Here is a 65,143-nt window from a genome sequence, read left to right as displayed (position 1 = left end):
GCTCCACCGTCTACTTTCTGTCTCTAAATCTGTCTGCCCTAGGGACCTCATCGAAGTGACTCATCAGTATTTGTCCTTCTGTGACTGGCTTATCTCACTCAGCATAACGTTCTCCAGGTTCATCCATGCTGTAGTCTGGGAAGGAATATTCTTCCTTTTTTTTTTTTAAAGATTTTTTTTTTTTTAATTTGAGAGAGAGTGCAAGAGCACAAGCAGGGGGAGCTGCAGAGGGAGAGGGAGAAGCCGACTCCCTGTTGAGCAGGAAGCCCGACGTGGGGCTCGATCCCAGCACTCCGGGATCATGACCTGAGCTGAAGGCAGATGTTAACCGACTGAGCCACCCAGGCGTCCCCAGAATGTCCTTCCTTTTTAAGTCAGGATAATATTCCATTGCACAGACCACCTTTTGTTCATCCGTGTTCCACCGATGAATGCAGTGACAAGTGAGTGAGCGGTGGATGAAGGGTAGTGGACTCTGGGCTGTTTCCACCTTTGCTCTTTGAATAATGCTGTTACGAACATGGGTGCACACTTGTCTCTTCGAGACCCGGCTTTCAGCTCAGGAGTGGAACGGGTAAATCAGCAATGCCGTTTTGATCCAGCACATTCATTTCTGAGTATTTATGTGCAGGAAATGAGATCGCTATCTTGGCGAGGCATGTGCGCCCCACGTCCACTGCCGTGTTATGGATGGTGGCCAAGATTCGGAGACACCGAAGTGGCCACGGATGGTGAATGCATAAGGAGAATGTGGTGTATCTGTGATGGAGTATTATGCAGCCTTAAAAAAGAAGGAAATCCTGACATTGGTGACATGGTGTGCAGATCCTGAGGACGTGATACGGGGTGAGATAAGTCAGAGAAAGAGAAATACTGCATGACATCACTTGTATTTGAAGTTTAAAAAAACCAGCTGAGTTCATAGAAACTGAGACCAGATGGTGGCTGCCAGAGGCAGAGGGAGGAGGGCTGATGAATTGGGTGAAGGGGGTCAGAAGGTGCAAACTTCCAGTTACAAGATGAATAGGTCCTGGGGACGCTAAGAAACACATAACAACAACCAGGGGAGGACAGGCTTTTCTCTCATCCCAAGAGCACAGGACCGGAGGAAGTTAAATTCTGCCCCTTTCCCACAGCTTCATGGAGGACATCCGGGCAGAAGACTTTGCTGACCATGTCATGAAAAAGGAGAAGGATGGCAACCGTGGCTTCGAGGAGGAGTACGAGGTGGGTGGGAAGCGAGGGGGTGGAGCTGCGCGGCACATGCCCCGGGACCTCGCCCACCTTTTGGAATTAAAGGAGAGCAGGGCCACCTGTTTTGTTTGCTTATGCAAACAAGAGTCTTTTTTTGGCTCCTTGAAATCTTATGGGCCAGTGCTGAAGAAACACCTTGGTTTTCCCCTGGCGCCTCTTCTCTTTCCGACCTCTCTAGCCCGCACTGTCCCGCAAATCCTCCCAAGTGACCTGTGGGGATGGTGGTACACCGGCTTTATTTTTGTGGGGGCCACAGAATTCCAGGGCGTGGGGGTGAGTGGAGTGGTGCTGAACGGGGTACCCCTGGGGGAAGGTGGAGAAATTCCAATGCCTGTGCCTCTCCCCTCTGCCTGTGCCCCCAGCAACTGGCTCTGGAGAGCCACAGCCAGTCTCAAACGGTGGCCTCGGCTCCTGAAAACAGCGCCAAGAACCGTTACAGTAACGTGCTGCCCTGTGAGTCTTAGGCCCCTGTTGACTTCCTCCCCAGCCGTGACTTTGTCAACACCCCATCCCCCGTCCCCATCCCGTAAGAGACACAAAGCCCTTGCCCCCCAGAGGTGGGCACCCCGGCCCCTCTTGGAGCTCCCAGGCCTTCCACGTGACTTCTGTCCCTGGGTCTCACACCCCCGGCCCCCGCTCTGCTTCACTGATGCTGGCCTCTTCCCCCAGATGACTGGTCCCGTGTGGCCCTGAAGCCCCCCCAGGAGGAGCCAGGCTCTGACTACATCAACGCCAGTTTCATGCCTGTAAGGTTGCGGTTGGGAGCCAGGAGGGTGCTGAGTGATGCTGAGAAGGGAAGGACTGGAGCCTGTTTCCCTCCACCAGGGCCTCGAGAACCCCCAGGAGTTCATTGCAGCCCAGGGCCCCCTGCCCCAGACGGTGGGTGACTTCTGGCGCTTGGTGTGGGAGCAGCAGAGCCGCACCCTGGTCATGCTGACCAACTGTGTGGAATCCGGCCTGGTGAGAGCCCTGCAGGGTCTCGGCATTGACCCCTGAGTTCCAACCCACGACCCTGCCCTGGACCCGGATCCCACTGTCGCCCTGACTCAGACCTTGCTGATTCCCTCCCACAGGACCACAGCCTCCTCCAGTCGCCCCAGCATATCCATTGGTCCATATAACCCAGTGACCTGGGGAAGGAGGGGTCCTCCTGGCTGGGATGAATGTAACCTGGCTGGCCTGGGGTCTTGCCTCCTCAGCAGGCACTGAATGCAAGCCCCACAGCGTAGAAGGGCACCGGGAGGGGTTGTGTGGGGCCTCCTGTTCTCTGACCTCCCGGTTTGCCCCCAGGTAAAGTGTGAGCATTACTGGCCTCTCGACGCCAAGACCTGCACACATGGGCACCTACAAGTGACGCTGAAGGGTGAGGAGGTGCTGGAGAACTGGACAGTCCGAGACCTGATGCTCCAGCACGTGAGTCCGTGGTACTCGGCCAGCCCCATCCTGACCATCATCTCCTCCCCTGGATTCTGTGCCTCAGAACCCCTCCCGAATCCGAGCCCTCTGTCACTCTCCCAGGGGACCACAGTGTGCCCAGGGATGCCCTCCACCAGTCAGATACCAGCCCCCCCCCACCAACCCAGGCACCCTGAGCTCTCCCTCCCCAACCCACCCCCCGTCTAGATGCAAGAGCAGAACACACTATCCGTGCGTCAGTTCCATTATGTGACCTGGCCAGACCATGGCGTCCCCCGCTCCCCAGACCCCATGCTGGCCTTCCAGAAGATGCTGCGGCAGTGGCTGGACGAGAACGTGGAGGGAGGCCCCCCCATTGTGCACTGCAGGTGAGGGCACTGCCCCTGAGGGACTCAGGAACCTGGGTTAGTGGGTCCTTGGGCATCTCTAGAGGAGATGGAAGAAAGGAGGAGGGGGTAGAGGATGTGGAGGCAGAAGGCAAAGGGGCAGCGAGGCTGAGGGCCATGAGGATGGGGTGACAAGATGGGAAAGCCTGTTCGAAAGGTCAAGGAGGGGAATGCGGAGGTGGGGAGAAGGGAGGGAGGGGTGAAGGGCAGGAGGGCCAAGCAGCATTTGAAACACCTCCAGCGTGCCAGGGACCTCACCCTGTCCACCCTGTCCACCATTCCCCTGATATTGATCCTGACGCCTCTGGAGATGAGGTTCCCGGGGGAATCAAGGGGCCTGCTCCAGAGGGGCGGACAGCCTCTGAAATGGGGCTCTGGCTGCAGGGACAGCCTCGCAACCTCATGACCAAAAGGGTTTCCTCCCCGCTGCAGAGCTGGGGAAACCCAGTCAGAAAGCTGAAGTCTTGGGTTCAAGGCTGCTAGGAAGTGGCCATACTGATGCCCATGGTGGCACTCTTTTTTTTTTTTTTTTAAAGATTTTATTTATTTATTCAACAGAGATAGAGACAGCCAGAGAGAGAGAGGGAACACAGTCAGGGGGAGTGGGAGAGGAAGAAGCAGGCTCATAGCAGAGGAGCCTGATGTGGGGCTCGATTCCAGAACGCCGGGATCACGCCCTGAGCCGAAGGCAGACGCTTAACCGCTGTGCCACCCAGGCGCCCCCCATGGTGGCACTCTTAAGCTCTGTGCTGAAGTGTGTCCGAACACCTGCCCTGTCCCCAGATAGCGCCCCCTGGAGGTGTCCCCAGCAGGGGGTCATCCCTCCCGCCCAAGCACAGAAGGGACTTGTGCAGAGTGGTTAAGATGGTTAACTTGAACCTTAAGAAGGAATGAAATACTGATTCATTCGACGATGTGGAGGAACTTTGAAAGCATGATGCTGAGTGAAAGAAGCTAGACGCAAAAGGTCCCACATAGTATGATCCCATTTGCAGGAGATGTCCAGGATAGGAAAATCCACAGAGCCAGAAAACAGCTCGATGGTCACCAGGGGCTGGGGACAGGGGAGCAGGGGGAGCAACTGCTTAATGGGTACAAGGTCTCCTGGGAAGTTAGAAGTGTCTGGGAACTAATTAGACCAGCTGTCACACAACATTGTGAATGTCCTAAAGGCCACTGAATTGTTTTCTTTAAAATGGTTAGCTTGATGTTTAAACTTTTTTTTTTTTTTTTGGAAAGATGACCTTAGGAGTTCCTTTTCTCGAGTGTGAACTCCAGCTCTGTGGTTTATTGTCCTAGTGACCCAGGACAGACAAGTGACCTCATGTCACTCAGCCTCCATTTCCCTGTCTGTAAAGTGGGTGTGCTGGCAGCTCCAACTTCTCAAGGCTGGGGCAAGTGAAAAGGGCATGTCAGGCACTTGAGGCAGAGCCTAGCAGACAGAAGGAACTCCATGCATAGTCACACGCAGTGGCTTTTTACTCCATTAAATAGCCCCCACTTATGCTGTATCCCCCAGAATGCTATCTTGCCGAACAATGTCCGCATCCTGGGTGCTCCAAACACAGATCCCTCCAATCAGGCAAGACTCCCCCTTCCTGTAGCCCAACCCCTTCTTGTTCCTGTCTAGTGCTGGCGTGGGCCGCACGGGCACCCTCATTGCCTTGGACGTCCTGCTGAGGCAGCTGGAACGGGATCGATGTGTGGGGCCCTTCAGCTATGTGCGGAAGATGAGGGAAAGCCGGCCTCTGATGGTGCAGACTGAGGTGATGGGGCTCCTGAGGGCACAGGGCGGGGGGCTCTGGGAGGGGGAAGAGGCCAGGGCTCACCCCCTACCCTGTACCCCCCCCCCAGGCCCAGTATGTGTTCCTGCACCAGTGCATTCTGCAATTTCTCCAGCAGTCAGGCCAAGCCCCCACAGACAATGGGGCTGCATTTGAGAACCCGCTGTATGAGAATGTCTGAGCCTCGGGAGGGCTGAGACCCCAGCCCAGCTAGACTTGAACTCTGGATCCCCACTTCAGCCCAGATTCCTGGAGCCCTGGGACAGCAGAGGGCTAGGGTCCCAGACTCCAGGGTCTTGCAGGGGTAGAAGAGGCCTGGCAGCCTAAACCGTTTCCCTGGAGCAGAGGGCAGGTGGGTTCAGGTATCCTAGACTCCTGGTTCTTCTGAGGAGGGAGGGATGGGAGCTAGGATTTCCTCGCTCTTTGAGGGAGGAGGTGGCTGGGGACCCAGGCTGCAGGATTTTAGAGAAAGAAGCTGGATCCTGAGGAAGGAAGAAATTAGAGTCTGGAATTCTAGCTACCCCAGGAACAAGGGCAGGGAGGATCTATGCCATGTTTTACTCTAGAAACCAAATCAGTCTCCTAGGATCTGAGATTTCCCTGCACCCCACTGCTTGTACATATCTTTTTCTTCTATCCCATAATTTATTAAATCACTATTCTCCCCAGAGACTCTTGGTATAGTGGATTTCTGGGTCTGGAAATAATACTGGGGTGAGAGTGGGGCTAGATTCCTGATGTTCAGGCACTGAGGTAAATGTCCTGGGAGCGAAGATAGAGGGACCCACAATTTTGCACCCGAAAAAAATGTGTTTGGATAGTTGAGTCTCTCAGAGAGGGTTGGAAGTCCACACTTATGTCCAGGGTCTGGGCAGTGTGGACACTGTTTGCTGAAGCTAGGAGCATAGGGGCTTGCTTCCTGAGCCTGCTGTTGGGGGAACTTAGAGGGTGGGGTGATGTCTGGGGCGGATTCACTGGAGACTTTCAGGCTGAGTCTTGTGTCTGGATATCTGACTACTTGGGTCTCCAGAGAGAGGCTCCGGGGTCCTCGGATCAGGTATCCTGGCGGCGGTGGGGGTGGGGAGAGGGGGCCTGGATGCCAGACAGCGGGACCAGAAAGCAAAAAATCCTCGGGGACCAGGATAAATATCCGTGGGCACCCTAGTGGTTCCTGGTTGGGGGCGGGACGAGGGGCGGGACGGGGCTCTCCCTGTACCCGGGACCTAACACGCACGCGCACTCACACACACACACACACACACACACACACACACACACACACACACTCCCCGGCCGGCTCCGCTCAGCCGCGCCCCCGCCCCAGCGATCTCGGCAATCAGCACCCAGGACAGCGCCACCCGCCAGGGTGCGGGGGCGGGGTCCGGGCGGGGCCGGCGCCTGGGTGTCTCCTGCGAGGGTCCTGTCCAGCCGCCCAGCAGGTAAGAACCTCTGGGACGCCCTCCCTAAACGCCCTCCTCATCTCCATCCCAAGAGAGACGGGGCGTGTGTGTGGGGGGCGGGGGGTACTAGGGAGGGACCGACATAGGGAGTGGGACGACTGGAGCCTGAAATGGGGAGATTGGGATTTAGAGACAGGTGTGGAGACAAAGAGCAGAGGGGCGGGAGGAGCAGGCAGGGGGCAAGACTGGGAGACCCTTGAGTCACAGACCAGACCACAAGCCGAGAGCCAGGAAGACAGAGACAGGGGCGCGGCGAGAGGCCGGGCGGGGGTGGGGGGAATGGACAGAAATCGCGAGTGGAGAGAGAGGTGTGGAGGCCGAGGCGGTCACGAGGACAGGTGTGAAGACAGAGCTCGGGATGCGCGGGAGAGACAGCAGGCCGGGAAGGATGTGCGCCACCCCCATACTCCCCCCCCCATCCCCACCCCGGGCAGTGGCAGCAGGGAGACCTCGGCGAGAGCGGGGAGGGCGGGGAGCCCGAGTCTCTGCCCGCAGGGCCAGATGTGCAGGGAGTAGCCAGCCGAGGGCGCGTGGACCGACGGGCGAGGCTGCCCTCTCCCCACGCTCGCTCTGCGTGGGGCCGGGGCTGGGGTCCTGACCCCGCGAGGAGCGAGCCCGCCACGCCTGGACTCTGCATCTGTACGTCAGCCCCGCCCGTTGTCTTGGCAACAGCCCGTTGCCAGGGCAACCATCTTAGCTCCCGCCCCGCCCTAACCAGCCACCCGTTGCTCGGGGCAACCCAGGGCCCTGGTTCCCACGCCCGCCTTCGCCCACTTCCGGTTCACGCCCGTGGGGACGAGCACGGAAGGGGTAGAAGTCGGCGGGATTCCTGGGGGGCCTTGGAGGGCGGGGGCGTCCCTGTGGGATGGAACTAGGTCCTGGAGCCCACCCCCGGCGCCCGCCCTCCGTCGCGGGGAGGCTGACACTACAACCCCCAGTATGCCTCGCGGCTCCTGGCTGATTCTTGTGCGGCCGGTCGCCCAGGGTGCCGATGGGAATTGGAGTTCTTCGTTGTTCGGAGGCTTCAGTGAATGCACGGGGTGGGCGTGGGGGGCTAGGGCTCTTGGGTGTCTCCACAGAAAGGACCGTAAGACCCCGCCAACATGTTCTCGGAGCCCCCAACCCCAGGGACTCCAGCGCCCGACACGCCTCCTGACTCGAGTCGCATCGGCCAAGGCCCTGGTGAGCGAGCCTCGGGGCCAGAGCGGAGGGAAAGCCCGGCTGGGATTCTCAGGGGCGGGATTCGGACGGGTGTATTCGGCGGGCGGGCGGGAAAATCCGGGTGGCTTTGCAGTCGGAATCCTGGGCTTGACTCTTAAGTGAAATGGAAAAGGAACAGGTTTGCAAGAAAATCGAGAACCAGATCAAAGAGTGTGGAATGGAATGGGATCTAGGACTGTGAGTTGGAAGGGAAGTTCCACCTCTGCCTTCTTTTAAAGATAGGGAAACTGAGGCCGGGGGAGGGGCATGGCTTCCAGACGGGTCAGGGGTTGAGCAGAAGTTAGAATGGGGGTGGAAGGGGCGGTGGAATTAACAGGCAAGACAATCTGGAAGGTGTCCGGCTAGAATAGGGCATCAGATCGCTTTATAGGTGAGCGCAGTTGGAAGGAAAACACGGCAATAAAACGGAATGGAAATGGCGGGAGGGAAAACAAGGCCAGAATTCCAGCTTCCACGTGTAATTAGGACTGAATCAACCAGCTGGCTTCCTAGGGCCTCAATGAGTGTTGTCTCCATGCCCTCTGCAGTACCCCCCTGGGCCCTGGCCGCAATCGTTCTGGTCTCAGGCCTCCTTGTCTTCGGCTGCTGTTTCTGTGTCTACCGGAAGCGTTGTCGGAGGCGGTTGGGCAAGAAGAGCCAGGCCCAAGCCCAGGTCCACCTTCAGGAAGTGAAGGAGCTGGGTCGGAGTTACATTGACAAGGTGCGGCCTGGCCCAGGCCCTCAGCCCTGCCCCGACCTGCACCCTTGGCCCAGCAGCCTCAGTCCCTGTTCTCTTCCCTCCTAGCCCACCTTATTGGCTCATCTCCTACGGGTGTTTAGCCCTGACCTGGACCCTAGGGATCTGGAGATGGGCCGAATCTAGTCCCTGTTCGTGAGAACCAGTCTGGTGGGGAAGTCAGACACTCACACAGACATTCACAAGACAGGGTGGCATGTGCCACATTAGGGGCAGCACAGAGCATATGGGGGCACCATCTGATAGCCTGGACAGTCCAAGCATGCTTCCCAGTAGAGGTATCTTCTGTGCTGAGACCCAAGGAACACACAGAGTTCGCCACAACTGAGAGAAGGACATTGTAGCTCGAGGGAAGAGTGTGTGCTGGGGCCTGGAATCCAGACTCTGAGGCATTTCACAATAGCTGGAGCACAGATGACAAATATACCGCACTCTAGAGTGGGTGGCTGAAGAGCTCAGTAGTACCCACGCCACGGGAGCAATTGGGAACCACAGAAGAGTCGTGCTCAGCAGAGGAATAGGGTTGCATGGGTGTTGGAATGAATCCTCTGGAACCCATGTGGAGGACAGATTTGGGGCAAGGAGTCCAGGGAGGAGGCTGGCATAGCAGCCCCCAAGAGAATGAAAGAAACATATGTTGGAAGAGGCCACTGGAGTGGAGAATGAAAGCTTACAGGTCTGAGTGCAGAGTGGAATGGTGTTCACCTGGGAGCCAGGAAGTTCTAGGTTTCCAACCCAGAGCAACCATTCCCCAGCTCTGTGACCTGGGGGAATTCACTATCCTTCTCTGAGCCTCAAGTGTGATGCCATTGGGGAGGCCGGTATTTCCCTTCCTCCCTAGTCGACAAACAGCTGTTGTAATGATCACCTATCAGGTGGAACCTTTAGGGTCCGGGTACCCAGCCACCATCCCTATCACTCAAGCCAGTGACGTCCAAAGACCACCTGCATGAGACTCACCTCGGGTTCTTGTGGAAACACAAATTCTGAGTCTTGCACCAGACTTACCAAGTCAGACTCTCTGAAATGAAGGCATTTGACCGCGTTTCTCAGGGGAATTCTGATTCACGTTGAATTTTGGAAATTAGTGGCTTAGGTTAAGGAGAACTCTTGTTCTAGCTTAGAATGGCCAATACAGGGTAAAGATACTATTCCTCCTCCGTGTTTTTCTGTGGCAAGATCACTAATCAACATGTCAGTTTGGACAACCACCCCATACATTCATGAGCATGTGAAATAAAATCTTCTGAATCCTTCTTGTAGGCAACAAGATGCTATCAGCACCTGTTTTCCTAGTCTAGGCATGACAACACCCTGCATGTGTGTCACAGGGTCTGTTCTCCCCCATAGCAGACATCATTAGTCAAACTTAGACTAAGTATTGCATCTGTATTACTATGACTAGTCCCTGCCTGTGGCAGACAACACTAGTCAAACTCTGACTCTGCTTAGCCTGTAAGTGCTCAGAGATAGCCTGAGGGATCAGTGAGTCTCCCTTTGCTTCTGGGCCTGGAGGATACCACTAACAGGGGAAAAGTTCACCTGTCCTTGCTGCTGGCTCCCTAAGGTACAGCCAGAAGTGGAGGAGCTGGAGCCAGCACCATCTGGGCCAGGGCCGCAGGTGGCCAAGAAGCATGAGCTAGGACGACTGCAGTACTCACTCGATTATGATTTCCAGAGTGGCCAGGTAGGTGTAGAGGGGGGAGGTGCTGTGGAGGGGAGGGTCCCAGGGTTCTAGCCCCTTTCTAGAGAAGGCTCCAAAAAGGAAGCTAGGACTAGAGTCCCCTTATCACCTTTTAGCTGCTGGTGGGCATCCTGCAAGCTGAGGGATTGGCAGCCTTGGACCTGGGTGGCTCCTCCGACCCCTATGTGCGGGTCTACCTCCTGCCGGACAAGCGGAGGCGGCATGAGACCAAGGTGCATCGGCAGACGCTGAACCCACACTTTGGGGAGAACTTTGCCTTCAAGGTGAGCTCCTGGCCTCTGTGCCCCAGGCTTGGCAACCTGTCCCCAGTCCCTGGAACACTGTGGGATGACCCGTTCAGCTTTTTTCTGGAGGCAGTCACAGCTCAGGTAGCAGCTACAGCTCTGGGGACTATCACACTGGACCCAGGATTGTCCCCATGGGGCACTGCTGACCCCTGGGCTGTTGCTTTGTCCCATTTGGGTTCCAGAGACTTCCGCAGAGCTGTTCCCTTGAACCCTTGCTGCCCAACTCACCGCCTTCTACTTGGATGTGCTATGCCCCACTTCCTGTCTCTCTGACTTCCTACTCCCCACCTTGTGCTCTCTTCTCTGTGGCCCCCTCATCTAGGTCCCCTACGTGGAGCTGGGGGGCAGGGTACTGGTCATGGCAGTGTACGACTTCGATCGCTTCTCCCGTAACGATGCCATTGGGGAGGTGCGAGTCCCCATGAGCTCTGTGGACTTGGGGCGGCCAGTGCTGGCCTGGCGGGAGCTGCAGGCTGCTCCGCGGGAGGAGGTGAGCACGCGTGGCCACGCCCCCGCGGATGGGCCCGCCCACTGCGAGCCTGGGCCAATCAGATCACAGGCTTCCTGGACCCTCGGGGCTCGGGCCATTCCACCTTGCGCAGAGTGCTAGTCCCAGGGGCTCTCCTGGTAGGTCACCATCTTCAGTCCTCCTTGGATTGTACCACTGTGGTCTTCACTGGACCATTCCATTCTAAGGCGGCGGGGGGAGGAAAGAAAGGTCCGAGAGGGGATGGATGTGAAGCAGGGGCTCTGGCGAGGGGACCCTTTCTGTCTTTTAGCAGGAGAAACTTGGTGACATCTGCTTCTCCCTCCGCTATGTTCCTACGGCCGGGAAGCTCACTGTCATCGTCCTGGAGGCTAAGAACCTGAAGAAGATGGATGTAGGGGGGCTCTCAGGTGTGTGGGAAGCAAGGGAATGGTGTAGGGGCGAGGGGTAGGCTCCGTAGCAAAGGTTCTGGCAGTTTCTGGGTCCTGAGAGTCCCTGGTGGAGACGGAGGTGCAGACTGCCAGGGAGGATATAGACTTGCTTTGGACACAGAGAGACCTGAGGGGTGCACAGGGTGTCTGTGTGCTGTTCCAAGGAAGATTCTCATGCATCCTCCTCAACGTGATCCCCTGCGCTCGGCGTCAGGAGCTGTAAGACCCCTTTCTCTGCCCAGATCCATATGTCAAGGTCCACCTGCTGCAAGGGGGCAAGAAGGTGCGTAAGAAGAAAACGACCATCAAGAAGAACACTCTGAACCCCTATTACAACGAGGCCTTCAGTTTCGAGGTGCCCTGTGACCAGGTGCAGGTGAGCTCAGACCTACCCGAAGCCCCTGTCAGAGCAGCCCTTCCCCCAGAGTCCCAGGCCCTTAAAAGCCCCCGTTGCTAGGGGAAGGGAGACTCCTTAGCAACGTTTAGAAGCCAGGTCCTGGGGGCCTGAGGTTGTGATTCCAAAGTCAGTTTCCTCTTATGAGGACCAGGGCGCCCAGCCCCTAAGCGAGACCAGGATGCCCCGCCCCCAAGGGAGACCAGGCCTCACCGCTCCGGCATTATGGGTACTAAGGAAAAGATTTCCCCACAGCTCTTCAGGAACAGGGCCTAGGCAGGATCTAGGCCTGGCTCCTCCACCCATTTCAGAGTCCTGAAGGTTGGCTCTCCCTTAGGACACTGTTCCCTAAGGCGACTCCTAACAACCCCTTACCAATGGGGTCCTGAGGGTTTATCTCCTTTGAAATCTGATGCAGAGGAAGAAAGAGTCCAGAGCATCCCTCTAAGAGAGGCTCTCCCCTCTCTCACCTCCCACCCCCTGCACTGTTGGAGTCCCCTGAGAGGCCTTAGCACAGGGTGCTAACAAGTCCCCCTAGACCTCTGGTTGCTAGGGAGAGGGTCTCCTTGGCAATGATACCCAAGCCCCTCCCCGCCATGCCTCCTTCACGAACTCTCCTGTCTCTTCCCCCCTGCCCTTCTTGTCTCTAGAAGGTACAGGTGGAGCTGACCGTGCTGGACTATGACAAGCTGGGCAAGAACGAGGCCATTGGGAGGGTGGCTGTAGGGGCTGCAGCTGGGGGAGCTGGCCTGCGGCACTGGGCAGACATGCTGGCCAACCCCCGGCGGCCCATTGCCCAGTGGCACTCACTGCGGCCGCCTGACCGAGTGAGGTCGCTGCCTGCACCCTGATCCCCACCTCAAGCCCCTTGCTAAGCCTGGACTCGGCCCCTGACCTCTGACTCCTGGCCAAAGCCACACCCAGGCCCACCTTTAAGCCTTCTCAGACCACTGACCACCCCCACCCCACCCCAACCTGATCCGTTCCTGCCTTCCCTGCCTTCCCTGCATTATACCCATCATGGTGACTTGCCAACTCTCCCACCAAGCACATACTCAGAAGCCCCAGGGACCCCTGGGGGAGGGGAGCAATCTGGCCTCCCCCAACCCCAGCCTCCCACTCTCTGCTTTGACAATCAGTGAGCCAGCCTTCACCCCCCTTCGCTCCCAGTGCCCCTCTTCCTGCACAGGATCACCCACTCCTGTCCCTAGTCGGATTCCTGCACCACTCCTGGGACCAAATAAATACTCAGCAACTTTGGTGGCCTGGCCTGGTTCTTACTGGTGGGGGTGGGCAGGGCAGAGCCCGGGGGCCCAAGAGGGTGAGATCACCCAAGGGCAAGGATAGGGCTGCCCATCCTAGAAACACACTGAGGGAAACTGGCCCACCTACCCACCAGCCATGTATTCACTTATTTGTTCACACACCCCTCCAAGCCTGGATTTCTTCATCTGAAAAAATTGTGGTCATAACAATACCTCCTGTATGTTTGCTATGAAGAGTCCATGAGAATCACTTATGTGCTCACGAATTTAATCTGCTCCTGCACCCATGACTTCCATAGATTTTCATACCCATATTTTCCTCCCTTCCTTTCTTCCTTCCATCATTCATCCATTCTATTTTCCCTGAGGCCTTCAGTGTGGCAGCTTCTGTTGGATGCTGGGAACCCCAAGTTGATGCAGATCCAGACTTTGCCCCTGAGCGACTTACTCTCACCACAGAAACAAGGTAGATATGTAGAGTCTGGGAATAAGATTCCCAGAGACTGGGAGAAAGGACAGAGTTATGCTGGGAAAACCAATGGTTTCACCTCTTCCTTTAACAAATTCTGCCTTGTAGTCTGTGTCTAGTAAAGACAATTATATCATTGGCTTCTCCCTCCTCTCATCCCAGACAGGATTTCAGGTGGTAGACAAAGGACCATGAAATTTGGCAAGAGAGCTCTCTGATCGGGAGGTTAACTGGAAAATGAAGCAAAATGTTCCCCCATGTACTAAAGAAAGGGCAGAGTATTAACTTGCACTGAGCTTCCTGGTAGTCAATGGGAAAAGGGAAATCTGATCAGTTACACATGTTGTGATGTCTATGCGATTTAACAAATTTCTTCAAAGGGATGCAGTAATTTCTCATGTGTGAGTGAGTGAGGGGACGTCTTTATGAAAACAGCATGAGGTATTACTGTTATTACTATTACTGCTACTCCTGCTAACAATAATCCTCACAACCACCCCATGAAATAAACATGATTATCATTCCCAGTTGACAAATGAGGAAACTGTGCTTCAGAGAAGTAACATGACCTGCCTAGGATCATACAGCCAGGAAATCTGTCTTTTTTTTTTTAATTAATTAATTAATTTATTTGACAGAGAGACAACCAGTGAGAAAGGAAAAACAAGCAGGGGGAGTGGGAGAGGAAGAGGCAGGCTCCCAGCAGAGGAGCCCGATGCGGGGCTCGATCCCAGAATGCTGGGATCATGCCCTGAGCCGAAGGCAGACGCTTAACGACTGAGCCACCCAGGTGCCCCAGGAAATCTGTCTTTAAATCTGTTCCGAGTTAGGTGATGGTATTGGGGTCCCTGGTTCCATGTCTCAACAAGAGAACTGACAAATGAGAAGAATAAAGCCATTACAAATGGTGGTCCGTACTGGGCAGTAAGCTAATGAGAGCTGAGATCATTTAGAAAGGGCAGTCGGGGACAGCGTTCCTAAAGAGGTAATGTTTGAGCTGTGCATTGAAGGACAAGAAGGAACGAGGCTGGCAAAGATGAGGGGGAAATACACTGGAATATTATTCAGTCATAAAAAGGAATGTTTCTACTGATTCATGCTATGGCATGATGAACCTTGAAAGCAAGATTGTAAGTAAAAGAAGCCAGACACAAAAGGCCATATATTGTATGATTCCATCTGTGTGAAATATCCAGAATAGGCAAATCCATAGAGGAAAAAAAGTAGATTTGTGGTTTGCAGGACTAGGGAAAGGAGGAAATGGGGAGTGACTGATTAATGAGTACAAGACTTCCTTATGGAATGATGAGAAAGTTCTGGAACTAGATAGTGGTGATGGTTGCACAACATTGTCAATGTACTAAATGTCATTAAACTTTATGTTGTGTATTTTTTACGACAATAAAAATAAGCAAAGATGAAGGGGAAGAGAATTCCAGGCAAAAGGAACCCTAAGTTGCAAAGGTCCTGGGGCAGGAACAGGCTTGGTGTGTTCTCAAAACAGCCAAGATGCCAGTGAGTCCTGCAGGGTGTGCCGAGACCTCAGCTTCACCCCCCAGTGCCCAGAACTGTCCTCAGAAAGGGGGTGGACCCCCTTCAATCCATCACACCACTGCCAGCTGCATGTTACCGTTCCCAATTTACAGAGCAGAAAACTGAGGCACAGAAAGGGTGACTGACTTGTCTAAGGTTGCAGAGCTGGAGGAGATGAGGCAGAGAGCCAACCCTCCTGTGATGGGTGCTGGGGCTGATCTGGAGATGTGCCTCACTTGAGTCCCTGCCCTTATGGACCTCAAAGACAAGTTAAGTCACCTGGTCGAGGTCTCTCAGACAGCAGGTGAAGGCAAGACAGAAAGCCAGTCATATCTGACACCGAAAGCCACATTGTCAAGCATCCTGCCATCTGGTCTGAATATAAAGTATTGGGAGTCACAGGGTGTAGACTGTTGTGGCCATTCTGCTGGGAAGACAAGAGCAGAACTAGGAGGAAGATCCCCTGCTGGATTTGGACATTTCCAGGGGCAGTGGCAGGAGGTAGGGGGTGGGGAGGGAGTGGAAATTGGAGGAGCAGAGGGAAGAACACAAGGAATTCAGATGCAGAGGCCAGAGAGGACTTGATGTGTGCCGTCACCAACTTTTTTTTTTTAAGTTTTTTTTAAAGATTTTATTTATTTATTTGAGAGACAGCATGAGAGAGAGATCACAAGCAGGGGGGAGGAGTAGAGGGAGAAGCAGACTCTCGCTGAGTGGGGAGCCCGACGTGGGACTGGATCCCAGGACCCTGAGATTATGACCTGAGCCAAAGGCAGACGCTTAACAGACTAAGCCAGGTGTCTCTTACCAATTTTCTGAAGCTCTACTGTGGGTCTGCCTGTTTCCATGGTGTAAATAGTCCCAGTGTGGCTGATTTCAAGATGCCAAAGTGAATTCACTGAATATGGAGTCGAGAGGAAATGCCTATTAGTATACTATCATATAGTAATATAGTATTCCCCAGGGTCAGGATGAAGGCTCCAAAATTTAAGGTAAAGCCGACGACACAAAACAAAACAAAACCACCAGTCATCAAGATAAATAGTATTTTAATACAATATTCTTAAAAATTAAAATTAACGTAAAAAAAGTGATCCATGGTGGGTAAAATCTAAAAAATTTTAAGACAGGGTCTGACCCTGCCCTTGGACCACTCTGCTTCATCCTAATCCTGGCCCTGTTTCTCATAAAATTTTACTTAGAAAAATAGAACAGCCAGTGGTCGTAGTTTGCCAATTTGAGTTTTTAAACTATTGCGTTCAAATATTATTCCCTTCATTTGGGTACAACTGATGTAAAAAACCTTAAGACCATCAACAACAGGAAAGTATAGTAAAGTAAGAAGTGATGAGTTTTGAGTATATATTACCTTTATTTTAATGTAATGCATTTAATTTCAATTCAATTTTAGTAATTAATACAACAATTTAATTTTTAGTAATGACTGTGCCTAACAGCCAGGTTGCGAAATTACTGGCACTTGACCAACCAGGGGCCAGTGCTAGCTAGCCCCAGCCCTTCGCCGCATTTCCGCCTGGGTGTTAGAACCACGGTGTGAGGGGGAAATGCTACCCAGAGGTCTAGGCCGCGTCACTTTAACGTGAATTAATCAAGATTCTGTTCCGTTCTAGGTCAATTTGAGTCTGCCCAGAGCTCCCTCATCCCAGAAATGTGGATCGCCCCAGGCTCCTCCCCAGACTCCCCTGGCTCCGCCCCTTCTCCGCCTGCGCCGTCGTCATGACAACCGCGTCCACGCACCCTTCCCTCCCGCGAGCGCGCCCATTGGCCAAAAGTTCGTAGCAGGCCCGTCTCGCTCGCTTCCATTGGTCAGTTGATCGTGCCGGAGCGAACCTGCGTACTCCCATTGGCTGACTGGTTGAAAAGGAAGGGGGCTACGGGTAGTTGTGTGTAGGGGGTGCAGAAGAGCGGCGCAGCACCGAGCAGGGAAGGAGGGGGCGTCCCGGAGTCTTTGGAAGGATAAAGGTGAGGGGGTGTCACATGGAGAGGGGCGAGAAGTGAGGGGTGGTGAGAGGGGCATGGGTAGGCGACGCAGAGACGGTGCCTGGGGATTCCCAGGATGTCTGTTCTGCAGGGCGATGACCACCCCGGCAGGTTCGGGCGCAGGCTTCGGCTCCGTGTCCTGGTGGGGCCTGTCCCCGGCGCTGGACTTGCAAGCTGAGAGTGAGTCCCCCACCCAGGACCACATCTGACAAGGCGGCTGCCTTCCCAGCCTAGCAGGCGGCGCGCTAACGTTCTCCGAGCCTCCAACGGTGGAGCCGCCTCTCACTGGGCGGCCCAAATGGCCTCTGCGGACTACGAGTCCCAGAATGCTTAGAGGCACAGCTCCCTGGGGAACCTAGGCCAGGCGTGCGGGTCCTGCTGGAAGTTGTAGTCCATCATTCTGGGGAGGCTGCAGGGGGCGCTCTTCAGGCCACTGACCCCAGCCTGCGTCATCTTGCCAGGTCCTCCTGTGGACACAGACTTGCGGGACGATACAGAGCACAAGACCCCCGAGCTAGATGTACTGCTGCTGGGCTCCGTGGATGGGCGGCACCTGCTTCGGACCCTGGCCCGGGCCGCGCTCTGGCCTCGCAGAAGGTTACATGTGAGCTGGGATTCTGGGGTCTTGCAGGGAGGAGGATGAAGATGAGAGCCCAGATTCCTGAGTCCTTGAGGGAGGAGGAGCTGGAGGCCTGGACTGCTAGGTCCGAGGGAGGTAGAAGCTGGGGACCCAAAGTCCTGGGTTGGGGACTCTTGGATTCAAGTGGGATAAAGAGCCTCAAGACTGGGTCTCCGGAGTAATGGTGGGGAGGAGGGTTCTGAGTGCCCAAACTCCTGTGTTTGAAGGAAGGAGAACAGTGTACAAGATGCCTGCGTCCTGTGGAGGGAGGAGGCTGAGGTCTTCCATTCCTGGGCCTCCTAGGGGCCAGGGACACAGATCTCAGAATCATTTTGCTCTGTCTATCCTTCCAGTTCTATGTGCTAGAGAATAATCTGGAAGCTGTGGCCCGACACATGCTGATCTTCAGTCTAGCTTTGGAGGAACCTGAGACTATGGGGTTGCAAGGTCAGTTGCAAGGACCCAGACATTCTGGCCCCCAGCCTCTTCCCCCTGCCCACAGGGATTCTGGCATTTCAATGGTACAATTAAACGTTTTGGTCATTGTTCCCACCTGTACAAAAATATACTACTTCCTAGAGCCATTGAGAGAATTCCAGGAGAAAATTCACAGAAACTCTCAGCACAGTGCATGACACAGGGTAAGCATTCAAAACCTCCCACCACAGGAGAGGGCCAAAAGGGATCAAAGGACTTCTTAAAAGGTAGTGAGTCCCCAGACGTGGGGAAGGTTTGGTGGAGCTGAGCTCAGTCCTTCGCAGAGCCTCCCTAAGGCCTGAGTGTCCTCAGTTAGAGGCATGAATCCCAGGAGTCTACTTGAGGAGGCAGCCCTGGAAGGAGGAGGAGGAGGAGGATTTGGGCGGGGAGGCAGAGATGAGTATCTCTGAGTGACAATGACTTAGGCTTAGCGCCTTGAGCAAAGTCTGGACTGAGACAGTCTGTTCAAATTCTGACTCCGCTTGCTGAGTGACCTGGGGCTACTCTCTGCCCCTTCCTGGGTCTACATTGTTTCCACATTGATAAAATGGAGTTCTTTTCCCATAGAGTTCCTATGAGGATTCAATTTAAAAAAAAATGCATAGCTCCTGGCTTATGATATAGACTCAGTACCACTTAGTGATGATAACTGTTATCACGATTACGGATGGTAGTTGTCATTAATAGCCCAGAGCATTCAGAATACATGGCACACATTTCACAGTGTGCCTTGCAAAAGGTGGAAACACCTGGATCTGTCTAACTAAAGGTATATGGATTCTATTTTAAGATTCTTAAACCACTAAACGAAACGATTTACATATTGACAGAGATACTTTGAAATAGATGTATATGTATATACAACTCAAGATATATAGTTCTCTTTTAAGATTCCTAACTAAAATGGAACAATTTAACACTACACTATTTTAACACTCATAAATCTCCACTTCCATCCCTATCTATATATAACTTTTTCTTTTTTAAGGCAAGGAAAATTTGAACATGAAATTCGGGAGTGGGCTTATCTGGAGGGTGGGGAGGACTGGGAGGAGACCTAGTTTGGGTGTAAGTTATACTTCGTGTTTGAGGGATGGATGAGGAGTTGGCCAGTGTCCCTTATGGTCACATGACTATGACATAATAAGATTACTATAAAGAGGGTATGCGTCATCCACATGGGTCTCGTCTCTGGGTTCACTCCCCTGCTCCCCCCACTAATCCTCCTCTCTTCCCCCGCCCACCCCCCCAGAGAGGAGCGAGACCTTCCTGGAGCTGTGGGGGAACGCGCTGCTGCGCCCCCAGGTGGCCGCCTTCGTGCGCGCCCAGGCCAAGCGCCTGGCGCACCTGGTCCCGGAGCCTGACCGCCTGGCGGAGCAGCTGCCCTGGCTCAGCCTGGGTGCCCTCAAGGTGCCGTCACCGCCCAGGATCCGGATGGCCACGGGAAGAATGGAAATGGGCAGCCCAAAAGGGTTTTCGTTGATGGAGTTCAAGCCCCAGCTCCCTGGCTCCCAGTGTGGGATGTGACCTAGGGGGTGGCTTCCACGCTCTGAACTTCAGTTTCTTCATCTGAGAAATGGGAGAATGGTTCCCACACCCTGGGATGGAAGGGAGGGTAAAGCGGGAGAAACGGCTGTCCCTGCAGCCGCCTCTCCTTCGCTTTCTCCCCACGTGTGCCGGCCTGCAGTTCCGCGAGCGCGACGCCCTGGAGGCTGTGTTCCGCTTCTGGGCTGGCGGGGAGAAGGGGCCCGAGGCCTTCCCCATGAGCCGCCTCTGGGACTCCAGGCTGCGTCACTACCTGGGCTCCCGTTACGACGCCCGGCGCGGTGTCAGCGACTGGGACTTGCACATGAAGCTGCACGACCGCGGGGTGAGGGGCCTGGGAGGGGGGCTGGGGGCCCCATTTCTGGATGTGCAGGAGGTGGGGCTGGAGGCTGGGGGCCGGTACTCCTGGGTCCGATGTAGGAGGGGCTGGGGCCTCATATACCAGATTTGCTTAGACCTCTGTCCATTGCTCCTCCTACCCAGGCCCGAGTCATCCACACTCGTGAGTTCCGTCGTTGGAGGGACACAGGCGTCGCCTTTGAACTCAGAGACCCCAGCGCCTACCACATGCCAAACCGGACCCTTGCGTCCGGTCGCCTCCTGAGTCATGTGCGTGTCCACTCCCTGCCCTGGCCAGTCCTCCTTTTCGGGGACACAGAAACCGGGGTCTCCAACACTGACCTCACCCGCCTCTTCTCTCCCTGCTTTCCCAGCACGGAGAGCGTGTCGCAGCGCGTGGGTACTGGGGGGACATCGCCACCGGGCCATTCGTGGCTTTTGGCATCGAAGCGGACGATGACAGCCTCCTGCGGACCAGCAACGGACAGCCAGTCAAGGTGTGTGACTGGAGGTGCTGGGGCTGGGGGAGGTCCCACCTCTCTGTGCTTTCTAAACCCAGTCTAGAAATCCATGCTAGTGCTGGGCGTTGGGGGCAGGGGTGGTGTACTCTAGGCCCTGCCTTGTCACCCTGGCTGCGACTCTTCTCTCCACAGACAGCTGGTGAGATTACTCAGCACAACGTGACGGAGCTGTTCCGAGAGGTGGCCGCCTGGGGGCGCCGGAGAAACACCCAGGGAAACCCCGAGCAGGTGCACCAAGACAAGGACGGAGGCCCCGAGCGTAAGTGTCCGCTCAGCTCAGCCCCTTGAAATGGGAGTTGGGTGGTAAAGTGGGCACATCATCCTCCGGGGAAGAGTGGGACCCAGACCCCCATCCTGGGCTTCAGGTATTTCATATCCGAGTGCTTACCAATATGGTTTCCAATGTCTGAACAAGTGATCTCCTGTGCCTGACACTTTTTCTTTCTTTGTATTTCTCTGTTTCCTAAATCCTGACACCATGTTATGATTCTGAATTCCAACAGTAGAATTCTAATCCTACCTGCAGACGTCTAAGAGACAGAACATTCTAGCAAGGTGCTGGGTCCCGGCTCACCTTTGGAGAGACGGCCCCCTCCCTGCCTGCCCCGATTCTGGTCGCGCCTCCTTGTAACCATCCCCCAACCTGGCTCTTCCTGGGTGTTTGGATGCCCTTTATGACCATGGGCCACCCACTTTTTCCCTCTCTTGAGTCTCCGTTGCCTAGTCTGTAAAATGGGTCTCTGCTTGCCAGGCTGACCGTCCCATAATTTTCCAAGAATCCATCTACGAGAAAGGATGAGAAAGGGCTTCAGGACAGGCAAGGAGTGCTCTCCAAGCTTTGTGTGTCTGCCTAACTCTGCCAGTTCTTCCCCAGCTGCCCCTGCCCCGGAATTCTTCACTGTGTACTTCCTGCCTCTCGGCTCTGCCCAGACCCTTCACCACAAGAGCTGCTACAAGGAACGGTTCCAGCTTCTCTACGTGGCCTGTGGGTAAGAGAGAGGTTCCCAGACTTCCCTCCCCCAGCTCCTCCTCCCTTACACCCAGGAATCCTGGCCCCCAGCCCCTCCTTAATCAGTGTCCGGATCCCCCAGCCCCACCCCTCCCTCAGGATCTGAAAGTCTCAGCATCAACCCTCCCTTTCGTCTGCGCAGGATGGTTCATCTTCTCAGCCCCGATCTCGGGGCCTGCGTGGCCTCCGGAGGACGCCTGGTGGTGGAATTAGCCCGGTGAGCCAGCGGAGGGCAGGGCAGGGCAGGGCAGGTCCAGGCTGAGGGCTGAAAGCCCGGACCCCTAACGGGCCCCTTCCTGGTTTCAGGTACCTGGTGGACCTGCGGCAGGAGCAGCTGCAGGGGTTTGCCACCCGGGTCGGGGAGCTAGCTCGGGCGGCTGGCTTCACTCCCCCGCCCCAGGCCCAGCCCTCCGAGACCTTCGCGCGCTTCTACAAGGCCCGGGACTCTGCTTGCCACCGCACTGACGCTGCTGTGGACTCCGTGACTCCGCCCCCTGACGTCCTGGTCCCACCCCTTGAGGACCAGAGCCAGCCTCTCGAAGGCAGGACCCCGCCCTCTGAGCCCCTCCAGCTGCCCCCAGAGTCTCCAGCTTCACGCTCAGAGGTTCCGGCTCCACCCACAGAGAATCAGACCCCAAAATCAGGGAGTCTGACCCCACTCCCGGATACCCAGTCACCCATCTCTGACTTGTAAAGTCAGGTCCTGGGATTAAGCCCGCCTCTAGAATTCTCAATTACATTCTCAACAGGCTCAGTCAACTCCAGAGGCGTTGCTAGAATTTCAGATTACCTTCCTGGGATTCTATTTTCTGTTCCTAGAATTCTAGATTGTTCTTTAAGAGTCACGTATTCCACTCCTGAGACTCTAAACACCGCCTACAGAGATCCAGCCTGAGTCTCAGGCCTTCTGTGTGGTCTCCTTGTCCCCAGACGTCCTGTGTTAGCTGGGGGTTGGGAGAATCTGCTCTCCAGGGCCGGTCAACAGCCACACTGTCCAAGTAAAGAGAGCAGGGTCCTCTTCTTCGTGTGCCCATGTGTCTTTATGGTCTTCAGTCTTGTCTCCAGGGCTGGGAGGGGGATGAGCTAGGGTGGTCACGACAGGAGAGCTAGTGAGCTAGAAGTGGATTTCTCCATGCTTTTGTTGCCTGAGAGTCTGGGCCATCCCTGGATCCTCAAGTAAATCAACAAAATTTACTGACTGGCTGAAAGGTTTGGGATACAGAAACTGACCGTAGCTCCGATGGAGATTACAGTTTAGTGTGGGGGTGAGGCCCAGACTTCTGGGTCTGAAGGAGGAGGGGCTGTGGGCCTGGACTCTTGGGCCCAAGGGAGGAGGGGCTGTGGGTCTGGACTCCTGGGTCTGAGGGAGGAGGGGCTGGGGGCCTGGACTCCTGGGTCTGAGGGAGGAGGGCTTGAGGGTCTGGACTCCTGGGTGTGAGAGAGGAGGGTGTGGGGGTCTGAAGTCCTGGGTCTGAGAGAGGAGGGAAATGGAGGTGTGGACTTCTGAGTCTGAGGGAGGTGGAGGGGCTGGGGGCCTGGACTCCTGGGTCTGAAAGAGGAGGGGGCTGGCGGCTTCCCAGGCCGCCAAGGTGGAAGGGTGATCCAGCTGGAGCATGGCCCACCCCACCCCTCACGCGCTCTGGTTATCTCGCATCCTGGGCTGGGGGAGGAGGTGACAGCAGTATATTTAGTCTCAGTCCACGCCCCTTATCTCAGTGTCCCCAGCGAAGCCTTAGCAGCCTAGACGAGACCGAAGCCCCGAGGGCCTTCAAGGTCACCCCTGACGCCCCCTCACTGACTCTCCAAGCTCCCCTTACCCCTTCTCTGCCTCCTGCAACCCCTGGCCTGCGTCTCAGCATGGCGGACGAGTGAGTACAGCTTCGTAAACTTGTAAACTTCCGACTCCAGAGGCCCGAAGCGGTGGGAGGTGGGACTGCGAAGCTGGACATGCGTGTCTGCAGGAGGGAAGAGTGGGAATCAGATCCCCTAGGCCTCGAGGGCGGGAGAGCTGGTGGGGCGGCCTCTATGGTCCCTTAGACTGGACGGGACACTGGCCCACCATTAATCCCCCCCTCCCGGTCTCTCCCTCCAGGAGCGGCGATGCGGTGAGAGCGGTCATGGGGTAGGGGCGACCGGCAGGGGAGGGCGCAGCAGGGCAGGGCCTGGTGCGGGAGGCTGCAACCCCAGCAGACGGCGTGGAGGGGGACTGGGTGGGGGGCCCGGCGGTGACGCGACTCCGTTCCCCCAACCTCAGGTGCCCACCCCCCGCTCCGGCCCCGATCCGACGCCGGTCCTCGGCCAACTACCGCGCGTATGCCACGGAGCCGCACGCCAAGGTGAGGGCGGGGCTGCACGGGTCAGGGTTCAGAGTCCGCAGAGGAGGGCGGCTCCTAGGGATGGGGGCGGGGCCAAAGCCTCCGACGGGGCGAGGCTTTGGTCGTGGGCGGAGCCGAGGAGCACGCAGCACATCAAGGGCGGGGTTTTGCAGAGGAAGGGCTCGGATTGGTGAGACCTGCCTATGGGCGGAGTTCCGTTGCCCATGGGAACTGCGATTGCTTAGGGTATAGAGGGCGGCACCTAACCAGTACGGGGCCAGGATTGGTGGATGGGGATGAGGGGCGTGGCTTCCCGTAGATTCGGGGCTGGAGGTGGAGGCAGGCCCAAAGCTAGACCAGGTGTGAGGGAGTAGCTGTGAGGCCCCGCCCCCCCGCCGCCACCGTCCGTCTTCCATTCCCCGCCCTGATTGTTCCTTGCTTCATTCCACCCCGGCAGAAAAAGTCCAAGATCTCCGCCTCGAGGAAACTGCAGCTGAAGGTGCCGAAGGGCCTGGAGGGGGCGCCTAGGTGTCCTCAGGGGGCAGAGCTTGAGGGTTGGGAGCATGGGGGCGGGGCCTCCGATGGCGAGTGGGCGGGGCTTGGGTGCGGCGTCTTTATGGGCGTGGCTTGTGGCCAGCAGCCCCGTTACGGGGCGGAGCCTTGGAACGTTGGACCCGACCTTGAAGGGGAGTGTCTCTGGAGGACAGCTGACCGGGCCTGGGACTAGAGAGAGGGCTGTCCTGGCCAGGGCGGCTTCCCCGGTGTGGCGCGGCTCTCATCCGCTATCCTGGGTGGGCTGCCGTCCCTGGTTTCCCCTCCGCAGACCCTGATGCTGCAGATTGCGAAGCAAGAGCTGGAGCGGGAGGCGGAGGAGCGGCGCGGAGAGAAGGGGCGCGCTCTGAGCATGCGGTGCCAGCCCCTGGAGTTGGCCGGGCTGGGCTTCGCCGAGCTGCAGGTACCCGCTCTCATCACGGACTCCTGTCCAGCTGGGGATCCAAGGTTCCTAATGTCCGGTCTTGCATCCTTGGGACTTACGGGTCTAGTCACTATCCCTTACTTCTACTGGGGACCTGGGGGTCCAGTCTACCAATCCTTACCCTCAGGAGTTCAGAAATATGGCCTGCAGCTGCCTACAGTCTCAAAATCCAGAGGTTGATTTCTCCAGCCCCAATTCCGTCAGATTCTCAGGACTCCTGGCTCCTAGGACCCTTTGTTCGAGCTGCCCCAGTGTCCGGCTTCAAACTACTCTTCCAGGACCTGATGTCCAGACCCCCAGCCCCTCCTCCCTCAGACTCAGGAGTCAGGGTCGCCCCCATCACATACACCACAATTCCTTGACCAGGACTTGTGCCGAGAGCTCCATGCCCGCGTGGACAAAGTGGATGAAGAGAGATACGATGTGGAGGCGAAAGTCACCAAGAACATCACGGAGGTGGGGCGTACTGGGCAGTCTTGGTCTCTGCAGGGTAGGGTCTGGTGCCTTGCCCCCTTGCAGCTGCTCGTGGCTGCAGACACCAGGAGACCCAGGACAGCTCTGTGGGCCTGGAAGGGACGAGGCAGAAGAATGAGTGTAGAGTGGTTAGAGAAGGCTGTTCCAGGCAGAGCGAACAGCATGCAAAAGCCAGGAGATGGGAAAGCAGAAGATGTGTCTGGAAATGTGTAGCTGGAGCATCGCATGTTGATGAGTGAGCTCAGGCGTGGGTCAGGGAATTGTGGGGTGCACGCAGCTGGACGAGGATGTGTCAGTGTTTTGCAGAGAGGAGGCTGGGCAGATCGGGAAGGACTTACAGTTACTGGACGAGGCCCTTGGGCTTTTTCCCGAAGGCAGTGGGAGCTGAGCCTGGATGAGGCCTCCATAGGCTTGGAGAGAGATAGGAGGGAAATGTAGGGTGAAAGCATGGGGCTGGGGGAGGTGGGGGGGGGTCTCCACCTCCCCTTATGGCTGCCCCCAGATCGCAGATCTGACCCAGAAGATCTTTGACCTTCGGGGCAAATTCAAGCGGCCCACCCTGCGGAGGGTGAGGATCTCTGCGGATGCCATGATGCAGGCACTGCTGGGCGCCAGGGCTAAGGAGACCTTAGACCTGCGGGCCCACCTCAAGCAGGTGAAGAAGGAGGACACAGAGAAGGTGAGTGTGGCTCGGGTCAGGAAAGGAGGTGCTCAGAGGAGAGGGTGCGGGGGACAACAGTCCTAGGGCCTAAGCTCAGGGCAGATGGTACTTGGAGTTATGGGGAGAAGAATCTGGTAAGGGGTCCTCAATAGGAACTGTAGGAGGGGCATAGGAAGTGCAAGAGGAAGACGGAAGCTAGGAGGGGAAGCCAGGAAGTGCACTAGGGAGAAAGGAAGTAGCGAGGAGTCAGGAAGCATGTGAGGTCTATAGGATGTCCATGAGAGAGAAAAGTAGTGCATGGGGGAGACAAGAAGGGGAAGACGCAGAGTCTAATAGGAAGAGATGTGAGCAAGGAGGCCCGCAGTGTGTGAGGAAGACAGGATGTGCAAGGGGGCAAATGTGATGGGATTGCCTGAGGGGACAAGAAGTGTTCCAGAACCAGATCCTGGGATGGACACCCAAAACACAGTGGCCCAGCAGGCTGGAGGGTGGGCAGAAGATATTTGAGAGACTGTAGACCAGGGAGAGACCCTAACCCTTGACCCCATTCCTCCAGGAAAACCGGGAGGTGGGAGACTGGCGTAAGAACATCGATGCACTGAGTGGAATGGAGGGCCGCAAGAAAAAGTTTGAAGGCTGAGCCGGCCTGCCGCCTGTCCTAGCCCTGAAGAATAAAGCTTCTCTCTGAGCTAGGAGTGGCTGCATGTCTGCTGTCTGGGGGGTGAGGTGTGAGGGAGATGAGAAGACGGAGGGGAGGGCCCCCCAAAGCCACACCACGCCACAGGAGCAGAGCTGGTCTGCAGTATGGGGCATTCTCAGCCCCTCTGCTGCACGGGGGTGCACAGAGAGGCCCAGACCAAGGCCCTAAGAGAGAGACACCCACAGACACAGAGCCAGAGACCCGCAGAGAGGGAGAAAGACAGAGATTCCTAGAAAGATGTGCAAAGCAAGGGGCAACGGAGAAGCAGATGTACAGCAGAAAGCACGGAGACGACTGCAAGAGGCAGAAATAGGGACCCAAGAGGGAGAACGGCAGAGACATGGAGAAGGACGCCCCAGAAAGAGTTAGAAAGACAGAGACACGGATCCAGAGCCAAGGAGAGACAGAAACAGGGTCACCGACAGACACCAACAGACGGACACCGAGAGAGGCAGATTCACAGAGACACGCACGGAAATGCAGAGACAAAAATGAGCGGGGAGACACAGGGAGTGAAAGACAGACTCGGAGAGATGCAGACAGAGCCTGAAAGAGACCCAGAGAGAACCCCAGAGAAATGCCCGGAAATAGGGAGAGACAGAGACAGGGAGAGGCAGGACGGGTGGCTGGCTCCCCTAGAGTTCAAGGTCATGGTGTGGCCGGGGAAAGGGGGACAGGAATACCAAAACGGATCAGTGTCAAATGGAGGTGGGGGAGCGTGAGGTCGCTGGGGCCTGACACCACACCCTCTCCCCTCCCCCGACCCACACCTGCTTCCCAGCTTTAGCGCCTGTTGTCACCAGGGTGGAATCCTGGTGGCAGACAAAAGGGTGGGGGTGGGGAGGGGGGAGACAGACACACACAGACAAGAGTCACAGAGACAAAGGAAAGAAGGACACTGTCAGAGTGACACAGAAACCGCAACCAGAGCCATACAAGAGAAATTGCCCCTTGTACTCCCTTTGTCAATAAGTATTCTCCAGGGACCTACTGTGCGCGGAGCCCAGGGACTTCAAAGCATAGAGTACAGCCTGCTGTAAGGGAGGTGGGGAGCCCAGAGGCTGGACGTCACCTGACCCGGCCTGGGTTCAAGGCGGTGCTGATGGGATGGAGGGGTCCCCGAGAAGCCAGGAGGTGCCAGGATCCTGAATGTGGAGCCAGAGTGGGGGCAGGGCAGCCTCTGCGCTGGGACTCTAGGCTGGAGAAAGGAATTCTCTGGCCCTCCCTCTCCCGTGGGGGGCGGGGCCGAGCCTCCGCTATAAACCCAGGGGTGCTTCAGCTCGGTCAGCAAGGCTCTGTCCCGCCGTTCACGGACTCTGCAGACCCAGCCTTAGGTAATGGTTTTGGGGTCTCCAGGGGCTTTGGACTTGGGGGGAGGACATGAGGCGTGGGAGACATGAGGGGTGTGAAGAGCTATGGAGGTGGAGGGGGCACAAGATGAAGTCTGGGGAATTCCGGGGAAGCTCAGGCTTTAGGGGGACTGAGGACAGAGGTGTTAGGATTTGGGAGTTACAGAGTCTGGGGTGTCCCAGAATATAACACCTTCAGACCTAGGAGGGCTGAGATCTGAGTCAGAGGGAATCTCAGGGATTGGGAGTTTCTGGGCTTGGACGTTTGATGGTCTGGGGGTCAGGACAGGGAGCCTCAGGCTCTGGGATTTGAGAATTGAGGTCTCCGGGTCTGAAGCCTTATGACTGGAGGTGTCAACATTTGGGGCATCATGAATGCACCTCTGAGCTTGGGCATCTGGGGTTAGGGGTCTCAAGATGTTGAGGCTTCAGAATGTAGGTGCCAAGACCTAGGGCATCCAGATCTGAGGCTGTCTCAGCCCAGAGTCTGCAGTCTCAAGAACTGGGGTCTCAGAAGCCGGAGACATGAGGACTTGCTTGTCCCCAGAAACCAGGGGCATCATCAATTGGGGTCTCAGGATCTGTAGGTCTCAGGATTTGGGGTTCTCTTAACCTGGGTACTGTAGGTCCTGGGGGATCTCAAAGATGCGATCCTGTCTATGTAGGGGTCAGGATGAGGTCTGTGGACAGAGTTGCTCTTGACATGTCCTGCCTCCTCCAAATTTGTGGGTCGTGGGGCAAGGAGGGGACAGGTGGGAAGACAACCAGCCAGGGGGGAGGGGGAGGGGTGGGAGAGGGAGCTGGTGTGACTAATTCTCCCAGGGGCCTCCCCCCTTGAATCCCTTCTTAGGAAATGTCCTCTGTTTCACCATGTACGACATCCCCCCGAAATAGCCTTTGGGGGGTGGGGCAGCTATTGTCTTCAGGCCACAGTCCCTTACCAAATACCTTCTCCTAATCCCCACTCAGATCAGGTTCCCATGGACATGTCAAAAGACAAAAGAGGACAGCTGTGGTGGTGGAGGGGCAGGGGCTGTGCCCCAACCACACCTCCCAGAGCCCTTTCCCTCTCAGGGCCCCCAGCCCCTCCTCCCTCAGATCCAGGAATCCAGCCCCTAGCCCCCTCCTCCCTCAAACCCAGGAGTCCAGACCCCCAGCCCCTCCTCCTTCAGCCCCAGGAGCCCAGTCCCCCAGCCCCTCCTCCCTCAGACCCAGGAGTCCAGCCCCCAGGCCCCTCCTCCCTCAGACCCGGGAGTCCAGCCCCCCAGCCCCTCCTCCCTCAGATCCAGGAGTCCAGGCCCCCCAGCCCCCTCCTCCCTCAGACCCAGGAGTCCAGACCCCCCCAGCCCCCTCCTCCCACAGACCCGGGAGTCCGGCCCCCAGACCCTCCTCCCTCAGATCCGGGAGTCCAGCCCCCAGCCCCTCCTCCCTCAGACCCGGGGGTCCAGACCCCCCAGGCCCCTCCTCCCTCAGACCCAGGAGTCCAGACCCCAGCCCCCTCCTCCCTCAGACCCAGGAGTCCAGGCCCCCAGCCCCCTCCTCCCTCAGACCCAGGAGTCCAGACCCCCCCAGCCCCCTCCTCCCACAGACCCGGGAGTCCGGCCCCCAGACCCTCCTCCCTCAGATCCGGGAGTCCAGCCCCCAGCCCCCTCCTCCCTCAGACCCAGGGGTCCAGACCCCCCAGGCCCCTCCTCCCTCAGACCCAGGAGTCCAGACCCCAGCCCCTCCTCCCTCAGACCCAGGAGTCCAGGCCCCCAGCCCCCTCCTCCCTCAGACCCAGGACTCTGGCCCCCAGCCCCCTCCTCCATCGGGACCCCAGCTCACTCGCGTGTTCTCCGGTCCTCAGGTCACACAGGATGTCGGACGCCGAGGAGCAGGAATATGAGGAGTGAGTGGCGCTGGCGGGAGGGCTGGGGGAGGTAGGACGCTCTCCTAGCTCCAACACGTCTAACTCTACCTCTCGCTCTTTCCTTCCCACCCCTGCCCGCAGGGAGCAGCCCGAAGGTGAGTGGGGAGTGGGCGGGCCTCGGGGACCTGGGGACACGCACGCGGGAGGCGAGAGGGCAGCGCGCTCGCCCGCAGCCCCCACCCCCTGAGGTTGCGGCGCCCTTCGCTTGCCCTCTGCGCAAGGCCGACGGCCCCGCGGGGCTCCTAACCCTGCATTCTCGGCCCCTGTCCCCCTTTCCAGAAGAGGAGGCTGCGGAGGAGGAGGAGGAAGGTGAGGCCTGGCCCCCGCAGGTCTGCAGCCGGAGGCAGCCCAGCGGGGCCGGGTGGGGAGGGGGCGCTGGGCGGGGCGGGGCCGGCGGGCGCTGGGCTCCCGACCGCCCCGGCTTCAGGTCCTTTAACAGCCTCTCCCCTCTCTTTCCTCTCTGCCCCCCACACCCCGGCGTGGCCGCTCCCCCTCGCTCCCCCATCCTCGCTTCTCCCCTGCCTCCTCCTCCCCAGCCGCCGAGGAGCCGGAGCCGGTGGCAGAGCGAGGTAACCGCGGCTGCTTCGCTTCCCGAGACGGATTTCCTCGGGCCCTGACCCCTGCGAGGACCCCCTGCGCCCCCGTAACCCTCCCAGGCCCGGTCCTTTAAGCCCCGGAGAGCTCGCGCGCCCTCTGGTGTCCACGAAGGGAAATCGCCTCGCTGAGGCTTTAACCCTTTCCCTTCCTTCTTAAAGGGACCGACACCCAAGCCTTCTTCCCCAGCCTGGAGGAATACTTGTAGAAGGGTTGGATGTTTGCGGACAGGCACCGCGCCCCGCATCTTCGTCCCCGACCCTGTCATTTTTTTCCTCCATATACATTCAAAGGTTGGGGCCTTAGTTGCAGAAGGGGCTCTCCCTGGGAGTCTGGATTCCTGTGTCCCCAGGGGGGAGGGGCTGGGGACACCCAGCAGTGCTAGGTGTAAATGGAGAAGAGCAGGAGCTCTGGGTATGTAGAAGGAGGAAGGTCTGGGGGGTTGGACCCCTGGGTTCCCAGAGAAGTGGGAGGGGGATGCCCACACCAGTTCTGAATGTATATCTGATGCGTGTGAACCTCTTCCTCCTTTACGGCCACCCTGATTTCCCTTCCGCCCTCTTCTCCCCCGACTCATGCCTCTCCCCCAGAGCTGCTCCTGGGGGCTGTGGCTTGGAGGGGGGTTCCCTCTTCTGCGTATGTCAGGCCCACCCCCATGAACTCTTGCTAATTATGTTTTTGTATCTCCCCATTAGAAGAGGAGCGCCCCAAACCAAGGTGAGATCCTAGAGAGCTTGGGGGGGGGGCCCATTCACATCCTCGTAAATATGTCCCCCACCCCCAGAGACAGAGAAGGCAGAAAAGGAGAGTGGGACACTTGAAACAGGAAAGGAGAGTGATTCCTTCTTTCAGCAAATGGTCCAGAGAACTTTCCGTGGCATTTGGCCAGTCATATTTCATCTGCTCTGTTGGTGAAACAGACCCAGATACAGTGATGGTAGCACACAAGAGGGCCCTACATTTGCCCTAGGCAGTCAAGGAAGGCTTCCCAGGGGAGGTGATGCCAGAGCCCTAAGGGATGAGGAGTTCACCAGCTGGAGGAGGTGGGAGGGATATTATGGAGGAGAAAGCTGTGGGGTGCACACACGGTGCAGTGGCCGGATCTAGGTCACTCTTTTGGGGACCAGGTACAGACACGGGTCATTCTGTTGGTGAAGGTCCTAAACTAGGCAGATCTGTGGAGGCCATGAGAGCTCGTGAGGGCAGAGGGTTCTGGAGGAGGTGACACTGGGGCCAAAAGCTTGGAGATGCAAGGAGGCAACAATCTGAGCATGAGAAAAAAACCTAGAAGCAGAGTTCTGTGTGTTGGTGTGGGCAGTGGTGCCAATTTCATTGTGGCTAGAGCGTAGAGTGCGAGAAGGGGTGGGGTCATGCAGGGTTTTGAACAGGAGGCATTGGGTCAGAGCTGACTGAGAGACCAAGGGGGAGCAGGGAAGTCTTGTTGGAGGAGGGAAGGCCTCAGGAGGTGCAGTATATCAGGGGAAGGGCATTGCAGGCAGAGGGAACAGCATGTGCAAAGGCCCAGGGGAGCAAAGGCACATGACATAGCCAGGGAGCCATGAAATGTGGTGTGTGTCTGTGAGGGAGGAGAGAAGTTGCTGGAGGAGTTGACGGGGGCCAGATGGAGAAAGGCTTTGAATGCTGAGTTGCTTGGACTTGGTCTTAAGGGTGAGCTCTGAGCTAAAGTCATGAAGGAAGATGAACTGAAGGTGAACAGCTGGAGGCTGGGAGGCCAGGAGGAGGCTGGCATGAAGGTTCACAGTGGAGGGGCTGAGGCCTGAGCTGAGCAGGGGACATGGGGTGGAACAGGGGAACGGACTGGGGAGATGCCCAGGCAGAGAGGCCAGGACTTGCCGTTGGGGCAAGGGGAGGGAGGAGGTGAGCACATCTGCTTGGGGGCTGGGCTGTAGAACCCGAGGGGCAGTGCAGCCACCCCTCCATCTTGGAGAAGTTGATGAGCTCGGTGGAGGCGTGGTCTGTGAGAATGCTGGGAATGTTCAGGGGGTACCTATTTACCCGAGTCTGGGATCCCGGAGAGAGTCCGGCTGGAGACAGAGGTGGTGAATCCTCAGTAATTGATGATAATCAAAGTCACGCGAGTGAACGACATGGATCGTGAGAGTTTCCTATGAATAAATAAAAGGGCGAAACTCTTCAAAGGGCCCTCTGGGGACAAGGAGACAGAGGTGGGACAGCCAGACGAGTAGGAAGCAAATCAAGCGAAGGTGCTGTTTTAAAAAGCAGAGAATTCTAATTAAGGTGTGGGCTAGGGCAGACCCCAGGGAGCACCACCCACAATGCAAGCCACATATGTAAATATCTGTATTTTTACAAGCTGCGTTTTAAAAAGTAAAACAAAGCAGGTTAAATTAAGCTTCATAGCATTTTTAAATTCACCCTGTTATATCTGCAATTTCATCATTTCAACATGTAATCCATAGGAGACATTATTAGTGAAATATATTACATTCTTTTGTTTGAACCAAGTGTTTGAAATCCAGCGTATTTCACAGACAGCCCATGGAATCTAGAATCGGACCAGCCACCTGTCAGCCTCCCGAACCGGGAGCGCCATCAGGGAGCTCAGGCTGCTCAGTCTCTCCCCCTTTCCACCCATCAGGCCTGTGGTCCCTCCTCTGATCCCTCCGAAGATCCCAGAAGGGGAACGTGTGGACTTCGATGTAAGTAAGGGACATCTAGTCCCCAGGTGCCTTTGTGCAAATTAGGAAGAGGCGCCCCTGGCTTCTCCCTTCTTTCGGAGTCCCCTGAAACGGACCGAATGGGCCGCTAGTGCCACCTGCTGGGGAACATCGCGAACAGCGGCTCCCTGTCCCCTAAACTGTCCCAGTCCGTTTTTGCAGGCAAGGGCCCGGGCCCGGACGTGTCTCAGAGGCACGCACAGGTGGGTGCCTGGCCCCCCGCACTGCCTGGGGTTGACGCGGTCCCCACCCTCCGTCCTGCAGGACATCCACCGGAAGCGCATGGAGAAAGATCTCCTGGAGCTGCAGACGCTTATCGATGTGCACTTTGAACAGCGGAAGAAAGAGGAAGAGGAGCTCATTGCGCTGAAAGAGCGCATTGTGAGTGGAGGGAGGTGGGGTTCCGCAAATGCCTCCCTCACCCCGTGCCGTCCTGGGGCTGGGAATGGTTCCCATCCAGTACAGACCCGAGGCTGAATCATTTGGGAACTTGTCCAAGTCGGTGGCCACACTCAAACTAGCTCGTCTCTGCTCTTGACCTCCTTGGGGAGGGGGCGTCCCTGCACCCCCTCATTCTTCTGTCTCCCCCAGGAGCGGCGCCGGGCTGAGAGAGCTGAACAACAGCGCTTCCGAACCGAGAAGGAGCGTGAGCGTCAGGCCAAGCTGGCGGTGGGTGCCTCCCCTGCGCTGCGAGACCAAATGTTACTTCTTCAGCTGGGTGCTCTATTTCCCATGATGTTTTCTGCTGTCCTGAGAAAGTCCTTGCACTGTATTATTCAAGGATCTTTCCGCTGGAAGGGACAGAAACCCCAATGCAAACTGGATTCAGCAGAAAGAGAATGTTATTGGCTCATATAACTAAAAAGTGTGGAGTGTGACTTGATTCAGGTGCGGCTGGATCAAGGAACTCAAATGAGATCACAAAGACCCAGCTTTTCTTTCCCTATCCCTGGGCCCATGTTTCTGTGGAATGAGGTCATGGTGGGTTTGCCTGGGATGTTCCTGGCCTGAGCCCTGAAAATCTTGTATCCCATCAGTCCCAGGCCACCCAGATGGTTGGTCACCCTACTGGACACCCCGTTCTCAGGCAGGAGTGGCAAGTGATCACCAGCAACTCTGGCTCTCGCTCCTCTTTTATCTGTCTTCCACATGATTCTGGGATGAGTTCAGATTGGTCACCTGTCCGTCTTGGAGGGAATTGCTGACTAGTTGTAGAAGATTGGTTAGAATGCTCCCATGGGTGTTGGCTTTGGAAACATGGTCTGCCTTGGCATCAAGGAGTGGCCCACTTGAATCACTTTTCAAGATTAGGAGGAAGGTGACATGGTAGGCGTCATGCTGGTCTCCCAGAGATGTTCACATCCTAATTCCCAGAGTCTATGCATATGGTACCTTGCATGGCAAAAGGGACTTCGCAGATGGGATTAAGGATCTTGAGGTGGGGGATGATTCTGGATATCCAGAGGGGCCTCATGTTATCATAAGTGTCCTTGCAAGAGGGAGGCTGTAGGGTCAGAGTCAGAGGTGTTTGAAGATGCCGCTCTGCTAGCAGGGGGAGGGGCCAGGAGATAGGGATGCAGGCAGCCGCTAGAGGCGAGGGCAATTCGCCCCTAGAGCCTCCGCAGGGAACCGGCCCTGTTCTGATTTTAGCCCAGAAGACCCATTTCAGACTTCCGACATGCAGAACTGTAAGGCGATAAACTTGTGCTATTTTTTTTTAAGATTTTTATTTATTTATTTGACACAGAGAGAGAGAGTGAGAGCACAAGCATGGGGAGTGGCAGAGGGAGAGGGAGAAGCAGGCTCCCCACTGAGGAGAAAGCTGGACACGGGGCTCCATCCCAAGAGCCTGGGATCAGGACCCGAGCTGAAGGCAGACGCTTAACTGACTGAGCCACCCAGGCGCCCCTAACTTGTGCTGTTTTAAGCTATTAATTGTGCAAATTACAGCAGCAATAGGAAACCAGTTCAGATGGGGCATGCTCGACATGCAGAAGCCGTCATGCCCCCTCGCCAGCGCTTCCAGTGGGGACAAAGGTTGGTCTGGACAAGCCACTATTTCTGGAACATGGGGCTGCCTTCACTAGACATTCTAGAACCCCATCCTCAGGCTCAAGGCCATCGGCTGCTTTAGTGCTCCAAGTCCCCGACCCCTATCACCAGTCACCCTCCTGCATCCTCTGAGACTGTCATTCTTGTCTCATGAGAATAAAGGAGACGAAGGCCCAAAGAGGGGGAGTATCTGCACTGAGGCCACACAGCAACGCCCAGCATTGGCCATGCAGACTGGAGGAATGCAGAAAAAAGCAGGAATATCCCTTCCCCATTTTAAAAGTTCTGCTTGGGGGATATGAAGACCCCGAGAGGAGCAGGGACTTGCAGGCGGTCACAGAGCCAGGCCTGGAAGGGCCGGGAGCAGAATGTTTGCGTTTTTGCCTGTTCTGACATTGACTTTGTCTCATGTCCCGGGTCTGATGGATCCCTGCTTCACTCAGCTCCCACATCCCCATCTCAGACCCCTTCCCTGCAGGGGGTGGGCAAGGCCTTGGGGTTAACCCCTTTCTTCCCTCAGGAGGAGAAGATGCGCAAGGAGGAAGAGGAGGCCAAGAAGCGGGCTGAGGATGATGCCAAAAAGAAGAAGGTTCTGTCCAACATGGGAGCCCATTTTGGGGGTTATCTGGTCAAGGTGAGTTCAGCCCCTTGGGATCTAAGGTCTATGTTCCCAAGGAGGAAGCAACTGAGGGCCTAGACTCCTGCTTCTTGATGGAGGTGGAGGCTGGGGGCTGGGACTCCTGGGTCTGAGGGAGGACGGGCCGGGGGTCTGGGCTCCTGGGTCAGAGGGAGGAGGGGGTGGGGGCCTGGGCTCCTGGGTCTAAGGGAGGAGGGGCCGGGGGCCTGGACTCCAGGGTCTGAGGGTGGAGGGAGCTGGGGGCCTGGACTCCTGGGTCTGAGGGTGGAGGGAGCTGGGGGCCTGGACTCCTGGGTCTGAGGGTGGAGGGAGCTGGGGGCCTGGACTCCTGGGGTAGGGACGAAGTGGTGAGCTCAGCCCCCTGGGTTCTGATCTATCCCACAGTTCAGTATGTCCCCTTCCCTACCCTCAGGCAGAACAAAAGCGCGGTAAGCGCCAAACAGGTCGGGAGATGAAAGTGCGCATCTTGTCTGAGCGTAAAAAGCCTCTGAACATCGACCACATGGGAGAAGACCAGCTCCGGTAGGTGGGGTGGGGGGCTCAGGGTGGGAGGGGGCTGGTTGTAAGACAGCGAGATAAGGGGACCCTTCCCCAGTTCTGGGAGGGCAGAAGCCCAGGTCTGAGCCCTGGTGCTGTGTGACTTTGGCAAGTGTTCCCTTCTCTGGGCCTCTGTCGTCCCTGGGAAACATGTCACTTTTTGTGGGTACCATAACTTGTAGAGTCTGGGAGGTAAGATGGCGGGAAGCCAAACAAGATGGCTTACCGAGAGTTAGGAGATTATGTTGAGCTATTGATGTCCCCTGGAAACTCAGGAAGATCCCATCTTTATGTGAATTAAAGCCAGACATGCTGGTAAGAACTTTCCAGCCATGTCTCTGCCCCATGGGACTCTATCTGCCCCTTTACCTCCCATTCACATGACAGCCCATGTCTCATAAGCCACCAGAGGGAAGGCTGCAGAGGGCTTTTCCTTCTGGGGCCTCATCGGTAGCTTGATGTTCTCCGGTCTGGGCATGACTCATAAAGTCAGAAACCCCCACTGCTCCAGAGGCAGCACAGTGAGGGGGGCCGGAGCTCAGTGCCTGCTCCGCGACTTACTAGCTGTGTGATCTTAGGCACGTTAGGTAAGTTCTCTGAGCCCCACTTTCCTTACTGGTGAAATGAGGCCAGGATAACAAAGTCTACCTCAGACACTTGTGAAAGGTCCGTGAGGTGTTGATGATGTTGAGATAACAAAGTCTACCTCAGACACTTGTGAAGGGTCAGTGAGGTGATGTTGGTGATAACAAAGTCTACCTCAGACACTTGTGAAAGGTCCGTGACGTGATGGTGATGATGGTGATAACAAAGTCTACCTCAGACACTTGTGAAGGGTCAGTGAGGTGATGGTGATGAGATAAAGTCTACTTCATATACTTGGGTCCACTAATATTTAGGTCCAATTACCTCAATTTTATTCATTAGTTAAAGGCCATATGAGGGTCTATAACATTTTTCAAATAAAAATGTGCCCCAGAGTAGAGGGCAGTGGAAAGCTGGTAGCTAGCAAGACAAAACAAGCAATGGTAATAAGAAAATGAACAGTAGCACTGACTTTGAATGTGTGCTATGTTTCATTATACACCCTGTCACAGTTTTGTGCCACAGATTTTTATCAGTTAAGAATAAGTTTGGCCTCTCGTGAAGACACGTGTACATAGCAGCCTAAGATACAGAGGCTTATTTTCTCACATTAGAGAAATGTGAGACTAGCTAGGATGAAACTCTAGAAAATCACTAGACCCAGACTCCTGTTTCTCTGCTCCATTACACCTAGCCCGATATTTCCATCCTCAAAATCACCTCATGGTCAAATGTGGCTGCTCGGACTCCAGCCAACACATCTGAGCAGCAGGAAGAAGTTGCGCGGAAGGAGCCACAAAAGGCTTTCCAGGAAGCCCTACCCGGAGACCTGCTTTCATCCCATTGGCCACCCCTACTTACACGGGACATTTGGGACAGTGGCTTTTTAAAAGGGCCTATTGCAAAAGGTTGTGTCTAAGGAAGAACGGGAGAAGATGTACAAAGCAGGCAGCCACAGTTTTACGGAGAGGAGACAGGATCCTATTACCCGGCAAATGTCACAAACCGGAGAATGGCAAAGCTGGGACTTGAAGCAGGGCTTCCTGCCTCCAGAGCCTGGGTCCTTAACTATGACATTGTTCTCCCTTGGTGAAAAGGGAACTTGGAATGTGGGGACAGGGGGTAGAGACTTAGCTCTTCCCTTCCATTCAATGTGAATATTTTGGCCTCAGGTTCTCTCTGGGCTGAGAGAGGCCGGCCCCTCCCTGACAGCCCTTCTGCCCCACCAGGGAGAAGGCCCAGGAGCTGTCGGACTGGATCCACCAGCTGGAGTCTGAGAAGTTTGACCTGATGGAGAAGCTGAAGCAGCAGAAGTATGAGGTGAGCCCCATCTCCCAGGGAGGACGGTGCTCAGGGCAGGGGTGGGCCGTCCTGTCCCCGGGCCGTCCTCCCAGCATCCCCTTCTTTCCCGCGCAGATCAACGTTCTGTACAACCGCATCAGCCACGCCCAGAAGTTGTAAGTGTGCCTCCTCTGACTCTGGGGCTGGTCTCTCCTTCCCTGTCGCCCCTCACTCTGTGCGCCTCAGTCCCTCGCCCCTCAACAGCCTGCAGTGCCCAGAACAGCCCCCGCCCCAAGGGTCAGCAGGCTGAGAACCCCGCGCCACTTCTGTTCCTTGCTCTGCCTGTCCTGCTCGCTGTTCATGCATCCCTGTCTCCCACTTTCCGTCTCTTTCACCCCAGCTGTGGCCTCTCATCCATGCTACCCACTCTGCTCACGCATCCCTCCCTTCCCCCCAGCCCGTCCTCCCAAACACCCATCAGCACCCCCGGGAACATCCTGAGCTCCCCCCCTCACATCAGGTCCCGCAGGGGGGTGGGAGCCGGCCACAGACCGTCACCACCCCCGGCAGGGAACGGAGATCGCGTTTGCCTGCGCCTTCCTCTGGGCAGGGAGAGGGGGAGTTGGGGGGGCGGCGGACTTCCTGAGTTGAGTGCAGGACCCCTCTCAGGTTGGGGAGCCCCTCCTTCCTGACACCCTCTCACTCTTCTCCTACAGCCGGAAGGGGGCAGGGAAGGGCCGCGTTGGAGGCCGCTGGAAGTGAGGACCTGGGGCTGTGGGCGCCGTGGGCACGGGAGCCAGAGCCCTCGGAGTGTGGGTCCCATCTGTGGTTGAAATAAACGCGCCCCTGCACACACCTCCCAGTTCTCTGGCTGTCATTCCCGCGGAGCGGTGGCCTCCGTGTGTAGCCTGGCGCAGCGCGGGGGGAACCCTCACGGTCACTGCGGTGGTGGGTAACGTGGAGCCCCCCGCTGCAGGGAATGCAGCGCGGTGCGGCCACTCTGGAAACCAGTCGGGCAGCGCGGAGTTACTGTAGGACCCAGCAATGGCACGGCTGGGTGTCTGCCCGTCCCGAGTGAACACATGTGGCCTTCCGCACACACACTGCGCAGATGTCAGCCGCAGCATTACGCACGGCAGCCAAAAGGTGGAAACAGGCCCAATGCCCATCGACTAGTGGATGGTTTCCAGGCGCTATTACTCTGAAGTAAAAAGGGGCGAGGTCCTCACGGGCGCTGCAATGTCCAGGGATCTCAAAAAATCATGGTGCTCGGCGAAAGAAGCCAGACACAGAAGGCGCAGATTGTAGGATTTCATGTATGTGAATCGTCCAGAGGGCAAGTCCATGGAGGCAGGAAGGAGATCGGGGGCTTTCAGGGGCTGGGGGAGGGCAGGATGGGGGTGCTGAAATGCTTGAAATTAGTGGTGATGGTAGCACGCACAACCCTGTGAATACAAAAAGTGCTCAACTGTACTTTAAAAAAAAATTGAGAAAGAGAGAGCATGGCGGGAGGGGTTGCTCAGGGAGAAGCAGACTCCCGGCTAAGCAGGGAGCCGGTCAAGGGGGCTCCATCCCAGGACCCTGAGATCATGACCTGAGCCAAAGGCAGACCCTTAACCAGCTGAACCATACAGGTGCCTCCTGTACACTTTTTAAAAAGATTTTATTTTTAAGCGATCTCTATGCCCATCCTGGGGGTCGAACTCAAAATCCTGAGATCAAGAATCGCATGCTCTAGGACAGAGCCCACCAGGCACCCCCTGAACTGTACGCTTCAAACAGGCCCCCCTCCCAGTGTGAATCATATCTGAATTTTAAAATACAAAAGCAACCCAAACAAAACAATTTGTGAAGTTGCTCACAGGAGGACCCCCCTCTCGGTGACAAAGCAATGCCCGCCATTTGCTGTTCCACCTTTGTGACCATCAGGAGGAACAGACAGACCCGAGCATGTAGGCCTGGAATCTTAGCCTGAAATCTCCACTATCAGTGGCTTAGGGAAGGTTGCCGACCCCTCCCACATAGTTGAGATGGGGGCTCTGTCTTGTGACGCTGATCTGGCCTGGCTCCTTGAGTTGGGTGGCTATCATCCCGAGGCTGTTGCGTCTGTCCATAGCACCTGTAGGCTGAAGTCCTACCCTGCAGTGTGATGGGGTGTGGAGGTGGGGTCTTTGAGAGGTAATCAAGCTTAGATGAGGTCCTGAGGGTAGAGCCCTATCGTGGGTTTAGTGTCCAGAGCACTCTCTCTCCACCATCGGAGGACACAGCAGGGAGGTGGCCTTTGCAAGCCAAGAGGAGGGCTGTCTCCAGAAGCCGACCCCGCAGGCACCCCTGACCTCAGGTTTCCAGCCTCCAGCACTGTGAGAAATGAAGGGGTGCGGCTTAACCACGTTTGTCCTCGCAGCCTGAGTTGACCAGGACGCTAAGACTGCTCCCCCAGCTCTGGTTCCAGGCAGCAGGAAGGGGCAAAGCAGAAGAAGGAGACAGGCTGTCACCTCTGCTACCCCCCCACCCCAGGCAGAAGTTAATTATATTGCCACCTGGAGTTGTTTGCTCTAGGTGGCCTGTGAAGCCCGGCTTAAAATCAGCGGTAGAAGGGAACATGAATAATGCGGGACAACCAAGTCTCTGCCCCCCCGGGGGCATCGGTGAAACCACTATTTCTCTGTTCATTACATCTGATCACACAGCATGTGGCTTTTAACCAGCAGACCCAGACTAATTGCCTGCCCATGGAAAAGAAAACGGAAGAAGAGAATTTTAACGAGTGGGATATGAAAATGTCTGTAAACAGCCAACGTCTTGTACCTATCAGATACTTTGTGTACACTCTGGACAACTCCAGGAGGCAGAGATTAGCCCCAGGCCCCACAGCAAGGAACTGGGCAGAAACAAGTGTCAAACCCATGACTGCTTAAATCAGACTTGGAATTCTTCACCATTGCAGCAGAACAGAATTTTAAAATAGAGGCTAAAGTCTAAATTCTGCAGTGTAAAGATTGCTAATTGAGCTGATGGTGGGAACATGTCTCACACTTTGTTGTGTGGGTTGAGCGGATAAATAATCACAGTCACAAAAACATAGAGACATATTTACATGTACACTTACAATCATAATAAACACAAGCGCCTATGAATAGCATACACCCAGGCGGGCACACACAGGATCGCAAGTACAGTTATAAGGTGTCACAGTTGTGCACAGGCACTGAAACACACACAACCCCAACCACGGGTAACAACGTAGGGATGACCAACTAGTTGTCATTTATGCTCCCTGGTAAAGGAGGTTGGGTGTGGAGCTGCGTGGGAAGGGGGGGGTTCAGGGACTACACATCCCAAGAACCACGGGGGCTCCCATTCCCTTTATATCTATGGCCAGTGTTCTCCAGGTCTCATGGGATTTGTAGTTTATTTCTTCCTACAGGCCCAGGGACTTTGGAGTGGGTTGGCTTCTCCATCATCTCTTGGGAAAAAAGGCTGTTGCCTCTATCCAGATTTCAGCGCCTTTCTGTGCTATTTTTCCCGGTGTTTGATCCGATCTCAAAGTGCCTGCATCTCTCCTAGCCAGGATTTAGGTGCGGGACACTTAAAGTAATGATTATTTTGTGCTTTAAAATGCTACGTGGGACGCCTCACCCAGGACTACAAATCCCAGTATGGCCTGCGAGGATGTAGAGCCTGGACTACATTTCCCAGCGTGCTCCGCGTCCTAGGGTGCGAGCGGGAGAAGGGCGGGCGAGAGAAGGTTCTGGGGGCGCTGTCATTGTGGACCCCGCCCCTTAGGCACCTTTACCGATGTGATCCAGGGGGTTACCATGAGGGACTTTGGACTTCTCTTGCCCTCGGGCCTGATTTTTGGGGGTGCTTGGGGGAGTTCTGCCTAGCACCCAGTGTGCCTCCAGGGGCGTGGCCCTGAGGACTACATTTCCCGGCGTGCATTGGGGCTGTGGGCCGAAAGCTGTGACCTCTGCCCACTTCGTCTCCCGTCATGACCTGGGCGGTCACCCAGGGAGGCTAGGACTTGGATTGTCCTGAAGGATCTGTGGTTTGCGGGGCGTCCTGGTGTTTCCCATGACCTCGGGTATCCATTAATTCATTCCTGCAAAAACTATTAGGCTCCATATTGGGCGCTGGGAATAAGGAGGGCGCACAGAGGGCAAACGTTCTTGTCCTCCGGCCGCTTATTTCTAGCAGACCGGGACTAGGGAGCCGACCAAAGAGCCCCCAATAAAGAATTATGTGGGAAAATGAGCATTGTATCTTTCCCGACTCCCGGGCCCCGTGGCGCCGAACACTGCATGTCCCCGTGCGCCCCGGGGCGCACCTCCCGCCCACAGACCCCACCTCCCAGCGCTCCCCCACCCCCACCCTCCACCCTCCACCGGTCGCCTAGCAGCTGCGGACTTCCCAGTGTGCCTCAGGGCGAAGCGAGGCCAGAAGGTTGCCATTAGCAACTTTCCCTCGCGGACTCCATTTCCCAGCGCGCTCCGGGCTGCGTACTGACGTCGGCGCCGACGGGCGGGGGCAGACAGATCCTCGGGCGGCACGGGGCCAGCGGCAGTTCCCGGCGGCCCCGGGCGGGCGGCGGCGGCGGCGGCTCCTTCTCGGGGCTCGGCGCTCGCTCGCTCGCTCTAGGGCGGGCGGGCGGCGCGATGTCGGGCGAGGACGGCCCGGGGGCGGGCCCGGGGGCGGCCGCCGCCGCGGCCCGCGAGCGGCGGCGGGAGCAGCTGCGGCAGTGGGGGGCGCGGGCGGGCGCCGAGCCGGGCCCCGGGGAGCGGCGCGCCCGCACGGTGCGCTTCGAGCGCGCCGCCGAGTTCCTGGCGGCCTGTGCGGGCGGCGACCTGGACGAGGCGCGCCTTATGCTGCGTGCGGCGGACCCCGGCCCCGGCGCCGAGCTCGACCCTGCCGCTCCGCCGCCCGCCCGGGCCGTGCTCGACTCCACCAACGCCGACGGCATCAGCGCCCTGCACCAGGTCAGCGCCCCGGCCCCTCCCGGGACCCGGTCCGCCCTGGGTCCGAGCCTCCTCGGGCATCCTCCCAGCCTGAGTCACGGTTGCCAGCCCTGGTCTGCGCCCCCCTTTCCCCTTCCACCCACCTCGAGCTCCCCACTTCTAGTCTTGAGCCCCTTCAACCGGCCCTGGTCTTAGCCACCCTGCACCGCCCACTCTCTGGACCCGAGCCACTGCTGACAGCCTCAGTCTGGTCTATGCCACCGGTCCTGGTCGTTGTCACTTTGCGCCGCCTTCTCCCTACCCTGAGCGCGCTCTGCTAGTCTCGTCTGTGTCGCCTCTTCCGACAGACTTATACTTACCTGGAAAGCAGCATCCTCCTCTCCGTCTGGCGCCTCTGGGGCTTCCTCCCCTGGCCCCTGGCCTGGGCTACCTCTTTGGCTAGGCCCAGATCTTCCATGCTGCTGCTTTCTGATTCGTGCTCCTTCCCTATTCCTTCCCACCCTTGGGCAGTGCCATCTGTTGCTGGGTGAGGATGCTCTTTCTTGAGCCACTTTCTTTTAGGCTTGGTTTCCTCGTCTGGGTCACCTCATCCTATCTCCACCCTGATACCGTCTGCATTTTCTTTCCAGAGGCTGTGCCACCTCTTGTCTCCCACAGTAGGCCTTGCGTCGGGGATGTCTGTCCTTCTCCAGGCACCTCCTCGTCCTCCTGCGCCTTCCCTTGGCTAGGCCTGTATCCTTGCCCTTTTTCAGGGGAACCTCAAAGCACCCACCTCTCTATTCTTGGTCATCTTGCTTTCTCTGCCGGATGTCTTCTCCTGCACATTTGGGCAGCTTCTCTCCCGTAGACTGTGTGATCTCTCTGGTTCTGGTCATGTCACCTCCACAAGGCTTCTAGAACCCTGCTGGTTCTCTCCTCCACAACCTGGCCCCCATGCCTTTCCAAGGTTCTCTGATTGTTGCCTTCAGTGTTTCGGTGTTCCAGAACTAGGGCCACCTTATGCCCCAGGACTCTCTCTGGTTCTGGGTGCATTTATCTATTCCCCTATGGTGGGACCACCAGGGACAGGACTGGCCCCGGAAGAGCCTCCACCCCCTGTCTCATCCCTGAGACCGTCTCCTTTCGGGGCCAGTCCTCAGCCCTCTTCTCCCTGCTGGAACCCACAGGCTTCGGTAATTGATGGAGCCAGAGAAGACCCTGGGAAGGAAAGGTTGGTGGGGGAGGCAGGGATGTTGGAAGAGGCCCACTTCTCAGGTCTGCATAAAGAGGAGAGGAGCAGTTGAGGAAGAACAGAATTGGTCCTAAGTTCTCATCTCAGTTCCTCAACTTTGTGGTCTTGAGTTACTGTCCATTCTGTGCCTCAGTTTCTCTTCTGTGCGGCAGGGCTAGCGGTCGGTCCCTCCCTGGCAGGGCTCTGACGAAGGATGGAGATCACGTGTGGAAATCCCTTCAGGAAGCAGCGTAGGCGTCCAGCTGGGGAGTTGCTGCCACCTGGTCTAAGTGCCAGCCCTCCCCTTTTTCTCCCTTTTCTCCTTCCCAACCCCCAGGCCTGTCCCTGCAGAGTCCCTGGGAAATTTTCTTCCACCCAGAGGAGGGTCCTGCTTGTAAGACTTTGTAGGTTCTCAGAGTACTTGGCAAGCCCAGGAGAGGGGCCTCAGGCTCCCGTGTCCCCCTTCCTCTGCCATCATCCACACCTTGGCTCTCCTGGACTTTCCCTCAGGGGCTCTTGGCCCTGCTCTTCAGGCTGAGCCCCCCTTCTTTGGCATCCCCCTGGGCATGGGCCCTTGCAAAAGGCCACTCTGACCTTGCTTATCAGGCTGCCTTTTCAGGTGAGATCTTTCCCGCACTCCAGGCAAGCGCTTGGTAAACTCACTTTGCAGGAGGCCTGAAGGGTTAGGGCTTTGGAGGTTCGGAGAGGGGAGTTCCCGCCTCAGGTCACATGGCCAGCAAGCAGGCGAGCTGGAGTGGGTCCCCAGGCATCAGCCCCTGGTTGTGTGCCTAGGAGTTTTCAGAGCCCAGTGCCTGCTTCAGGTGGGTTCGTTAACCACTTGATAAAGCTGATATGCTCTCCCCTCTCCACAAAATTGCCTTGTGAATTAGTGACTAGGTCTGGGGTCTGGAGTAGAAGGGATTGGGAGCCACAATTCTTAGGTCCTCTGTTCAGGGAAGCTGGAAGCTGGGACTCCTGGGTCTTGGTGGGGGGAGGGGCTTGGACTCCTGGGTCTGGATGGGGGTGGGAGTTGGACTTCTGGGTCTGGGTGGGGGGTGGGGGCTGTCGTCTGGATTCTTGAATCCCTGGTGCCCAGGCCTCGGGCATCTTTCACATGGATTCCTGTGCCTGGCCAGGTCCTTGAAAGGGAAAGGCCCATCTCCCTCCTCGACACCCCCCCCATCACCATGGCAACTGGGTGGAAATAAACGGAGCCGAGTTCATCCCGTTCCCAGGGCACGTGTGGCCCCCCTTTCACGGCCTGAGTTTCCATGACTTCATGCTCTTGGCCCTCATGGCCTCCTCCCCCTTCTCCAGATGGGCGGTTTTGGAGAGGTGAGGGAGTTGGGGGGTTAATTTACCCTGAGAACCCAGGAATCCAGGCCCGCCCCTTCCCTTGACCCAGTGCAGGTCTCAGTGCCCACCCTGTGTTTGCATGTGCCCTGGGCTGTAAATCCCTTCTCTGTCCCCACTTGCTGTGCCTACTCGGGCCAGAGCTCTGATTTTTTCCTTTGCCGTACAGAGCCCAGACAGCAGGAAGATCAGGGAGGATCTTCCCAGGTGTAGACCCCTTGGCACAGTACTCCATGCATAGTAGGTCCTCAGCACGTGGGGGCTGCATCTTGGGCCGCAGGCTCTGGGCACATGCTAAGCCATCTCTACCCCTTTAGGAGTCTTGTCCAGGACTCTCACTCTGCCCCATGTTCCCAGGGACTTGGTGACTTTACCAGGCCTGCATAGCCTTGGGCCCCAGGGGCCTGGCCTTTCCCCTCAGGGTGCAAGTCAGGGCCATGGTCAGTTCCTGGAGTGTATCTCCTGGGCCTGTGGGAGGACAGGCTGGGGTCCTGGACTCCTGGATCTGAGAGAGGAGGGACTGGGGACTTGGCTCCTTGGTCTGAATGAGGAGGGGGCTGGGGAGGCCTGGACTCCTGGGTCTGAGGGTGGATGGAGCTGGGGGGTCTGGACTCCTGGGTCTGAGGGTGGAGGGAGCTGGGGGCCTGGACTCCTGGGTCTGAGGGTGGAAGGGAGCTGGGGGGTCTGGACTCCTGGGTCTGAGGGTGGAGGGAGCTGGGGGTCTGGACTCCTGGGTCTGAGGGTGGAGGGAGCTGGGGGTCTGGACTCCTGGGTCTGAGGGTGGAGGGAGCTGGGGGTCTGGACTCCTGGGTCTGAGGGAGGAGGGGCTGGGGGCCTGGACTCCTGGGTCTGAGGGAGGAGGGGTCCATTACTGGAAGCCCTGTGCTGTTGGTGGTGACTGGGGTACATCATATCAAAGCACCATTCAGGATTTCTACACCTGGAGAAAAGCGCCCCTCACTACATCTGATTCCTGCTTGCAGGGATTTGGGTGTCCTGTTGTCATGGTCTCCACTGAGCTCCAGATGCCTGGCTGACCTAACCTTTGGGAAGCCAGGGGTGTCGTAAATAGCTGGGTAGCTGAAAGGTCCTCCAGGGGTAAGGCTGGTGCCTTCCAGGCTCTGTCCCAGGGACATCAGGGTCTTTCCTTTGAGTGTCACAACTGCTCGTCCCCTGGATCTGTCTCATGGCCCCTGTGGGAGTCCCGCCTTGCTAGGCACGCGGCGTGTGGGTGAGGCGAGGGCTGACAGCTGTGCCCTCTGCACCCCAGGCCTGCATCGATGAAAACCTGGAGGTGGTGCGCTTCCTGGTGGAGCAGGGCGCCACGGTGAACCAGGCGGACAACGAGGGCTGGACGCCCCTGCATGTGGCTGCCTCCTGTGGCTATCTGGACATCGCCAGGTGAGGCAGGGAGGGTGTGTGGGATTCCATGGGGGCCGGAGCTCAGCCCCTTCAGCCCTGACCTTCCCACCCCACCCCCCTACCCCCAGGTACCTCCTGAGCCATGGGGCCAACATTGCTGCCGTCAACAGTGATGGGGACCTGCCCCTGGACTTGGCCGAGTCGGATGCCATGGAGGGGCTGCTGAAGGCGGAGATCGCCTACCGAGGTAGGCCCCCGGGTGCTGTGGGCACGGGGAGGGTGTCATGTCCTAGGATTCTCTCTCTGTGCCTCGGTTTCCTTTCCTGTGCAGTGGAGGGTGAGTCCTCTCCGCAGTATTGCTTGGGACACGAAGCGAGTGATTATATACGGTGCTTGTGCCACCGCTGGGCGCAGAGTAAGAGCAACCCGCTGGTGACCCCAGTTGTCACTTTACCCCTTGACTAGTGAGGAAATGAGGCAAGGGGCTTGTCCAGAGGTCTCTTAGGTGAGATTGTCTTCTCGGGCGGGTTCACTGAGGAGGAGTGGAGGCGTGCAGGGGTCCTGGGGGATCAGTCTTCTTCCCATGCACCGGGTCATGCACCCCGGTGGTCTTTGATATGGGGCCCAGGACCCCCCGAGACTCTGCATATGGCCACGTTCATATTTCTAGAGAGACCGTGTGTTGTTTCTAACAAGTTCTCAGAGGGGCTTATGACCAAACGTGCTCCCTCGAAACAGCCGTCTGGGACAGTTGATGCGTGGGGGGTGTGGGGAAGGCTGTGGCCTGAGGGATCTGGAAGCAGAGGACACGGGTGGGGGATGCTGGTCCAGGTTCAGCAAGGCAGCCGTTGAGGTGTGAGCACGGGGCGGGTTCCGGGAGGCTTGGCCTGCTCGGGTTGACTGCTGGTGTCTGCAGGAGGGCCCCGTGGAGGTGGGCGTCGGGGGTCAGGGCGCCCTAGTTTGGTTCGAAGCGGGAGTGGGCAAAGCTAAGGCAGAGCTGAGCTGCCCTCCGCTCCTTTGACTTCTTGCTTTGGAAAGCTCCAGACCTGGAGAAAGGTCGGGCCGGGCTCGGGGGGCGTGCCTGCGAGAGCCGCACTGCGCTTCGCCGGGGCTTTTAGCGGCTCTGTGCCGTGGTGCGGAGCCCGTGAGTTCCCTGGGAAAGCGTGCGGTCCGCCGGCTCTTCGGCACGTTCCGTGTGCTGCCTGCGTCAGCTCGCTGTTTAGAGGGCTTCAGTCACCCCGCAGAAACCCTTAGCCGTCACCGCACTGCCCCCGGCCCGGGGAGACCACTCAGCTCTGTCCCCGTGCGCTCGCCCGTCTTGGACGTTTCGTATAAATGGAATCACGCGCCATAGATTGGTCGGTGTGTCACGTTTGGGCACATCTGCAGTCGCCTGCCTCTCCCCCTCCCCCACTCTACATAAATAGCTTCCCCCCCCTTCCTTTCTCCCTTCCCGTTTTCTTCCCTTCCTGGCTGCCTCCCTCTCTGTTCCCAGCCATGTTGAGAACATGTCGCAGACGCTAACTCCCCGTCCTGCCGTGGGAGCCAGTGTCTCCTCCAGCGAGGACATGGGATGTCACATTGTTCCTCTTCTGTGGGCCTTGGGACTTTGAGGCTGTGCTGTTCCTTGGGGCCTCCCCTCCGGTTCAGGACCCTCCTGGGGCCATGCCCTGCGTGCCCTTGGTCCTCATGTCCCCCAGCTTCCCCCGCCTTCGTCACCTTCCCTTGTTGCCACAGCGTGTCGCTCAGCCTGCCCGGGGCTGCTGCGCCTCCAGGAGATTCAGGTCAGGGCGTCACCCCGGGAGACGGGCGCTGTGTGTCCACCACGTCGCTGTTGACGTTAGCCTTGAACCCCACCGAGGGGCGTCGGCCAGGCGGCTCTGCTGCGGAGGCGTCTCCCTTCCATTGTGGTTGAGAGCGGGCTGCGGGGCGACGCTTGGCGGCGGCTGCCCTTGGAGCCCCGCGCAGCCTGGCTCAGGCCGGAGAGCGGCGCGTGCGGCCGTGTGCACAGCGGCTCTGTTCGCAGAGCACAAAGGTGGACGCAGCCCGAGCGTCCATCAGCGGCCAAGGGGGTAAACATGTGGTATGTGCCTACAGTGGGGTAGTATCCAGCCTTAAAGAGGCCAGAGATTCTGACAGTTGCTACAGTGTGAACGGCCCTTGAGGACGTTATGCTCAGGGAGATAAGTCAGGCACAGAAAGTACAAATGCTGTATGAGTCTACTTACGTGAGGAACGTCACTAAAGTGGTCACATCTGTAGAGCCAGAAAGAACAGTGGGTGCCCGGGGCTGGTGGACGGGGAAATGGGGAGTTGCTGTTTACCGGGGACTGAGTTTCGGTTTTGCTAGATAAGTGTTCTGGAGAAGGATGGTGGTGCTTGCATAACAATGTGAATGTACTTAATAGCCCTGAACTGCACTCTTAAAAGCCGTTAAGATGGTAAATTTTATGTATCTTTTTGCCACAGTTTAAAAAAAAAAAAAAGACAATTTATGGGCTATGTAATTGAAGTCCGGGATTAGGCTTCAGGCATGGTTAGATCCAGGGGTACAGAGTCAAAACCATCACGGTACTGAACTCATTCTTAGGCAGATTCTCTCCACAGGGCACGTAGCGCGGCTTCCAACAGCTCAGGCTGATCCTGCAGCTGAAGCCGACCTAGACTTCCTCAGTGGTCTGAGCCGCCGCCCTCGGTCTGAGCCGGCCCTGAGTCAGTCACTGGGGCAGGAGGGATGGGTGGTTAGGCCGGGTGATGTGGCCACCCACGGAGCCCCCCGTGGACGCAGTCACGTTGGAGCTGTGTGGGGCGAACACAGGGTGAGGATAGTGAGGACGTTACAGAGGAGGGAGCCACAGGACAGGCCTCAGGGACAGTCTGGCCACCGTGTCCTGTGCAGACAGCACCCTCCGGCCACTTTGCCCACAGGGACACAGGACTGGGCAGAAGGGGAGCGTCTGGGAGGTCCACCCCTAAGCCACGGGACAGGCCCTCCCATCCTCGGACGAGAATCTCCATCTGGGTGTTGTTAGCAGGTGTGAGAGGTGGGGGCCTGCACCAAGGGAAGAATGGATAAATCACCAATCTGTAAATGCATGATCTGAGCTGGGCTGGCAAGCTTTTTCTGTGAAGGACCACACAGGAAATATTTGAGACTTTGTGGGAAGTACTGTCATGTTGCCACTGTCCCCTGGGGCTGCTTTCCCCACTACAGCTAGGAGCGATATGTAAATGGTGGGCATGACTGTGTTACAATAAAACTTTATTTATAAACACAGATGCCTTCCAGAATTGGCACATCTTGGTGACAGGAAGTAGATCGGTGGTTGCCAGGGCCTGGGGGACGGAGGTACAGGGACTGACTGCTTCACGGGTATGAGGTTTCCTTCTGGGATGATGGGAAAGTTCTGGAAATGGATGGGGGTTGATGGTTGCACATTGCGAATGTCCTAAATGCCACCGAACTGCGCAGTTTAAAGTAGCAAAGTCAGCATGTTTTATGTTACCTTTATCTTGCTCATCGCCACAACAAAAAAAGTAAAAAACCAAACAGGTTTGCCAACCCCGATCAAGAGCTCCATCAATAAACACAGGCGGATCTGTCAGCATAAAGCAAATTGCAGAAGGATGTGTATGAACATGCCGAAGGGCTCTAACGGTTGAATAAAAGGTCAGCAAAGCCCGCCCTTCCCTGCCCAAGTAAGGCACACGTCTATAATAGGATTGAAGGGGATTCCCTTTAAGGAAGTTGTGGGCCGAGGAGTGTCCCTGAGTGCACAGCACTCCCCTGGCCTCCACCCTGGCCTGGGCCTCCAGGTGGGCCCTCACCAACCAAGCATTCCTTGAACAGCTGCCAAGCAGCCGAGTCCCTGCCAGGCCCGAGACCCAGAGGTGCCCCAGGGGGAGACGTGCCGCCGGATCTGGATGGCTTCCTGCTGCGGTGGGGTTCCGTGTGTAGACTTAGGGCAGAAGCGTGCAGGAGATGTAGTAAGGACCAAGCAAAATGCATGTTCACGGGAGCAAGTTTGTGACGCCGGTCACCTCGGGGGCTGCAAGGAGCAGACGAGCTGGCGGAGGGGCACACAGGGGGTGTTTGTCGTCTCCGTCATATTTTAACATTTAAACCCTAGTGGTGGTGCTCGGGGGCTCTTTGCCAGTGCTGTCCAGTGGAAAGCCAGTGGAAGCCATAAGGATAATTGAAAATTTTTAAGTAGGTGCAATTAAAAATAAATAGAAACAGGGGCGCCTGGGTGGCACAGCGGTTGAGCGTCTGCCTTCGGCTCAGGGCGTGATCCCGGCGTTGTGGGATCGAGCCCCACGTCAGGCTCCTCTGCTGTGAGCCTGCTTCTTCCTCTCCCACTCCCTCTGCTTGTGTTCCCTCTCTCGCTGGCTGTCTCTATCTCTGTCAAATAAATAAATAAAATCTTTAAAAAAAAAATAAAAATAAATAGAAACAGGTAAAATTAATTTTAATAATATATTTTCTTTAACTTCATATGTCCAAGACATTATCACGTCAGCATTAACCAGCATAGAGAAAACTGTTCATGGGCACCTGGGTGGCTCAGTCAGTTAAGCGTCTGGCTCTTGATGTTGGCTCAGGTCGTGATCTCGGGGTCGTGAGATTGAGCCCCATGTTGGGCTCCACGTTGGGCTCCACGCTGGGCGTGGAGCCTGCTTGAGATTCTTTCTCTTCCTCTGCCCCTCCGCCCGGCTCGCACTCTCTTCACTGTCTCTAAAAAAAAAAAAAAAAAAAAAAAAACCCAAAAAGCAAACAAACAAAAACTATTCATGAGTAGTTGCACGCTCTTGTTCCCCCCCACACACTGAAATCCAGAACATACTTCACGTTCATAACACGTCTGAGCTGGGACTAGCCACGTTTCATGTGCTCAGCAGCTGCATGCAGCTGACGGCTGTCAGGCAGGGCAGCTGAGCTCCATGCAGCACTTCGGTGAGTGTGGGAAATCTTGGTTGAAAAAGTAACAGACGCTAATAAACTTGCAGGAGAAAGATCGAACGTTCCCTGGAAAAGGCCACGTTTGACTCCTCTCTCGATAGTTCATACCACGCAAACTGCAGGTCCTCGGTGACGACCAGCAGATACTGTTCCAGCCTCAACAGGGCTGCCTGTTTTGATCCAAAATCCACGGACATGTAAAGTCATAACTGGCCGTTTGCATCCATAAACACAGTATGACTTTTCCATGAAACCAAAGGAAATGGTGACAGTGACCAGCAAAGAAGCATGTTGGCTTCACCAGCTTGTCCTAGGTGACAGCACAGCTGTGAACAGAAGTCAGCTCCTGGGGAGGAAGGGAGCTGTTGCTTCAGTGACTCAGACCCTGTGTTTGGTGGCTCCTGGCTCGGTTTACCCTACTTACGGGTGACAGAAATGGTCGCGACAAAGTGCGTGAAGAATTTTACCGGTGGTGCTAGGGAGAGTCACATGTCCTCAAACGCTGGGTTTGCTCTGTAAACGCGAGGTTTTATACTTAACAATAACGATAAAGGTGACACTTCGGTTGAAGTGGGAGAAGGCCCGCGATCCCTGTTCTCCCTGCCCCCAGCAGAGTCCTGGCACCCCGGTGGGGAAGTCCAGGTCCTCCGAGTCCAGAGGAGCAGGCAGAGTGAGAGGGACCGGGCAGGGCCGTGGCTCCGTGCCTCCTGGAGCTCGAGGTGTGGGTCCCACCTGCTGCCCCTTCTCGTCCTGCCAGGTGTGGATGTGGAGGCGGCCAAACGGGCCGAGGAGGAATTGCTGCTTCATGACACCAGGTGCTGGCTGAACGGGGGCGCCATGCCAGAGGCCCGGCACCCGCGAACGGGGGCCTCTGCCCTGCACGTGGCCGCCGCCAAGGGCTACATCGAAGTGATGAGGTGAGCTGGGCTGGTGTCGTCCTCTTTCCCTGCTCCTTGCCTTGGGCCCATCTGTTCCTTCTCGCAGCTTTACACCTTCCTGTGGGCTTTTCAAGTTACGTACTCAGGCTGAGTATTTCCCTTTAAATACGGCCTTCGCTCTGTCCGCAAGTCCTGATGTGGACGCTGTTCGTTGTCATTCAGTTTAAAACACTCTCCAGCTTGTAGTCTTTCTTCTGTGACCCATGCGTTGTCTAGAAGTATGTTGTTAATTTCAGATGCAGGGATTTTCTAGTCTTTGTTTCATTACTCGTTTCCTGGCTTGATCGCACTGTGGTCAGGCCGCGGGTTCTGTCTGATTCCATATTGCTGAAATCCTCTGAGGTTTGCTTTATATCGCAGTACCCGCAGTGCGTGTAAAGAGCTGTGCTGTCAAGTATAGTGTTCTATGTGGGTTATTAGGCCAGCTTTGTAGTTGTACTATTTAAATTCTCTATATTTTTAGTGATTTTTTTTTTCTGTTTGCCTACTCTGTCAGTTACTATGAGAGGTGTAAAAAAATTTTTTTTAAGTTTTTTTTAGGATTTGATTTTTAAGTAATCTCTACACCCAGCATGGGGCTCAGATTTACGATCGTGAGATCACGGGTCATATGCTCTACAATTGAGCCAGCCAGGCATCCCCTAAAATTTCGTACCATGCTTGTGGATTTTGCTTGTTCATTCTTATAGTTCTAGCAGTCTTTATTTCTGTATTTTAAAGCCAGGTTATCTGGTGCGTATGTATTTTACATTGCATGTATTCAAACAGTGCATGCTCCCTTGCTGCCGTCCTCACGTGGGCCTCGTCTGTGTTTGGCTGCCTCACCCCTTTCTGTTGGGGTAGTTGGTTCCAGTTCTTATCCTCAGACTCCCTCTTCTGTCTTTGTGATTTATACTTTATTTTTAGTCTGAAAGTGGAGTAGAGATGAATCCCTCAACTCTGCTCACCTCTTTGTTGGACTTTTAGGCAGATCTTCCAGTGAGGTACTTAAGACGACCTTAGTAGCTCCAGGCTCATGTCCTAGTTGCTCACCGGCTGTGAAAGTAGAATGCTTTGTCCTCCGTACTTGCAGCAAAAGACCTGGTCTGATGCTCACTGGGCGGCCTTGGGCACCTGCCCGTCTCAGAGCCAGTCCCTGTGGCAAGGGGGATGAGATGCTGTAAATGGGCTCAGTCATGCACCCAGCCCTGCCTTCTTCTGCCCGTGGCTTCCACCTCTGAATCTCAGGTGGCTGCTTCAGCTCCTGCCATTGCATCTGCATCCTAGACAGCAGGAAGGAGGAGAGGGCAAAAGGAGCAAATGTCAGTTTCCTTTTAGAAGAACAAACCAGGGGGATGTGCACACTTAATGCTGACACCCCATTTGCCAGACCTCCTGGCATTTACCTGGCATTACCACCATCCCAGTTACTCATCTTGCCACTCAACAGCTGCCAGGGGGACTCGGACATTCCTCTTTGGCCAGGTGACAGCGTCTCTAGCGGAGAGTCGGCTCTGTTACTAACAGTAGGAGAGTCCATATTTGGGGGCAGCCTCAGGTTCTGCCCTTGAACTGAAATGCTTCGGATGCAGACACTTTCTCTGAGTCTCGTTTCATTCCTGCCCCTCAGAATGGCTTCTCTGTGCAACTAGACCCATTGACTGCATTTTTCGGACAATGTAACTGACATTCTCCTCATTGGAGATGAGTGGCCGAGTAGAGGTGTGCAGTTATTTGATGCCATTCATCCAACTCTGACTTACTGAGCACCTGCTGTATGCAGTCCCCAGCTTTGCTGGGGAGACGGGTGACCAAGGCAGCAGGCCACGTCAGAGGGCACCGAGTGCGTGGAGGGGCTGCCAGCCTCCGTGCTGGTGACCCGGGGCTGGATGACTCCAGGTCCATCGTATGGCGTTGAGCAGCATCCCTGGGCTCTGCGCCGGGTGCCGGGGACACCCCCACCACAGTCATGACCACCAGGCATGTCTGGGCATTGCCGAGTGCCCCCGCGGGCACCGGCGCTCTCCCTGGTTGACAACCACGGGCCTAGAAGGACAGAAACAGGGCGGTGGGAGGAGCGAGTGGCATGAGCTCTGGCCTGGGGATGGCTGGGGACTGATCGCGTGAGCCCTCACCCCTAGACAGAGGACCGAAGGGGGGTGTCCTTGGGGACATAGCAGGCGCCCAGTGTGGCTGCAGCAAGCGAGCTCCGGGAAGGTGAGTGACGAGGTCAGGAGGGCGCACATTTGGAAAGGCCCCTCGCGAAGCAGCTCCTCTCTCCATCCTCCCGCCTTGCATTCGCTCCTCCCTCCTCACGCACAACCTGATACCGCGGTGCAGGTTTGCCCTGGGCCTCTAACCGCGCCTGCGCCCAAATCCTGTGGTCTGACATGCTGATTATCTCGGAGTCATCTAAGCCGGGGTTCCTCAGTCTCACCGCTCCTGGCGTTTTGGATGAGATCAGCCTTTGCTGGGGGGCTGTCCCCCGCACTGTAGGATGTTGGTAGCATCCCTGGCACGCACCCTCAAGTTGTGACAGCCAGAAACGTCTCCAGACGCTGCCAGGTGTCCCTGGCGGGCGGTATCGCTTTGGCTGAGAACCAGCCCTAAGCCGACGGGTTCCTAGAACAGTCCTGCCCCAAGGCTGCCCCTCCTGGGGCCTCAACCTTTCCACAGCTCTGGGGCTGTCTGTCCCGCAACCAGGGGTGACAGTGGAGAGAGTTGACCCCCTCCTGCAGGTTCTGGAGGCCGCCTGCTGGGCGGGGGAGGGGCTCCACGCACTGGCTCTTCGCCACCTGCCCGGGATCAGTTCAGTGCTGTCATGGGTCACAGCGCAGCCAGCCCACGGCAGCCCTTGGTGCAGAGCCTCTGTCTTGGTCCTTGACTCTAAGCCTTCCTGGCCCCCAGGCTGCTCCTTCAGGCTGGCTACGACCCGGAGCTCCGGGATGGGGACGGCTGGACCCCGCTGCACGCGGCGGCCCACTGGGGCGTGGAGGACGCCTGCCGCCTGCTGGCTGAGCATGGTGGGGGCATGGATTCGCTGACGCACGCGGTGAGGCCCGGGCTGCTTGGGGACTGGTGGGAGTGAGGGTGCGGAGGGCCCCCCTCACCTCCTTCATCCTCTGCCCCTTCCCTTCCTCCCCCTCCACAGGGGCAACGTCCCTGTGACCTGGCTGATGAAGATGTGCTGAGTCTGTTGGAGGAGCTGGCCCGGAAGCAGGAGGATGTGAGTCTCGGGCTCCCTCCCTCGCGTGTGCAGGCCGAGGGAGGCCTCTCTGCTCCTCCCCGGCTGGCTGGCGACAGAGTCAGGAAGAGGAGTTGGCGGGGGTGGGGAGAGGGGGTCTGGGGCCCAGTCACACCTTGGGATACAGGTGAGGATTATCTGTCCCAGGCTCGGGCTGGGCCTCATCAGCCCTGGGGTGCGACCCAACCAGCACGGAGCCTGGCCTTGTTGCTGGAACAATGCGCAGGGAAGGGATGACCGGCGTGGACTCTGGGCTCTGAATCCCGGCTCTGCCGTGGGTCTGCTGTGTGAGCTCGGGCTGGTCGCTTAACCCCTCTGGGCCCCCTTTTCACCTGTCAGGTGGGGATGATGGCGTGAGCACCTTTATGAGGAGTTGTGTGGAGTGTATGGAATCCTTACTGAACAGGAGCACTGAGGGCAGATGGGGAGCCCTGCCGGTAGCGAGCAGTGTCTCCTGGGGGCCAGGCTCTCGCCGGGAGCTTCCGTGAGGGGCGGGTAGATGGACACAGATCCCTGTGGCTCTGGCTTGGTGGACAGCTGCTCAGACCACGGCAGGTGCTCGGGTTTGAGGGAACAGCACGTGCCAAGGCTGGGGGTGGGAGCGTGAGGCAGGGGAGCCCTGGGACAGAGGCCCACCCCGAAGGGCCTTGAATGCCAGGCTGAGGAGTAGATGAGGCTGGGGGTGAAGATGATGGGGCCACAGTGGGGTCTGTAGAGGGTGAGACAGGGTCAGCCCTCGGCGAGGGGGAGCACGTGTCTGTGTGCGTGTCTCCAACCTGGAGGGGAGTTCTCCTGCACATGGGGCTTGCCCGATGGGCTGGGGTCGGGGCTGGGGGCACTGGCTGTTCCAGGGGAGGAACTGCGGTGCGGAGGCTGGGCCAGTGCCCGGTGAGCCGTAGCGAGGAGGCAGGGGCTCCTGGGTCCCCGCTGAGCAGGGCCCCCTGGGAGGTGGAGAGACCCTTCTGGGGGTGAGACCAGAGGTGGCTGTGAGAACTCGAGGGACCCAAACGCTGCACAGCCATTTGCAAGACACTCCGAGGAACCCACAGACCCTCCACGCCCACCCCTGGGGCAGGGCGCATGCGGTCGGAGCATCCTCGAGCTCAGACCAGCATAGCTGTGCGTGCGGGCCCCGGATGCTGGGGCTGTGGGGCCTTTCCAGCAGCCTGCTTTCTCCCCTTGCAGCTGCGGAACCAGAAGGAGGCCTCTCAGAGCAGGAGTCAGGAGACCCAGGTGCCTTCCAGCAGCAAACACCGAAGGTAGTAGGTGGGTGTCTGGGTGGCTGGGCTGGAGTCTCCAGGGCTTGGACCCCAACACCCTCCCCTTCCCACCAGGAGCTCTGTGTGTCGTCTGAGCAGCCGAGAGAAGATCTCCCTCCAGGACCTGTCCAAGGAGCGCCGGCCTGGGGGTGCAGGTGGGCCTCCAATACAGGATGAGGATGAGGGAGAAGAAGGCCTCACAGGTGAGGGGCCAGGGTCTGAGTTTCTGAATCTGGGAAGAGGGAGCTGGAGCCTGGATTCCTGGGTCTGAGGGAGGAGGGCTGGGGGGCCTTTGGACTCCTGGTCTGAGGGAGGAGGGGCTGGGGAAGCCTGGACTCCTGTGTCTGAGGGAGGAGAGGTTTGGGGGCCTGGACTCCCGGGTTGGAGGGAGGAGGGGCCTGGGGAAGCCCATACTCCCAGGTCTGATGGAGGAGGGGGCTGGGAGGCCTGGACTCCCGGATGTGAGGGAGAAGGGGCTGGGGGTCTGGACTCCCGGGTCGGAGGGAGGAGGGGCTGGTTCTGAGAGGCAGCTGTATCCCCATTTTCCTATACCATAGACACACCCCCTCCAGAATCCAGAACTCTCAATGGAGTGTCTTCCCCGCCACCCCCTAGCCCTCAGGGCCTCATGGTGAGTCTGGATGTCCTAGACGGTTATGCTATTTTGGGAGGGAGGGGAGGTGGGGGGAGGGGATGCCATGAACCCTGCAACCCTCTTCTCAGGGTACGTAGGGTGAAGGTTACAGTTTCTAGAGTCCCCTGGACCAACTGACTGCGGTTTTCTGGCTGCACCCTCCAGGGGCTGATGGGAATGGTAGTTTGTGTGGTGCTGCTGGGGGGGACACTTGAAGTCCCTGGGAAGGATCCTTTCTCTGTAATGAGACCTTTGTCTTTCCCAGCCCCCGGAAGAGGCCCCCTTCTCCAGGCGCTTTGGCCTCCAGAAGACGGGAAGCTCTGGTGCCCTGGGTCCCACAGACAGGCGGGGGGCCGAGGGCACCCCTGGGGCTGGGCTGCAGCGCTCAGCTTCCTCCTCTCGGCTGGAAGGGACCTCTGTTCAGGTGCGTGGGGCGAGGGGCCGGGGACCAAGCCCTGCCTAGTCGAGGAGAGTGTCCTCTCCGATATTGGTCTCTTTCCACAGGCCAGGGAGCCCCGTCTTGCCAGAATTACGCCTACACCGTCCCGTAAGGGGCCGGAGCCCTCTGCCCTGTGAGTACCAACCCAGGGCCTGGGCCTGTCGGGGTGGGAGGCAGATCTGGGTTCCAACCTCATCAGCATGATCCCTTTACTGTCTGGGGTCTCTGCCCCCGACCCCTCTTTGCCTCCGTTTTCCTTCCCGTGCATCACGTGGAAGCTCACCGTTAAGCTTGCAGGGTCACAGTGACGTGAGCTCCTGTTGCCCCTGCACCACCCACCCCCTCCCTTTCTGACACAGGCACACTCCTGCCCCAGGGCCTTTGCTCTGCCGCCCCCTCCCCCGCCTGCTGGCTTGCTTCCACCCTCTGTCAGGTGTGCGCGTCCCCGTCTGGGTGGAGCCCACTCTGACCCCTGCCGGTGCTACCGCACTGTGTGCACACGCACGCCCTCCCGCCTCCTGTGCGCCCCGGCTGCTTTGCTTCGAAGTACGGCAGCTTCCGGCGTGTCGTGGGTGCGCACGTGTTTACGCTTGTTCGTTCTGCGTCTTATCCGCTCGTATTTCATTCACGGGGCAGAGATCATTTCCATCTGCGCACTGCCGCATCTCCCGCACCTGCCACGTAACTCCAGCTGGAGTAATAGTATTTGTTACGACCGAATTCACACAGGTTTGAGGTCTCCAGGCGCCCTCCCTTGGATAACTCCACTCCTGCCTCCAGGATGCCGGAGCCTGAATCCCCCGTGAAGCCAAATGTCCCTGCAGCCTCCACAGCGCCCCCAGCTGACTCCCGGGACCGGCGGAGGTGAAGAGGCAGGGGGTGGGAAGCCTCTTTCCCCGTTGCTGGGAGGTGTTCCCTAGGGGGACGTGTGTGCCAGGGTTGGCTGTGAGTTGGAAGTCCTCTGGCAGAACTTACCTTCCCTGAAGGGTGTCAGCCATGGGACGGGAGCAAGGCTCAAAGGAACCCCACCTGAGGTTGGGACCTTTCACTCAGGTCCTACCAGATGCCTGTGCGGGATGAGGAGTCTGAATCCCAGCGGAAAGCTCGCTCTCGCCTCATGCGCCAGTCTCGGCGGTCCACACAGGTGTGGGGGTGGGCTGGGGGACTGGGCTTCTGGATCCTGGGAGAAGGGGCTCAGGGCTTGAACTCTTGTGGGTCTGGGAAGGAGAGGCTGGTACCCGAACTCCTGGGTCTGACAAAGGAGGGGCTGGGGCCTGGACTCCCGGGTCTGAGGGAGGAGGAGGGGCTGGGGCCTGGACTCCTGGGTCTGAGGGAGGAGGGGTTGGGGGGTCTGGACTCCTGGGTCTGAGGGAGGAGGGGGGTTGGGGTCTGGACTCTTGGGTCTGAGGGAGGAGGGGTTGGGGGGTCTGGACTCCTGGGTCTGAGGGAGGAGGGGAGCTGAGGGTCTGGACTTCTGGGCCTGAGGGAGGAGGGCCGAGGGCCAGGCCTTGGGTCCTGAGGGGCTGTGCCCTGAGCGGGGTCACCCCTGACTTCTCCCGCTCTGCCAGGGCGTGACTCTCACCGACCTGAAGGAAGCCGAGAAGGTAGCAGGAAAGGCCCCAGAGCCAGAGAAGTGCCTGCAGAGCCTGGTGAGAGGGGTCAGGTGAGCAGGTGGTAGGTGGCGTAAGACACCCTTGTCTTCTGACCTCTCTGCCCCCCTCTCCTAGGACCCATCTCGGCGTCCCCGAGTTCCTGGGGTGGAGAACTCTGATGGTCCTGCCCAGAGAGGTGAGGTCTGGTCTCTGGGAGGTGGTCCTCCTGCCCTGTCACCTCCCCATCTCTCCTGCAGTGCTGTTTTCCTGGGGGTCGAGCTAGGGACCCTGGCACTGCAGGGAGGGGCCCCTCCACAGGTTTCTGGGCTGACTCCTGCCCCTCCCCCAGCAGAGGCGCCAGACGGGCAGGGTCAGGGACCGCAGGCTGCCAGGGAGCATCGCAAAGTGGGCAAGGAGTGGAGGGGCCTGGCAGAGGTGAGGGGTGGGGCCGGGGCGGGGTGAGCTGGGCCATGGGTGGGCCTTGGAGGCAGGGCGGTGGGTCAGACTCCCCTCCCGGCATCAGGCTGAACCCGCCCTCCGCCTGCAGGGGGAGGAGGCGGAGCCGGCCGACCGCAGCCCAGAGTCCAGGTACAGGGTGGGCCGGGAAGGGTTTGGGCTTGTCTGTAGGGCCGTGGGGAGCCCCGCTGACGCCCTGCCCGCCTCCACCCCAGCACTGCCGAGGGCGGCCCCTCGCCTCGCAGGCAGCGGGACCCTGAGCCAGCATCAGAAGAGCCCGATGGAGGCTTCAGGAAGGTTCGCAGCCCCACCCCCACCACGGAGCCACCGGGCACCCACAGTGGGCCTCTGTCCACCCACCCTACCGCCCTCCACCTGTGCCTCTGCCCGCCACATCCCCGCCCCCCACCCTTCCCGGCGGCCTCGCCGAGCTGCGTGCATGCTGGCAGGCCTGACCCTGTCCCCCCACCCCCCCAGCTGTACTCAGAGCTGCGCGGCGAGAACGAGAGGCTTCGCGAGGCCCTGACTGAGACCACGCTGCGCCTGGCACAGCTCAAGGTAGAGCTGGAGCGCGCCACGCAGGTGAGGCCCCAGGCCGGGGAGCTGGTCCGCGCTGGCCCGGGTGTGCCTGGGCAGGGAAGCAAGAGCAACGGGTGGGGGGCGGGGCCTGTGCCGGCCCGGCTGGGACCCTCGGGCGTGAGACTGAAGGGTGAGGGACGCCCAGGGGAGCAAGAGCAACTGGAGAAGGGGGGGGGGTTGCGGGCATGGGCTGGGACCCTCGGGGGCAGGGCTGAATGATGAGGGATAGGGCCCTCCAGGACCCTGGACTGCTGTCCCCCACCTGTCTGGTGTCCCCCACCCTGGTCTGTGTGGTTTGGACGTTTGTCTGAGCTTTGTGCTTTCTTTGCTCTCACCAGAGGCAGGAGCGCTTTGCAGAGAGACCAGCCCTTCTGGAGCTGGAGAGATTCGTGAGTAGGGGCAGCTGGGGTGGGGCCTGATGTGTCCTCAGCCTTACAAACCCATGTGGGTCTGAAGAAGGCCACAATGACCTAACCTGGCCTCCTGACCTCTCGCCACCCTTCCCAGCCTGCCTTGACCACTGGCAGTCCCCAACCCCAGTCCCTGGGCCTCACGTCTCCCATTTATTCCAGGAGCGCAGGGCCCTGGAGAGAAAGGCAGCCGAGCTCGAGGAGGAGCTAAAGGTGAATACTAAGGGGGCACTGTGGGCAGCGGGTGCCGCTGGCCCGGGGCCACCCAGCTGACCCATCCCATCCCACAGGCCCTGTCCGACCTCCGCGCTGACAACCAGAGGCTCAAGGACGAGAACGCGGCCCTGATCCGCGTCATCAGCAAGCTTTCTAAGTGACTCTGGGGGAGGCCCTTCCCCGTACCCGTATTTATACAGCTGCTTCTGCCACACGCATCCCTTCCCCTGTGTGAGCACGAGTGACAGGGCTCCCAGGGGTCTCTGAGAAGCCATAGCCTCCCTTCGGGGCCTCCAGACTGTGAGGGGAGTACAGAGTCCCCAGGAGCCAAGGGGGGCACCCTGAGGCCAGGATGGAGGAGAGAGGCCGAGCCAGGTAGGGGGGACGTTGCTGAGGGGGGCTCGGGGCTGGAGGTGGGACCAGGGAGGAACTGAGGACCAGAAAGTGCCGGGACCAGTAGCCAGGACCAGAGTGGCCACCGGAGGTCCCCCTCTCACGTGTGATGCCACTCCAGTCACCCCTCCCGTTCCTGAACAGGGATCCGAGAATGTGCCAAGAGTCCCGCCCGCCTGGGCCAGGTGGGCCTGTATATAGGGTCCGTGTGCAATAGGGAGGGATGTCTCTATTTTTTGCTGCCCCCTCCCCGCCCACTGTGAGGGGCAGGGGGAGAAGATATTTTCGAGACAAAGCACAGGCACCACAAATAAAAGTCGTGAAGTTGCCACACAGTGACTGTGTCCCCGGCTGGGGGGGGCGGGGAGGGGCAGTGCTTCCGTGTTCATCTGTGCTTGTCAGTGGCCAGACCCCAGGATCGTGGGGGTGGCGTGCTGGGGGTGGTGGTGGGAAGAACTTGCAGGAAGAGTGGCCCATTGGAGCCGTGGCCCCCAACCAGGGCTGACACGGTCCCTGGGTAGCCTGGGGCAGGGCAGGAACGGTCAGCTGGCTCAGAGGCCAGGGCTTGGGTCTTTTTTTTTTTTTTTTTTTTTAAAGATTTTATTTATTTATGTGACAGAGAGACAGCCAGCGAGAGAGGGAACACAGCAGGGGGAGTGGGAGAGGAAGAAACAGGCTCCCAGCGGAGGAGCCCGATGTGGGACTCGATCCTGGAACGCCGGGATCACGCCCTGAGCCAAAGGCAGCCGCCCAACTGCGCCACCCAGGTGCCCCAGGGCTTGGGTCTTACCAGCAGTGCTTTTGAAACAAATTTGAGCCAATTGCCAGCATTTGAAATGTGGAGTCATTCACGTTAAAAACCCTAGAATTTTGACTTTTCTGGAAACAGGCACAGGAGAGTAGGAGCTCTTCAGTCCGGCATGGTCACAGGGGGTTGGGGCTGGGTAGGAGGATGGGGCATTCTTTCATTCCTGGTCATGTTCTCCTTTCCAGGCCTCGTCCTACCTCCTGGTGATACGGTAGTGAAGGGAATGGTACAGACCTGACGTGTGAGGCGGAAAGGAGGCTATCAGGTGGTGGGCCTGGGGACAAGCAGGCAGGGGCACGTGTGCACGCACGCGGGAGTCTGTGCCGCCACTCGGAGCCAGCCCCGCTGGCAAGCTGGCCCCGGCCGAGACTTGGCAGGTGTAGAAGGAAAGGGTGTTCTGGATGAAGGGAACAGCAGGGACACAGCCTGTCGAGCGGAAAGTGTACCTGAAATGTGGAGGTGCAGGAAGAAGCCTGTGTGGCCAGAAATAATAGGGATGAGGTTGGAGAGACGACAGCCAGCTCGTTCGGAATGGCCCGGTAAGGACTTGAACAGCCCCTGTGGCTGCTGCACTGACAGCAGTCCGGGGGATGACAGGGACAGAAATGGGGAGCCCAGCTGCCGTAATCTCAGCGAGAAGTGGTGGTGGCTGGAGTGTGACTCGGGGCACATTGGCGGGGACAGCAGGCTGCAGGTCCTGATAGGCTGGGCTGTGATAGGAGAGGGTTTGGGTCTGCCGTGCTCCAACCCAGGAGCTTGGATTTTATCGGCTGGGTCACGGGGGACAGAATCAGAGCTCCTGCCTGCCCGTGGCTGTGTCTGAGCTCGTCTGATTTTGGAGGGCATCATGGGGTGGCTTAGGTAGAAGCTAGCAGGAACTGGGGGTTGGGAGGCTTGGCCGTGGGCATTATGGGAACGCTGAGGGGGGTCACAGGATGAGGAAAGGGCCATCTTCCTCAAGCTTAGGGGGGGCAACCAGTGTGACAGGGTGGGATCCAGAGAAAGCCCGTCCTACCCCAGCCTTGCTAGGGATGGAAATCAGAAGAGGGAAAAGGAGCTGGCTGTTCTTGAGGTGGGAAGCTTCCTGTTAGGCTGTCACCTCGCTGGAGAACTGTGGCCGGGAAGCCTGTGACAATTCAGGAGGCAGCCACGTCCTTGTGGCCGGACCCCTGGCAGCTGGTGAGGGACAAGGGGAAGTGGAGGCAGGATTCCTGGAAGTGGGTATTTGAGCTGTGGCAGGAAGGCCGACTAGCAGTTCACCAGGCAGGAACTCACTGTTCCAGCCAGCAGAAACCCTGCAAAAGCCCAGTGGTTCAGGGGGCTTGGGAGGTTTGAAGGGCAGGACTGGATTGCATGGGGTGGGGGTAGGGGATGAGGTGGGGTAGGGACCAAACCTCCCAGGGCCTTAAACGCTAGGCTCTGGGGTATGGGGGCCTTGGGGAGCCAGGGAAAGAGATTGGGTGTTCAGAACAGCTCTCTGGACTGGACTGGAGGACAGCCTGTGGGCCGGAAGGGGGGGAGGAAGCCTGAGAAAGAAACCAAAAAAGGTAGGAACGAGCTGGGGCGAGGGGCAGGTTCCTGGGCCCGCTGGTGGCCCGGTAGGGAAGAGACAGCAGCTGACAATCCCTGCTGAGAGGAGAATGTTTATAGACCGGGGAGTATCACAATGCACAGGGTACCCAAGTGTGGCCCCCTTCCCTCCCACTCACGGCCAGTCCGCTCACTCCGGAGACTCCACGGGACGGGAGACCAGAGCCGGAACAGGTCTGGAGCCTTCTCCAAGGGTCGACTTCCAGGGGTGGAGGCAGTCTGCAGGGTCCTTTCTTCCCCGGGGCTGCCCCGAAACAGAGAGTAGAGCAGCCGGGGGTGGTCAGATAACCTCTGCTTGCAGGTCGCCTTCCACCTTCTTCTTTTGCTTCTCCATCACCGCCTCCAACTCGGACACTTTCTCTTTGTCCTGGAGGGGCGGGTGGAAATCAGAAGTCAGGCCCCGCGCCCTGGGTGCTTGCCCAGGCCCGGGGACGAGCACCCGGCTCACCTCCAGCAGCGCGCGCTGCACGGTGACCTGGCTGTACACGCGGGCCCCCTCCTCTGGGCTCACAGCTCGCAGCTCCTCCTTTTGCAGTGAGAAGAGCTGCGCGCCGGTCAGCACGCCCAGCGCGTCCACGGTCCTGAGCGAGCAGTGGGGCAGCGGTTAGGTCCCCCAGCCAATCACGGCTTCGGCCCTCACCCCCACCAATCACATCAC

The 65,143-nt window shown here is 57.6% G+C and overlaps 7 protein-coding genes across 14 annotated transcripts in view; 6 read left to right on the top strand and 1 right to left on the bottom strand.

Annotated features, from left to right (window-relative positions):
* The window catches only part of PTPRH (protein tyrosine phosphatase receptor type H), a 16,260-nt gene extending 10,504 nt beyond the window's left edge, over window positions 1–5,756 (top strand). Inside the window, exons 10-17 of the mRNA XM_087871038.1 lie at window positions 1,137–1,227; window positions 1,617–1,707; window positions 1,924–2,000; window positions 2,080–2,214; window positions 2,545–2,667; window positions 2,878–3,038; window positions 4,687–4,822; window positions 4,911–5,756. Of these exons, the coding sequence (XP_087727164.1) occupies window positions 1,137–1,227; window positions 1,617–1,707; window positions 1,924–2,000; window positions 2,080–2,214; window positions 2,545–2,667; window positions 2,878–3,038; window positions 4,687–4,822; window positions 4,911–5,021 (925 nt within the window). The 3' untranslated portion in view covers window positions 5,022–5,756. The remainder of the gene's footprint in view (window positions 1–1,136; window positions 1,228–1,616; window positions 1,708–1,923; window positions 2,001–2,079; window positions 2,215–2,544; window positions 2,668–2,877; window positions 3,039–4,686; window positions 4,823–4,910) is intronic.
* Window positions 5,757–6,193: 437 nt separating this feature from the next.
* SYT5 (synaptotagmin 5) lies at window positions 6,194–12,821 on the top strand. The gene is made up of 9 exons (XM_045789463.2): window positions 6,194–6,279; window positions 7,359–7,482; window positions 8,049–8,221; window positions 9,825–9,944; window positions 10,058–10,225; window positions 10,572–10,739; window positions 11,029–11,146; window positions 11,410–11,543; window positions 12,212–12,821. Exons 2-9 carry the CDS (start codon window positions 7,404–7,406, stop codon window positions 12,410–12,412), a joined length of 1,161 nt encoding a protein of 386 aa, XP_045645419.1. The 5' UTR covers window positions 6,194–6,279; window positions 7,359–7,403; the 3' UTR covers window positions 12,413–12,821.
* Window positions 12,822–16,670: 3,849 nt separating this feature from the next.
* Window positions 16,671–22,033, top strand: DNAAF3 (dynein axonemal assembly factor 3). Of its 2 annotated transcripts, none has more exons than XM_045789311.2 (12): window positions 16,671–16,811; window positions 16,921–17,009; window positions 17,291–17,433; window positions 17,802–17,895; window positions 19,178–19,335; window positions 19,613–19,795; window positions 19,954–20,079; window positions 20,184–20,306; window positions 20,463–20,589; window positions 21,205–21,319; window positions 21,482–21,556; window positions 21,646–22,033. In XM_045789311.2, the coding sequence occupies exons 2-12, from the start codon at window positions 16,925–16,927 to the stop codon at window positions 22,031–22,033; spliced, it is 1,617 nt and encodes a 538-aa protein (XP_045645267.2). In that variant the 5' UTR covers window positions 16,671–16,811; window positions 16,921–16,924. The 2 variants fall into 2 exon arrangements, with proteins under 2 accessions (XP_045645267.2, XP_045645269.2); XM_045789313.2 differs by having other exon boundaries at window positions 16,905–17,009.
* Window positions 22,034–23,076: 1,043 nt separating this feature from the next.
* TNNI3 (troponin I3, cardiac type) lies at window positions 23,077–26,457 on the top strand. Its single transcript, XM_087871037.1, has 7 exons — window positions 23,077–23,207; window positions 23,594–23,675; window positions 24,112–24,153; window positions 24,478–24,609; window positions 24,997–25,086; window positions 25,607–25,783; window positions 26,322–26,457. The coding sequence occupies exons 1-7, from the start codon at window positions 23,197–23,199 to the stop codon at window positions 26,403–26,405; spliced, it is 618 nt and encodes a 205-aa protein (XP_087727163.1). The 5' UTR covers window positions 23,077–23,196; the 3' UTR covers window positions 26,406–26,457.
* A 1,285-nt stretch (window positions 26,458–27,742) lies between these two features.
* On the top strand, window positions 27,743–38,964 carry TNNT1 (troponin T1, slow skeletal type). 4 transcript variants are annotated; one of them, XM_045789317.2, is made up of 14 exons: window positions 27,743–27,799; window positions 29,661–29,702; window positions 29,805–29,818; window positions 30,003–30,032; window positions 30,260–30,292; window positions 31,013–31,034; window positions 32,938–32,998; window positions 33,281–33,397; window positions 33,608–33,685; window positions 35,589–35,702; window positions 36,118–36,227; window positions 38,057–38,147; window positions 38,244–38,284; window positions 38,825–38,964. In XM_045789317.2, the coding sequence occupies exons 2-14, from the start codon at window positions 29,671–29,673 to the stop codon at window positions 38,868–38,870; spliced, it is 789 nt and encodes a 262-aa protein (XP_045645273.1). In that variant the 5' UTR covers window positions 27,743–27,799; window positions 29,661–29,670; the 3' UTR covers window positions 38,871–38,964. The 4 variants fall into 4 exon arrangements, with proteins under 4 accessions (XP_045645273.1, XP_045645271.1, XP_045645274.1 ...); XM_045789315.2 differs by lacking the exon at window positions 27,743–27,799 and having other exon boundaries at window positions 29,751–29,818; XM_045789318.2 differs by lacking the exons at window positions 27,743–27,799; window positions 30,260–30,292.
* A 3,739-nt stretch (window positions 38,965–42,703) lies between these two features.
* On the top strand, window positions 42,704–62,422 carry PPP1R12C (protein phosphatase 1 regulatory subunit 12C). Of its 2 annotated transcripts, none has more exons than XM_045789320.2 (22): window positions 42,704–43,084; window positions 46,897–47,027; window positions 47,117–47,235; window positions 52,706–52,865; window positions 55,773–55,917; window positions 56,017–56,091; window positions 57,295–57,368; window positions 57,444–57,571; window positions 57,926–57,999; window positions 58,268–58,426; window positions 58,507–58,574; window positions 59,171–59,305; window positions 59,495–59,585; window positions 60,010–60,090; window positions 60,169–60,229; window positions 60,386–60,468; window positions 60,581–60,621; window positions 60,705–60,786; window positions 60,967–61,071; window positions 61,407–61,457; window positions 61,641–61,691; window positions 61,769–62,422. In XM_045789320.2, exons 1-22 carry the CDS (start codon window positions 42,764–42,766, stop codon window positions 61,853–61,855), a joined length of 2,322 nt encoding a protein of 773 aa, XP_045645276.2. In that variant the 5' UTR covers window positions 42,704–42,763; the 3' UTR covers window positions 61,856–62,422. The 2 variants fall into 2 exon arrangements, with proteins under 2 accessions (XP_045645276.2, XP_045645275.2); XM_045789319.2 differs by having other exon boundaries at window positions 60,383–60,468.
* Window positions 62,423–64,522: 2,100 nt separating this feature from the next.
* Window positions 64,523–65,143, bottom strand: part of EPS8L1 (EPS8 signaling adaptor L1) — an 11,514-nt gene continuing 10,893 nt past the window's right edge. For all 3 annotated transcript variants that reach the window (XM_045789321.2, XM_045789322.2, XM_087871035.1), the window contains exons 19-20: window positions 64,934–65,066; window positions 64,523–64,852 (exon numbers count right to left, since the gene is read on the bottom strand). In XM_045789321.2, coding sequence (XP_045645277.2) covers window positions 64,766–64,852; window positions 64,934–65,066 — 220 coding nt within the window. In that variant the 3' untranslated portion in view covers window positions 64,523–64,765. The remainder of the gene's footprint in view (window positions 64,853–64,933; window positions 65,067–65,143) is intronic.

This window comes from Ursus americanus, chromosome 21 (genome assembly GCF_024610735.1).
Source record: "Ursus americanus isolate L20-20 chromosome 21, mUrsAme1.1.p, whole genome shotgun sequence".
Taxonomy (NCBI): Eukaryota; Metazoa; Chordata; class Mammalia; order Carnivora; family Ursidae; genus Ursus; species Ursus americanus.
The sequence above is the reverse complement of the archived record's forward strand: the minus strand, read 5'-3'. Positions and strand labels throughout refer to the sequence as shown.

What these genes read in the sequence shown, in the direction of transcription:
- TNNT1 (XM_045789315.2), top strand. Translation starts at nt 29,671, where the DNA reads ATGTCGGACGCCGAGGAGCAGGAATATGAGGA. An exon ending in TGCGGAGGAGGAGGAGGAAG is followed by an intron (nt 30,033 to 30,259) that starts GTGAGGCCTGGC and finishes CCTCCTCCCCAG; the next exon opens with CCGCCGAGGAGCCGGAGCCG. An exon ending in ATCAGCCACGCCCAGAAGTT is followed by an intron (nt 38,285 to 38,824) that starts GTAAGTGTGCCT and finishes CTTCTCCTACAG; the next exon opens with CCGGAAGGGGGCAGGGAAGG.
- PPP1R12C (XM_045789319.2), top strand. Translation starts at nt 42,764, where the DNA reads ATGTCGGGCGAGGACGGCCCGGGGGCGGGCCCGGGGGCGGCCGCCGCC. An exon ending in GCATCAGCGCCCTGCACCAG is followed by an intron (nt 43,085 to 46,896) that starts GTCAGCGCCCCG and finishes TCTGCACCCCAG; the next exon opens with GCCTGCATCGATGAAAACCT. An exon ending in AGTGGAGGGGCCTGGCAGAG is followed by an intron (nt 60,469 to 60,580) that starts GTGAGGGGTGGG and finishes CTCCGCCTGCAG; the next exon opens with GGGGAGGAGGCGGAGCCGGC.
- SYT5 (XM_045789463.2), top strand. Translation starts at nt 7,404, where the DNA reads ATGTTCTCGGAGCCCCCAACCCCAGGGACTCCAGCGCCCGACACGCCT. An exon ending in GTCGGAGTTACATTGACAAG is followed by an intron (nt 8,222 to 9,824) that starts GTGCGGCCTGGC and finishes TGGCTCCCTAAG; the next exon opens with GTACAGCCAGAAGTGGAGGA. An exon ending in TGCCCTGTGACCAGGTGCAG is followed by an intron (nt 11,544 to 12,211) that starts GTGAGCTCAGAC and finishes TCTTGTCTCTAG; the next exon opens with AAGGTACAGGTGGAGCTGAC.
- TNNI3 (XM_087871037.1), top strand. An exon ending in CGAGGAAACTGCAGCTGAAG is followed by an intron (nt 24,154 to 24,477) that starts GTGCCGAAGGGC and finishes TCCCCTCCGCAG; the next exon opens with ACCCTGATGCTGCAGATTGC. An exon ending in AGAAGGAGGACACAGAGAAG is followed by an intron (nt 25,784 to 26,321) that starts GTGAGTGTGGCT and finishes CCATTCCTCCAG; the next exon opens with GAAAACCGGGAGGTGGGAGA.
- DNAAF3 (XM_045789311.2), top strand. Translation starts at nt 16,925, where the DNA reads ATGACCACCCCGGCAGGTTCGGGCGCAGGCTTCGGCTCCGTGTCCTGG. An exon ending in GGCCTCGCAGAAGGTTACAT is followed by an intron (nt 17,434 to 17,801) that starts GTGAGCTGGGAT and finishes CTATCCTTCCAG; the next exon opens with TTCTATGTGCTAGAGAATAA. An exon ending in TGAGACTATGGGGTTGCAAG is followed by an intron (nt 17,896 to 19,177) that starts GTCAGTTGCAAG and finishes CCACCCCCCCAG; the next exon opens with AGAGGAGCGAGACCTTCCTG.